Consider the following 60,948-nt stretch of genomic DNA (forward strand, 5'->3'; position numbering starts at 1 on the left):
AACTTAATGTTGTCTTAAATTCTCGCTATTATTACACATTGAAATAAAACTAGTTTTAACGGATTTGAATCGCGTATATTAACGGGTAGTCAGGGTAGACTATAGTCTGTAGTCTACCCGTAACCACGAACGTTGTAAAGTGATCGAAACGTCGGGATGTTAAAAATAGTTAATATACGCGATTCAAATCCATTAAAACTAGTTTTATTTCAACAGTGAAACTTGGTTAAGTGGGACCTGGATAAGTGAACTACCTCCATAGCTGGAACTCGTGCTGCGATCCCATCACTTTGGTATTGAATAACCTCTGTTAGTGGGGCAAAGCAAATCTCTATAACGTTATTATATTTCATGATCGCACCTGTATAACTGAGACAGATATTTATTTATATCTAGGTTGCTGAAACCGGTGTCTCAGCAACCCAGATATTTGTTGGTGGAATACCTCTATAAATGAAGCAACATTGCAGGTCCCTTTCAGTCCTACACTTTCTCTGTATATAACCACTACGACTTGCTGAGTCAATTGCTCTCAGGGCAAAAATTCGAGTAACAATAAGTGTTATGCAATTGTTTGGGGCCTTATGATTATTATAGGGTTTTCTTGGCTGACACCGGCTCCGTATACAGCAATAATTCTAACCACATTATATGATCTTAAACAGACTTTAAAGTAGTCTAATATTTTTCATTTCAGTTTACTTAAGAGAACTCTAAAAATATTTTGAATACGTTATTATTTTGTTTGGAAATGTGTTTCGTTTGAAGTCGGTTTTTCTTTTTGTTAATTTATTTTTTATTTTTTGGTAGTTGATCTTATTATTTATACTTTACTTATAGTAATTAACGTAAATTTCAATTGCAGTGATTTCGGCCCAATTTTTTAATCCTCAGATAAGCATTTGATTAGTACTTGTTTGACAGGTACAAAAGAAACGTATTATTAATCAAGAGATGCGATCTATTTGATAAAAAAAACCCTAACATTTTAATAAATTAATCTCAGTCGTTAATTGCTAGATAAACAATTATTCAAACGGTATGATTAGGTCGATTGCCGTTTTGGTTGAAACAGTAGTTGATTAGAAATAGTAAACATACTTGATACTATTTACAAGCAGTCAATAGCGTATCATTAGACAAGGGAATATTAATTGGCTAATTCTTGATACTTTAATAATCTTCATAACAAGTACGAAATATTTAATCAAAGTAAAGCAAAAATAGGTGTATGAAAAAAAAACGATTACATTTTTTGTTTTTTAATTATTCTTTAATTTATTATTATACATAAGTTTTATTATAAACATCTTATTAATCTTTGTTAAAATTTAAATAAAAAATTGTAAAAAAAACATAACTAAAAATATTTTATGTTATAAAAAATCAGATTAAGTAGCGTCACAGAAGCCAATGTCAGTAGTAAGGGAATGGTGGAACAGGCACCCTGTAGTATTTGTCATAAATTTCGTCCCAGAAGAGACCGCGATCTTGCATAAACTGCTTTTTCAATGTCAGTTCTCTATCTATGAACATGTAGGGAGTTCTATTCTGACCTACAGGAGGCCATGGTGTATGTGAAGAACCTTCTGGAACAGGTTTCCTGTAAAAGAATTGGGCTATTAATAATAATTTTAAATTGCTATACCAAAGAAACATTCTGTAAATAACGTTCTCTAGTAGTCAATACCGATCTATGGTCAAGAACTCTCCAATATTTTCGAGCCTAAATTAATTTAACTCTAGCTGAAGTTAATTTTCCCGGTTTATAAATAAAAATTAATATGTTAACTATCAATAACTTAATAATTTAATGTAAATAATGTCTTACCCTGTCGTAATGAAGTTAAGCCATAAGTCTCTTGCGACCACTTTCATTTTTTTATATGCGTCTGAAAGCAAGTCTTCATTTCCTAAGTCCATGACTGCAGACGTCTGCGCACAGTGGGTCGCACCGCGTGTTTGTGTGTGCATGATATAATTGCTATTCTCATCAGCGTATCCATACTCATACAAGTATATTTGATTATTTCCAGCTTCTACTTGTAGTTTGACAGCTTTCGCCGTTCCGTACGCAAACATCACGTCAGTAAAATATTGTACATATTGTAAAATATTTTTTTCGCTTACTGGCTCATCGCCAAAGTAGAATTTCTTAACTTTCTGTACAACATATTCCTTTTCTTCTTCTCTTTCAAAGGCCAAATCTTCCGGAAGAAAATCCCCAAAGTTATTGTTCATCATATCCTTCCACCTGTTAAAATTCGGTACACGGAACATGCCTTCCATTTCAGTGACTCCATAAAGCATCGGTACCTTAGGGTAGTTACCACTCTTTAATATATTTGCTGGGTAGTCGTCGAGGAACATTTCCTGACCTAAATAACGCTCGACACAGGGAGCAAATACTGTGGAAGAATCTGGTTGGTTTCCAACGTCAACGGAGTACAGCATTTCAAATGGTATGCTCTTATAAAACGCTTCTAAAGCAGTTATATTATGAACATTATTAAAGTTTAGTTTTGTTGCGATCATCTTGGCGTTAGCAATTGGGTCGACCTGCACACTAAAAGAAGCGGTGTTAGAACCACTTTCTGGGATTACTTTGTGAAATAATCCTCTCGCAAGTTTGGAGATCATGACAAGATCAACAGCAGAAGATCCAGCACTCCACCCGTCGATTGTGACGTCATTTGGATTTCCACCGAAGCTTGCAATATTCCTTTGTACCCATCGTAGCAATGCTACTTGGTCTTTCATACCAGCGTTACCAGGTACATCTTCGGTTCCAAGACAAAGTAATCCGTGAGCACCGACGCGATAGTTAAAATTCACAATAACAACTTTCTTACTACTTAATAGATTGATTGCTGTCCTTACAGTACCATATCCAAATTGATATGATCCACCATGGAAGTGAACAAGTACTGGCAAGTTTGTTTCATCAGTATCAGGCACGTAAACGTTTGTAATGAGGCAATCTTCTTGGGGATTCAAAACGGGGCCATCGGTATCGCGAGACCGAGCCCTTTGTGGACAAATTACGTGCCTCTGAATTGCTTCGTAGGGTTCCTCCCAAGTTGGAGGTGGAAGTGGTGGCTGTAAATATCATGATATTATTAAAATAGTAAGGGACATTCAATTTAGTTGTGATCGCACTGTTGATTGAATACATTAGTCGACATTAGATTTTGAAAACGTTTGATCGGCACTTTCTGGTAATCAAATATGTTAGGTAATTAGTAATGAACTTATTTCCTTTACGCAGGTCACTTAACATGAGTAGTTTGAAATGATTATATTACAATATTGATTTAAATGCACAACTAACACCAAGTCAGAATTAAATTTTTACCGAAAATATCCCGCAAAATGTTTTGTTTTTGGATTTCAAAAATAGCAAACAAAATTGTAATTTTTTTTTATTTAACGTTCACTCACCTTAAACTTATTGGGGCCGATGGGTGTTGTAGCATACGGTATCCCGTAAAATACGAAATGCCCTTCAGGCGCTCTATATCCTTTGACAGGACCTTGATCTATATTAACTATACGCCATGACTCCTCCGCTGTAGCTACCACTGCGCACGCGCACAACACAAGCCCCTGTAGCCACATCTCTGAAAGATATGAATGAAATTATTGTATTTATACTAACGCCAGATTATGATAATGCTACAGTAATTATTCATCATTGATCATTAATTTGTGATCGCTTCGTCTACTATCTCTTCAGTAAATAGATAATACATTTGTGATCGTCAATTAATCTCTTAATATTAATGTATCAGCGGAAATTGCAATGGATAAATCCAACTTAACTTTTATTTTAGAAGTTGTTCTTTGTCTCATTGAATTGAAGAAACAAATAACATTTATACGTTAGAATAAAGTCACTTAATTTTAGAGTATATTACATAATTTTATGGCAACTATGTGACTTTTAAGAACACAATCGGATATTCTGATATCGGCTCTGGCGAAAGATCCACAAGAGTCAGTTCAGGATGAATTGTCCTATGCGTAAATCAAATGTACTAATGATTTGTCTAACGTAAAGTTTAGTAGACTTTGGGACTAAAACCTTGAAAGTAATTAACTTATAACAATACGAAGATGGTAAATATAACATCTTTCGCCGATTCTTCTGAAATCAGAGTACTTTAATTCCGAACCAAATTAATTACTTGTACAATCAATAAATAAATATAATGCTAGTAAAATTAAACAATTAAAATACCTTAAGATAGTTATCCGCGTGGACCAGCACAACGGAACTAAAAAGAATCACCGTTAAAAATATTACGTAAAACTATTATAATACGAATAACTAAACCACATGTAAATCCATTTAGATAAAGATCTATATACTTGAAGATGACACTTGAATGTTCAGATACATCTTTACAGTATAAAACAAACACTTTACATAGTATAAAACAAAGACGCTGACCGCTGTCTGTCCCTATGTCTGCTTAGATCTTTAATATTACGCAGCATCATAATCCATGATGCGGTTTTTTTTTAATAGATAGAACGATTCGAGAGGAAGGTTTTTATATATAATACATTGACAATATAGTAAAGAACTGAACTGACAAGATTAGAAGTTGCTAATGTGATTTCGTAAATAAACAAATTCTGTAGTGTATTTAGTATCAGCATTGCACCCGCGCTTAGCCGGGGAGGGTAGCTAGTCTGTCACATAAATTTAGTTACACAACTCATCATGACATTCTAAAATCGATAAAATCCAAATAAATACAACAATGACTTTGAAAAGGAGTGAAGTGAATTATTATCTGACATTTGCGTAAATTTGTGATCACGTTTGGACGAGTGAGATAACGATGAAATCTTTTACGGATATCGACTTTGTTGTGTTTACGTGGTCGTAGGGTTTTCCCCACTCATCATTTATTGACGTATCGTTACAGATTGACTAGATAGTACTTTGTTCAAGCCCAGTATTGTTATGATCATGTTCAAAGAAGTGAAATGGCCCAGTGTTTAGAACGCGTGCATCTTAACCGATGATTATGGGTTCAAACCCAGGCAAACACCACTAAATATTCATGTGCTTAATTTTGGTTAATCGTACAAAAAGCAAAAAAAAATGTAGTCCATAAAAATTTTCGTATCTCGATAGGGAACCGACTTATGATAAAAGTGCTGGTGACTTGATACTAAGCGGTGCGCTTCCCGCGCGGCGTGCTGTGAAATGACGTCACAGCACTCGTGCGGCTGTTAGCGAGACTCGATATTTTTCGAAAATTTGAATGCCTATAAAATCAAAAATACTAGGTATTTTTAACTAAAACAAAAACTGGTGTATTTGTATACATACAGGCTTTACTGAGAAAAAAGTCAATTAATTTGGCATACCGAGTAACATTCTCCATTCATCTCGTTCTAGCCGGTGAAGGAAAACTTGGTAAGGAAACCTGCATATCAAATTTAATAGAAATTCTGCCACCTGTGTATTCCACCAACTCGCATTGGAATAGCGTGGTGGAATATGCTCCAAGTCTTTTCCTCAAAGGGAGAGGTGGCTTTAACCCAGCAGTGGGAAATTTACAGGATTTTGTTGTTGTTGTCCAAAGTTTGGTCACAACACCAATCGAGCAACAAAATCTGATCATCTAACACATCTGATAGTTTGCTTACCTATTTCAAAATTGAGAATAAAGCGATTTACAGTGCAAGCCCATATGGGTAGGTACCACCCACTCATCAGTTATTCCACCGTCAAATAACAGTTCTCAGTATTGTTGTGTTCCGGTTTGAGTGAGCCAGTGTAACTACAGGCACACAGGTACGAACTATGGCATCCGTGCTAGTAAATGGGTTCAACGAGAGCACAAAGTGCAACCGACTGACGGTCGACGAAGCCCTCATGAACCACTTCGGAGCCATAGTAATGGCGGTACAGCTGTCTGGAACTAGTGAGGTGGTCCTTATCGGAGACATCAACCAGTTGCTTTATATCGACAGAGAAAATCTGTTCGAAATGAGGTACTGCCGGCCAAGCCTGACAACAAACATCACCCGCGAGTTATCCTGTACGCACCGAAACCCCTTGGACGTCGCATACGCCATTAGTGAGGTCTACCGTACCATCTACTCTGCAAGCCCTATAGTCCACTCCCTCAAAATGAAGAGATTCACTGACGCCAACATACCATCCGACCAAACCGAAACCCTATATCTGGTCCATACGCAGGAGGAAAAGAAACTCCTGATGGACCAGGGATATGGAAAAGGAGAAGGATCAGGCGTCATGACCATCCACGAATCTCAGGGACGGACCTACGGCTACGTTATCGTAGTCCAGTCGAAAAATGTGAGGCTCCGTATTCACGAAAGTGTTCCTCACGCAGTTGTGGCAATTACTAGACACACTAACACCTGTGTCTACTACACGGACGATGGTGACGACGCTATCGGCAGATTCATCGGCCGAGCGGCGGGTGCTTCAGAAAGGACCATCCTAGAGCACAGCCTCAAGACATCTATACATAAACGTGACATCAGAGTCCGAGGCCGTGCTCTCTCTGATCAAATGCGGACCAGGACCCGCTGGATTGTAGTAATACGAATTACACATATACTGCTATATAATTTTATTATATATTATTTATTATAGATTATGTACATACTATTTAAATATATATATATATATATTTATATATATATATCAGTGTGGGCCACGTCTCCCAAGAAGACGACAAAAATGATTTCCAGCGAAGATCTGCTGATGTTTAGTATAAAATATAAAACGCCAAAATGTAATTTAATATAAAATGTAAAAAAAGGCACGGGCATTTGCTAGCCTGTGGATGTTGTAAATTAAATAAAAAAAAACTACAGGCACAAGGACATAACATATTAGTTCCAAAGGTTGATGGCACATTAACGATGTAAGGAATAGTTTATATTTCTTACAGCTTCATTGTCTATGGGTAATGGTGGCCACTTACCATCAGGTGGCCCATATACTCGTTCGCCAACCTATACCATTAAAAAAATAAAGGCATACAACAGTGGTCGATCTTGGACTGACCATGTCTACGTGAGACAGTAACCACTTACTACTTCGTAAGGAATTTTCTCGTAAACAAACATAATCAGCAGCTAAACTATAATAACTTAATATGCGATTATTAAAATGTATTACTAATTACATCATCATTATTAAGATTTATTGATTAATAAGTAATAGATTTAATTTGATAATCAGTTGTTAAACTAATTAATAATGGCCGGAATGTGTGAAACACGTGTTATTGTAAATTTAAAAGATGCAAATGGCTTAATTATAACGAGTTTATAATTTAATTGCTTTTAGCATGCAAATTAAATTGTAAAATCTTATAATTGTTTGGCCCTTATTTATTTAAACACAAAAGAAACATGGGTGATCGTGAAAGATATGACGTCAGTAAGGCAGTATCGAGGAGTATATCACGTTGCTTTTAGCATCGGAATTGTTATTCCTTCGTATGTGCGGTGGTAGTTTTCCATCAGGTGAGCCTCATGCTCGTTTGCCACCAATCACATAAAAATCTGCAATCGCACCCTAATTACCGTCCCTGGATAGTAATACACCATGATATATTGGGGCCTCTATTTGTGAGATGCAGACCCCCAAAACCAACATTCTTATGAAGTCGACGTTAGATGCAGATGAGGAATGTGGCGCTGGAGTCGGATGGTCTCCTACGTGCAGGTATTATTGATATCCGGAAGATAAGTTCCGCTTTATAAGCCACGAATACAGTTGTTTGTTGATTAATAACAACGGTTAACGATTTTGTTAGTTTTATGAATTTTGGTAAACTGAATGAATTTATTCATTTTTGCAAATGGGGTAATTCGTGGAAATGACAACGAAGCGAATAAACTATCAATAACTTAATGTAATGCTTCTATATTGAATAAAAGAATTTGAGTTTGAGTTTGAACGTTCGAGGCCCTGTGATAGCAACGTTGTGATGACATAAGGGTATGCCTTGTGATAGCAACGATGTGACGTCATAAGGGTATGCCCTGTGATAGCAACGATGTGGCGTCATAAGGGTATGCTCTGTTATATTTATTTATTGTGACTTAAGACATTACGTTAGAATATTTTAATAACTTCTTTTTGTTTTTTACTTCATAACATTTTAAGGTTAAATAGAGAAAACGATTATATGAAGCACGATTAATATTTATTTAACATTTATAAAAGCCATAGAAATCGTAATACTGTATTAATTAAAATTTACATATATACTAACAACCTTAATACTTTATATATCTTGATAAACACGATAACCAATTAATATATTTAACTCACTATCAATTATTTAACAAGCAATAATAATTATACTTTATCACAAAATTTTATCATACCTTAAATGCTAAATATATAAAGTAAATAAGGAGCTTCCATCACTTACAAGCCTCATTACGAATCACGTGATTCACAAAAATGAAAAGAAAAGTCGAATTATTGTCTTATTGAATACCAATGTTACCAAAATACTTGTAAAATGTTTTATTTTAATTATTATTATTATAGAATTGATTAAAACATACAATCTTTATTAATATTATAATGTGAAAGTCATTCTGTTTGTTAGTCAATCAACACCGAATAACCCGCTGAACCGAATTTGATAAAATTTGTTAAGAAAACTTGAAGTCAAGAAATGGCATAGGCTACTTTTTTGCCTAACACATAATCAAATCAAATCAAATCTAATCAAGTAAACTTCAAAATGAAGCGTTTTTGAATCGTCAATAATTAAATACTACCACCTTTCGGAAAGCAGCTTCTAGCGAGAAGAAATTGCAAGAAACTTCCATTATATAAACAAAAGATTTGCAATGCTGTTATTTACAGTAATTAGTGGCCTATGATGGAACCAGAATCTAACTCTTGGCGTTTCTTTATAAAAAGTACTCTTTGAATTTTTATTACAGGATTTATTAACGTTAGAATTAACAACATTAAATGCTTAAATATATATATATACAAATATGAACTAACACTAGTTACTGTATAAATCTTGACCGCGTGGAATGGTCGCAAGAATGCTAGCAGCATTTCCCCGTTGAATCGCAATTCCGATCCTCTGGGCAAAAAACGAACCAGTGGAGGCAATGAGGCGAGGTGTTATACTCTTTGATTGAATAATATGGTTTATTTATTTATTTAGTCTTAAAAATCCTTTTAAATTTTGACATACCCTAAAACGCGAGCAATGTCGAGGGCTAGTAAATAATGTAAGCGTTTATTGTAATCATCTAACTATTTAATGATATTTTATTTAATCTGACACGCTCATACTTATGTATTTACTGCATTTTTTCTTAAAGATTATTGTGGCTGTATTTAAATTTGAATATTATGTTATTATCTTATACATAGTACTTATATTGAAATACAAAATAAAAAAATGAGTGGATATTATTTTTCCTTGTGGCCGGGGACATACACCTGACGGTAAGTGATCACCACCGTCTTCATTAGAGTCACAACAAATATTAAGCAATTACAATGCCATGCATCAAAATCTTGTGGATCAATGAAATAATTGAAAAAGAAAGAGGGCCCCATCTCCTGTCGCAGAGAAAGAAAGATAGGGCACTTTTTGGCGCGAAGTATGGGTTCGGAGTTATAGAAAAATTGTCTCTTTTTTGGTGATTATTGTTAATTGTTATAGTTTACGATGATTTATATGTATCCTTTTTATAAAGGAGTTTACACTGTGGAGTTATCTCTGTCAGGTAAAAATATGTATACAAAATCAAAATAATAATATATAAACTTTATACAAGTAGGCTTTTACAAGCACTTTTGAATCGTCATTTAACACCTATATTAGGTGAAGCTACTACTGGTTTGGAATGTAGATTCTACCGAAAAGAACCAGCAAGAAACTTTGCAGTTACTTTACGAGCAATGTTAATGTTATAAATATTTGTCTTGATTGATAATACATTGGTACACAATTAAAAATACATACTGGTATGCTTACAATAGGTACTTATTTCGGTATCAATTATTGCAGATAATATAAAAATAAATAAATATCTGATCATCTAGATTGATAATACATAATTTAATTGCGCGTCATAGCCATTTAAAGATATTTATCTTTCAGTTATATATCAGAATTGCCTTTTAAGAATTCAGATCACAATTTATTTTCGTCACAACAAGTGATTAGTAATAAATTAAAAATATTAAGGGATACTAATAAAATGTTTTTATTTATTAATCAATTCTTCATTTATTTTTGTACATATTAATTTTAGATATCCTATAAATCTTTATTGAACTTAAGATAAAAAAATGTAAAAAAAATAACTAAAATATTTTATTTTATAAAAAAATCAGACCCAGTTGTAAATTAGTAAGGGAATGGTGGGACAGGCGCCCTGTAGTATTTTTCATATATTTCGTCCCAGAAAAGAGCACGATCTTGCATAAACTGCTTTTTTAATGTCAATTCTCTATCTATGAACATGTAGGGAGTTCTATTTTGACCTACAGGGGGCCATGGTATATGTGAAGAACCTTCTGGAACCGGATTCCTGTAACAGAATTTGTACTTTAGGAAACTGATAAAAATATACTTTAAATACAATCTACTCAGTCAATAAGTATTTAATTATCTTCCTTGAATTTACTCTCACGAATTGACAGTAATGATCGATTGGAAAAAACTTTGTATTGTTTTCTAGTCTCAATTAAATTAATAAGTTAAGTACGTAAGTCATAACTATTACGGGTTGCTTTTTTTTTCTATAAAAATAATGTCTTACCCAGTCGTAATGAAATTTAGCCATAGGTCTCTTACAACCACTTTTATTTTTTTGTATGCGTCTGAAAGTAAATCTTCGTTGTCTGAATCCATGACTGCAGTCGTTTGCGCACAGTGGGTCGCACCGCGTGTTTGTGTGTGCACGATATAATTGCTATTCTCATCAGCATATCCGTATTCGTACAAGTATATTTGATTATTTCCAGCTTCTACTTGTAGTTTAACAGCTTTCGCCGTTCCATACGCAAACATCACGTCAGTAAAATATTGTACATATTGTAAAATATTTTTTTCGCTCACTGGCTCATCGCCAAAGTAGAATTTCTTAACTTTCTCTACAACATACTCCTTTTCTTCATCGCTTTCAAAAGCCAAATCTTCCGGTAGAAAATCCCCAAAGTTTTCATTCATCATATCCTTCCACTTGTTAAAATTCGGTACACGGAACATGCCTTCCATTTCAGTGACTCCATATAGCATCGGTACTTTAGGGTAGTTACCACTTTTTAATATATTTGCTGGGTAGTCGTCTAGGAACATTTCCTGACCTAAATAACGCTCGACACAGGGAGCAAATACTGTGGAAGAATCTTGTTGGTTTCCAACGTCAACGGAGTACAGCAAATCAAATGGTATGCTCTTATAAAACGCTTCTAAAGCAGTTATGTTATGAACGTCATCAAAGTTTAGTTCTCTTGCGATCATCTTGGCGTTAGCAATTGGGTCGACCTGCACACTAAAAGAAGCGGTGTTAGAACCACTTTCTGGGATTACTTTGTGAAATAATCCTCTCGCTAGCTTGGAGATCATGACAAGATCGACAGCAGAAGATCCAGCACTCCATCCGTCGATTGTGACGTCATTTGGATTTCCACCAAAGCTTGCAATATTCCTTTGTACCCATCGTAGCAATGCTACTTGGTCTTTCATACCAGCGTTACCAGGTACATCTTCGGTTCCAAGACAAAGTAATCCGTGAGCACCGACGCGATAGTTAAAATTCACAATAATAATTTTCTTACTATTCAATAGATTTATTGCTGTCCTTACAGTACCATAACCAAATTGATATGATCCGCCGTGAACATAAACCACTACTGACAAATTTGTTTCTTCGGTATCAGGTACATAAATGTTCGTTATGAGACAATCTTCTTGAGGATTCAAAACGACGCCTACAGTATCACGATCACGAATCTTTTGTGGACAAATTACGTGCTTCTGAATTGCTTCGAAGGGTTCGTCCCAAGTTGGAGGCGGAAGTGGTGGCTGTAAATATCATTACATCAATAAATTAGTAACATAAACTTATATGACACAATTTTAGCTGTTATTACTCTGCAGCTTGGATGAAGTGTGACACAATAGATTTTGAAAATGTATTGTTTGTTTCTGCACTTGAAAATGCATAGTATTAAAGTAATCAGCTATAAACTTATTTCCTTTATTCATGTCAATGGATGTGTTGGAGCACTTCGAAATTACTATATTACAATATTAATTTAAATGTTTGTCTAATTTACTTAGAATTCCACTGAGAAGAAACATCAAAATACCCAAATTGGTATATTTCCTTAAATTATTATGTGGGTATATATTTGTGATTTCATTAACACATCTGTGTTAACTTTCAGAAATGAGTAACTTGTTATTTTCCCACCGTTTCCTCTCAGCATTATCTATATTATGAACTATTATAATTTATAACATCTTATTTAACTGTAACACGATAATTTAAAAGTTCTTATGGCTATATGAATTGGGAATATTTTGATTTTGACTGTATGGTACTTAAGACGTTTTTAACTGAATAATTGGCAAATGAAATAAAAAAACCATTAGACGTTCACTCACCTTAAACTTATTGGGGCCGATGGGTGTTGTAGCATACGGTATCCCGTAAAATACGAAGTGCCCTTCAGGCGCTCTATATCCTTTGACAGGACCTTGATCTATATTAACTATACGCCATGATTCCTCTGCTGTAGCTACCACTGCGCACGCGCACAACACAAGCCCTTGTAGCCACATCTCTGAAAGGAACAAATGATATTATTCTATTTATAGTAACACCAGAATATAATGATGTGACAGTAAATGTTCATCGTTGATCATTAATTTATGATCAATATGTACGCTATCTCTTCAGTAAATACATAATACTTATAAATCTCATCACGTTCCATCGATCGATCGTTTAATCTCTTAATATCAATTTTTCGACTGCAATTGCTATGCATATCACTTTAATTTTTGAGGTTTTTGTTTCATTAAATATATTTTCAGAGGCATAGAACAAGTATGCGTTAGAATTAAAGATTTTTAAGAAACATCCACGTTTTTCCATGTTCTCCGAGTTAGTCCAGAATACACTGTTAACTTTGTAACGTAAGTTCGGGACATCTGGTTTTAAGCATAAACTGCCACATGTGCATTCCACCAACCCGCATTAGAACAACGTGGTGGAATACGTTCCAAACCTTCTCCTCAATAGGAGAGGAGGCCTTAACCCAGCAGTGGGAAATTTGCGGGCTGTTACTTTAAGCATAAACAGTAGTAGCCTTTATTCTTTATTGAAGTCCGATCTTACCTCAAACCAAATTTTATCAAATACAATTTAGTAACACAAAGATAATTAATTATTGTTGTTCTATTTAAATATTAGTGTAGACTGATTAAATGGCTTAACACAAAAGCTCAGTAATTTAAATTAGCTGACTTGAAATTGGAATCCAGTCATTTAAAATTTTATGGATTCCAAATGTGAGGTGGAAGCAGATTTTAATTTAACATTCAATTCGTAAATTTAATACTTCTATAATTTATTTAAAAATAATAATATAATAATTTTAGTAAAAGATTAAACAATTAAAATACCTCCAAAATATAAAACCACGAAGACCAACACTACCGAACCACAAATAAGACGTTCAACGTATACAATATATTCCAGTGTGTACTATTATTATATAAACAATTTAACCACACGCAAATCCATCCAGATAAAGATAAACACACTCGAAGATGACACTTCACTTTTTAGATTCTATCAGCAGCTGTCTTATAAACTTAGATACATACGATCGGACGTGAAGCTTAATAATCGATAAATTCTAAATAAAAACCACTTCAAATTTGAAGAGGAATAGAGTAAATAAATTGTTATCTAAAATTTGCGTGAATTCGTGTGTACTCACGATCACGTTGACGAATGAGATTATAATGAAATCTGTTACGGATGTCGACTTTGTTTACTTGAACTAAGTAAACATAACAAAGTTACCTCATAATTCGTTGTCGTTTCACCGATTTACTTGACAGTGTTTTACAAGCCTATCTGTGTGAGTTCTTTCATGAGATATTCTACCGCCACAATTAAATACAATTCTTGGTATTGTTGTGTTCCTGTTTAAAGTATTTTTTATGGTATAGGTTGACAGACGAGCATATGGACCACCTGATGTTAAGTGGTCACCATCACCCATAGACAATGACGCTGTAATATTAACTATTCTTTACATCGTCCATGTGCCACCAACCTTGGGAACTAAGATGTTATGTCCCTTGTGCACGTAGTGACACTGGCTCACTCACCCTTCAAACCGGAACACAACAATAATGAGTACTGTTATTTGTCGGAAGAATAACTGATGAGTGGATGGCACCTACCCAGACGGGCTAGCACAAAACCCTACCATCAAGTAAAAGTAAAAGTATGGTCGCAAAATCGGACCAACTTAGACATAAAAAAATTAAGGTTGAAGGCAGTTTACAAGCACGAGGTTATGAGTGGTCTATCCTGTAATGTCTGCGTGGTAACACATGACCTCGTTTGCCCATTGGTTAGCAGATGCTTGAATAATTGTTGTGCCATTTTTAACTTTGTCGTTTCATAATTTTAAATTATTCGTAAAAAATACATCGTTAAATATACAGATGATAAAAAAGTGTGTCTAGTAGAAAACGTATGTAATTGTTTTAAACTAGCATGACTTTGTAGTTTTAAATGTTGAAAAAGTAACTACTGATTTTCTTGCCGGTTCTATGTAGAATCTACATTCCAATGTAGCTGTTAAGTGGCGATTCAAAAGTGCTTGTAAAAGCCAACTTGAATAAAGTATATTTCGATTTAGATTTTTTTGATGAATTATAAATACATACAAGAGTTATAAAATATATAAATTTAAATATGGAAGCCAATACATGAAATGTGTATATGTGTATATTTATAGGTGGTATAATTATCATCAGCATCCATCCATTTTTTCAAGATCAAAATCCAAGATGATGATGATGAATGTGACTGGTTTGATAGCGTATCTTTCAAAATACGCTACGAAAAACAGATTGTACAATTGATATGGAATTCGAAAACATGTTTTGAAAACGATAGTGCTTATAATTAATTAGTGCGAAATGTCACGTGAGAGCCGAGATGGCCCAGTGGTTAGAACCCGTGCATCTTAATCGATGATTGTGGGTTCCAATCCAGGAAATCACCACTGAATATTGATATGCTTAATTTGTGTTTATAATTCACCTCGTAAGGAAAACATCGTGAGGAAACCTGTATGTGTCTAATTTAATAGTAATTTTGCAACATGTGTATTCCACTAATTGGAACAGCGTGGTGAAATATGTTCCAAACCTTGTCCTCAAAGAGAGAGGAGGCCTTAACCCAGCAGTGGGAAATTTACAGGCTGTTGTTGTTGTTGTCAATTGTTCTCACGTGCGAACCGTCCCGTGTTGTAACGTTTGGTGTTGCTATTTGGCGCGTTCTAGTATAAAAAATCAGTGGATACAATTTTTAAATAACAGTAACATACAGAATATATGAATCTATCAAATGATATGGATAAGTATGTGCTTGTAGGCCCCTACTTAAAAATGACCTTTAATGACATTAGCGATAAGACTATCATCGTTCCCAAGCTACAACTAATTTTAAGATGTATAAAAAATCTTAGAATAAATGTAATATACTAGTTGGTATTTGTAAATAATAAAAGACAATAGGTACATATATGAACATGACTATTTATGACGATGACTTTTATTTAAAACAAATTGTTCCGTGCAAATTTATTTTGTAAAAAGGTATACTTTTACGGCATTATTAAGAATAATTTATTATTAATTGACGATAAAATAATAACTATTACTAAAGTTATTAATTGCGGGTTGTTTGATGTTTTTTATTTTTATTCGAACGAATGTCTTGCTCACGAGTCTCGTGAACAAGACATTCGTAGATAATGTCGAAATATCGAGCTCAACCGAATAAAAATAAAAAACCATGGTAAATATCCCGCAATTAATAACTTTAGTAATAAAAATAACCATGTGCATTTAAAATAATTATTATTATTATAAATGTTATTTATTTACCATTTAAATTTGTAATAAAAAAAATATTGAAAAATAAGAGAAGATGTGAGCTACTTGTATACAGCCTCGATTTCATTGTGAAGCCATCTATGCACTACTTTAAAAAAGATTGTAATTTTGTTACGTTAAAACGTAAACGTCTTTTTCTCTCTATTTGTTAAATGACTTTTTGTTGGAAATAAGATTGAACCTTTTCAGCAAAAATGTCAGCAGATATTTTTTCAAAAACAGAAGCTTCCTATTCTAAATAATACTGTTATCAGTGGTTGAAATAAATTCGGCTTTGCAACCGGTCTCTACCAGTATCGCAATTAATCATATCTCTTTTCATATTTATTTTATCGCGTGAATTCTTGATTTCATTTTTTTTATTCGACTTGGGGCGGATCAGTTCCGTTTTTAAAATATTTATATTTGTTAGTACCGATTATCGATATTTGTATTACTCGTTTGACTGTATGTTCATCATCATCATCATCATTATCATCAACAGACTTTTTTCGTCCACTGCTGGACGTGGGCCTCTCCAGTAGCACGCCACTGAGATCGATCTTCGGCGACTTGCATCCAGGTCCTGCCAGCCGCCTTGCGTAAATCGTGACTCCACCGTACCCGAGGACGTCCTACACTACGTTTGTTGAAACGCGGTCTCCATTGTAGAACCCGTTTTGCGACAAATATGGCCAGCTCACTGCCACTTCAGCTTACTTATCCGGTGGGCTATGTCGATGAATTTGGTCCTCTGACGAATCGCCTCATTTCTGATGCGATCTCGCAGAGAAACGCCGAGCATAGCCCTTTCCATATCATGCTGAGCGACTTTAAACTGGTGTACTAGCCTTGCCGTGAGTGTCCACGTTTCGGCTCCGTATGTCATGACGGGTAGGACGAACATATTGTTGTAAAATTATCCTAGGCACCACCCACTCATCAGACATTTTAGTTCAAAATATGTCGCGTTGGTGATTTAAGAAATTGTTAATATTTCTTATAGGGTCATTGTATATGGACGGTTGTGACCAATTACCAACAACGAGCAAATAGCTAGTCCGCCTATTTTATGATGTAGATAAAATATCATAAAATCCAAGAAGCCTTCATCATTGTCTTCATTCCCTCGAAATTTGTTGATCCTTTGTAAGTACAAATAAAGTAATTTTTTTAAAGTTACCTTTTATATTTTATAAAAAACGCTTTTATTGCAGTGCATTCGTTCTCCAACTTCTATTAGTGCTAATTTTATCAAAGCACGTGAGCGATAACAACATTCTATCTTATAATCAAACACTCAAGTGATAAATATATTCGAAATCATTGATATGTTAAGTTCAACATAATATATTAAATATTTATTTAAAATCATTTTTGGAGAGATAGCGACCTTTGTAATAGAGCTGTGTAATATAAACAATGTCATAAGGCATTGGGTCTTAAAAATGACTTATCAATAATTGGGTCTTTAATAATGTTTTCTGACTATATAGGTTTTTGTTATTTTTCGTTTGACACAGTTTATAGTACGACACAACTTAGATGTAGCATCGGAAAATGCAGTGAAACCGATTACTGCCGATTCACACGACCAACAGAAACAGCTCCCTATTGCGCCATTCGACGCTATTCGTCGCTATACATTCTCGTGTCAGTTCAACCATTTAGACGTGTCAAATTGACGAATATATAAGGTCATATGATATAAAAAGTTATGACGTTTGTCTAAAGATCATGTTCACTTGAGAAATAAAATTGATAATTTGAGATAGAGTACTAAATTCGGATTTAATCGGTTTTACGAAATTTGCCGATGCTACATCTAAGTTGTTTCGTACTGTACTTGTATTCTAGAATAGTCTCGAATAAGTTAGTACGATAATAAAATCCTTTGACATCGTTACATTTGTTTGCTTTTCAATATTAACCCATCACTTTGCTCTGCCGATTTTTTCAAATATGTTCATATCATCTGACATAATTTTATCTAAATTACCCCATTACAAATGGTAAGAGACCTGATGGATTAACATTGGTTCCCTGGGAACGAGGTCGGGCCCTTGTGTGGGACGCTACATGTGTTAACACGTTGGCCCCATCTCATATCCGAGAAACAATGTTAAGAGCCGGTGCCGCTGCGGAAAAAGCTGAAGCCAAAAAGATAACTAAATATTCGTGTATTATGTCTAATTACTTTTTTGTTCCATTTGCTGTCGAAACGCTTGGCCCTTGGAGTAGTGGTGCAAAAAGCTTCATCAAAAGTATAACACCTCGCCTCATTGCCTCCACTGGTGACAGGAGGGCTGGTTCGTTTTTTGCCCAGAGGATCGGAATTGCGATTCAACGGGGAAATGCTGCTAGCATTCTTGCCACCATTCCACGCGGTCAAGATTTATACAGTAACTAGTTTTAGTTCATATTTGTATATATATATTTAAGCATTTAATGTTATCAACTCATAATGTACTGTACTTCATTAAACATAATGCGTATATATTACAAATAAAATGTAAGAATACTGTCTCATTACTAACATATATATCTGATACTGAAGCTAAAAATCTTTCTGTACTAATGTATATTCTCGGAGGAGCATTTCAATATACGTTTGGCCCAGAACAACAATTAATTTGGTAAAAACAAATGAAAAATTAAAACTTTCACGATTTTTTTTTAATTTATTTTATCAAATATAAAATATTGTCTACATAATAGTAGTTTTTAATTATCCGAAGTTACCTTTGCAACATATAGCCTTGATATAATCTTGTTCTTAATATAATCCAATTAGAGTGCCTGATGCTTTCTCAGAATTTCTTCATCTTTAGGAATATTATTAAATATAGTTCTTCTCATTGCTTAGCAGAATCATAAATCTATTTATAAATAAGCAAGACAACAATTATATTAAAGACATGATCCATAAATATAGGTGAAATTACTAGACTACAATTTTCATTGCAAAATACTAAATTTTATATAAGTAATTATACTTTATATATTTATGAACATAGGAAATGATAACATTAAATGCTTTAATATATACAAATATGAACTAAATCTAGTTAGTGTATAAATCTTGACCGCGTGGAATGGTGGCAAGAATGCTAGCAGTATTTCCCCGTTGAATTGTAATTAGGATAAAAACCAGTCCTCCAGGACCTCTGGGTAAAAACCAGCCCTCCTGTCACCAGTGGAGGCAATGAGGCGAGGTGTTATACCATTGATGAAGCTTTTTTGCAACACTACTCCAAAGGCTAAGCGTTTAGACAGCAAATGGAACAAAAAAGTAATTTGATAATTTTATATATTTCTTTTTTAAACATTATTGCTGTATATGTATTTATATGTTGCCATAGTATTTATATTGCCACAAGCCATTATAGCTTGGTAGTTTGCATTAAATTGGAACCCATGCTGGAAGCTGAATGGTATACCTATTTAGGGCACGATTGCAAATCCTAGTTATTTAATTTTTTTTCATTATAATTATTTATATTTTGTTTAGAAAAGTTCATTAGTTTTTTATGTTATCTTGGGTATGGGCCGAAGAAAACAATATAAAACTAATCAATTTTTTCCACATCGACTTGGCCGGGAATCGAACCCGGGACCTCAGAATGGTATACCCATGAAAATAACCACTACTGGACCACACAGGTCATCAGATTATCTGTATATCAGAACACATTAACAGCCAATAATTCATCATCTAATGACTAAAACGATTAGTATAGATAAATTGCATCCTCACGATAGAAACATCTTAAATATGTTTAATATATACGTTGCAAGGATGTAATATCGTGCAATAGTTAAGGTGAAATATTTCCTTTGGTGATCGGAATTCAACTGAAGAATCCCGGGATGAACTTTGGAATCTTTCCAAGCTCCGTGAGTGAAAAATACGGATTTTAATTGTGTCTAAAAACGCAGCAGTTTCGTGAAGATATTTTAATTGCTGTTTAATTATTATTAGCTGAAAATTTACTAAATACTAATATGGGAAGGCTCTGCGCTAGAAATCATTAATTTTAATGAAAGATCTGATTTTCAAGTCCGTTCAAGCCACCAGCTCAATTGACTGAGTGTTTTCATATGCCTAATATTTGTTAATTCTACACGTGCACCCACCAAACTGCATCCGAGTAGCATGTTCCATACCATAATCAAGTGTTTTTAGATATAGAATTTTGCTTTAATTGTTTATAATTTATAGTATTAATTTTTGAATTGAACCTGATGCACGCAGAACTTACTGCATAACGTACAGTATAAGGAGAAAATAAAATGTTTGTTCTTTTTTTTATGAAATAGGTTGGCGGACGAGCATATTATGGGCCAACTGATGTTAAGTAGTCAGCATTACCCATAGTCAATGACGCTGAAAGAAATGTTAACTATTCCTGACATCGTCAATGCGCCACCAACCTTGGGAACAAAGGTGCTAGGTCCCTTGTGCCTGTAGTTATACTGGCTCACTCACCCTTCAAACCGGAACACAACAATTCTGCGTACTGTTGTTTAGCGGTAACATAACATGAGTGGGTGGTACCTACCCAGGCGGGTTTGCCTACCACCAAGTATGATATATTATTTTAAGAAGTATTACTTTACAAAAGTATACATTGAAATTGAAATCACCTACGCATGTATTTTATGTTAAGATAACCATGAATATTAAATCCTCTAAATCTCCGTCTACAAAATAGAATTGTTTCTTGATAAGAAAGTGATTTGCTGGTACTCAACCACATTTCATCTAATAGGCAGTACAAAATTAAATATGTTAAAGATCTTGTATCTACACAATATGCTACTAGTTGTATTATCTGTCGTGCACTGATCGTAATGTTCTATTGTTTTTAAAAATTAAAAAAATAGTTTGTTCCACTTGTCGTTGTTGTTGTTTAAAATAAAACAATTTATATTAATTAAACAAATTATAAATAAATACAGCAAATCGAGTCGAGATGGCACAGTGGTTAGAACGCGTGCATCTTAACCGACGATTGCGGGCTCAAACCCAGGTAAGCAATTCATCTCGTGCTCAGCGGTGAAGGAAAACATCGTGAGGAAACCTGCATGTGACAAATTTCATAGAAATTCTGCCACATGTGTATTCCACCAACCCGCATTGGAACAGCGTGGTGGAATATGTTCCAAGCCTTCTCCTCAAAGGGAGAGGAGGCCTTTAGCCCAGCAGTGGGAAAATACAGGCTGTTTTTGTTTGTTGTAAAGCATATCAAGCTCAATGGTGCTTCACCAAGTTTCCATATTCATATTATACAAATCATTGAATTGTTTAACATTTTATCGTTCCGTATATTTACAGTTCTAATTCTTGAACCTTATTTGAGAAATTTACAAAGGCACAAAAACCTTTGATTACGATCAAATCAAAAATGATTTAGACGACCGGAAGTATTCCTAACAATTTGTCTAATAATCTCTCTAATAAATAATGGTTTGTGTATCCACTGATTAATTTTGCCGTGATATTGACAAAAATGATTTTCAAAAATGTACCAAATTTCATAAATTAATCCGTAAATGTCTTTCTATTGAAATGATTCACACATTTCGTTATCTGCATTTATATACGTGACTATAAACACGTACGTGCGTTGGTATATGTGTCAAAAGCTATACATAAATAATATAAAGTGTCAAGTGCAAGTCATAGCCTAGTGCCGGGCTAAGGTCTGTTTTTGATGATAAGTTTTGGAGTGAATTGTACCAAAATTTTCTTATGTCTTTTAGTGGATATATCTGTGGCAGATTTTCATCAGACACGTTTATCATGAGATATATATATTTGTTTACCAAGATTTCAATCCATAAGTTCATATCCACGTCAATCATTACTTAGTTATACTTATTCCAGAAGTTTGTTCCAGGATTTCGAGTAAATGATTCAGAAGATCACAGGTATGATAAATTAACCGATTTGCTGAATTTGTCGCATCGTAAATTATTATTTAAGGAAATATATTATTATATATATTACCTGGAAGAGTCTAATTTAATGTAACTTTTCACTGATATTTAAGATCCAATTAAAACACATTTTTCAATTGCCTGACCCAGACTTTTTCAAAATTAATTAATAGACTTATGAAGAATTCAAACCATAAGACTGTCCACCTTATTGCTGTACTACACCGAATTTTAAATAAAGATACCGTTTGTTGAAGATAACAGTGCATTCATACTAAATTATAAAAAATAACGTTAAACTAACAAAAATGTATGTAAAGCTGTGTGTGTGTGTCACGGTAGCATGCATAAGCGATCCCGTGGCGTCCATCGAAAGACGGAGAGGGTACCGCTGGTTTTTCGTGGGTAAACCTGGCGTACTTGGGCGCACTCGGCGTCCAGGGCTCCAGGGAGCAGTGTTGGGCAAATTTTAATTGCAAGAACAATTAAAGATTAACAATTAATTAATTGTTAATTGTTACTAATACAGTTAACAATTAATCAATTGTAATTGTGGAAAATCACAACTAACAATTAATTAATTGTTAACTGTATTAGTAACAATTAACAATTAATTAATTTTTAATTGTTTTGTTAATTTTAATTAAAAAATAACAATTAAAAATACTGCTATAATATAAAGCTGGTACATATAAATATACAATATACCCGTGTGGTTCCGGGTAGTAGAATAGTGCCCCCCATCTTTTCATGTAGTTAAATAAATATGTTAGCAACAAATAAAAGACTTGAACGAAGACGACGACTTGAAATGTTTTTGTTTTACACCTACGCTGCGGAAATATTGATCAATGCAACTTTATATTATATAATATAAAAATAAACACTTTTTTTTCTGTGGAAAGAGAGATTTAGAAAAAATAAGCTATACTTAAGAGCCTTTGACAACATTTTTTTTCGGCTGAAATCTAATACTTATAGCTTAATTTTCCTTAATCTTTACTAATTTCATTTTGATATATAAAGTTAATTGTTAGTTTTAATTGTTTTATAAAACAATTGAAAAAGTTAATTGCAATTATTTTAATTGTAAGTTGCAATTGACATACGTTAATCAAATTAATTTAATTGCAAGGTGCAATTAAAAGTGTAATTGCGATTAATTTAATTGTAATTAATTTAATTGCAATTACTTTTTTAGTCAATTAATAAAATAATTGACAATTGCTTGATTAATGCCCAACACTGCCAGGGAGTCTCACCCCCCCCCCCACTTTCCATCACGTGGGAGAAGCGCGTAATGCGTTTTTCCATCGGGAAAAAAAGAAAAAAAAGGTGTGTGTGTGTGTGCGGAACTTTAATTATTATAAAATTTAACGGATACAATGTAACAAAATCGCTTATCACTGTAAGTCGGTTGTAAATATTCCACAAGTGACATACGAAGTGAATTCTTACTTTTATTAGAATCGCCTATTATTATTAATTATTATTTATTACAAATAAATAATAATTAACATGACATTTCTAGTGAGCAACGTTTGTGGAAATCTGACGCTTAAGCAATTTTCGAAAGATGAGTTTCACAAATTATGTCATGCTAATTTTGTCTCCGTGAAATTGTCCAGGATTGATGAATTTATAATGAGTTTATACATTTTGTAACAATTCATATAAAGCTACGTATTGGTTTTTGACAGCATACCTAAACATGCACATGCGTTTCTACTTATCTGGCTGTTAATCCAGGTTTAACCAGTGAGTCAATTTTTCTGGAAAATTAGAGCCTAAATGTTTTTGTGTAATTATAATAGTACTGGTCTCTCTTAATAATGTAATTACTGATGGCCCTATTTTAGTTAAATGATTACTAATACTCCTATTTATTTTCCATTTAAGCTTAAACCTTGTGTTAGGAATGGAGACGATAATAGCCCAAGGAATCAGGATCGATTTTGCGACTATATTGCTAGGTGGCGCTTTAACTATTTCGTTATTGACCTCGAGAGGCAGTAAAATAAACTTTTGACAATAGTTAAATGATATGATCACGAGTCAAATCCTTTACTTCGAAGCTAAGAGATAGTATGGGAACAGTTCTTAAATTTATAATAACTATACTAAGTCCAACTTTGTTCATGATTTATGTTGGGTGTAACTCATGTGACTTTCTTAAAACTGTATAATTAATTTTTAAAACTATTTTTTACCATGCCATACCTCAATTTTAAAAACGCAAAAAATTATGGTAGTTTATTTCTCGATAGCGATTATTGGGAAAGATATATTACTGAGTTTCTTACCAATTCATTTCTGTAGAATCAAAATTTCGAGCTGTTGGGAGCTTTTTAATTTAATTAGATCCTGTAAAATAATTCAAAAGTCCTGATAAGAGTCTACTCAAAAAAATTAATTTAATTGTTGAAATAGAATTGTGGTTGTCAAACCACAAATGAAATAGCATAGCGTAACCTCAGTAAATATACGATTTTATATTTGAGTATGATCATTGCCGTCGATGAGGTGATATTTACATCATTACCATATTGCTTTCCAAGAAATCCGTTAACTAAAATGTCTATTTCGTGTGCAAGATTTTAGTTTTTATTTCGTAAATTATTTTCCATTAAGTGATTTACGAGATTTTATGCCTCTCAATTTGTGGCAGTTAAATTGTTCAGCGTAATCTCCTAGTAGTTCAATAAAGGGACAAGACGTCAATACAACATGTGGCCAGGTTTTGAGGGAAAAACGTTACCGACAAATCATTTTTATTCGCCCTAATGTCAAGCAGTCCTTACCGCTATCGAGACGAAACTGAGCACTTTTAGTAAAAAATATAGGTATTGTATCTTATCAATATAAGATACAATATTTTTTTTTATGATATGAGTAGGTTGTTTACATCAATTGAATTATAAAAATAATAAATATTGCTGTTTTATGATAGAATATCTGATTAGATAGGGACCACCCATGGACTTACACAAAGCCCTACCAGTTGAAACGAGTATGAAATCCGACATTTTATACAGCCGGTAATCTAAACCATTATACAGGAACCAATCGAATTTTCTGCTTTGCTTATAGACAATTACCATAATTGTAATTTCAAAATGACGAACTTCTCTAAATATAAGCATACAAGTAATCTTGACCATACATTATACGTTGTAAGATAGATTGTATATTCTTCAAATCACCCATGCGCCAAGGTTGGTCCAAGAGAACTAAGATTTTATCTCCCTTGTGTTGTATACTGGCTTATTCACATTTCCAACTGAAATACAAAGATACCGAGTATTGCTGTTTTGTGACTGAATGTCTAAAGCGTGGATGAAACCTACAAAGACGGACTTAAACAAATCGTTATCACCAATTGACAAGTAAAGTAACAGCCTGTACATTTCCCACTGCTGAGGTAAGCCCTCCTCTTCCATTAAGGAGAGGGTTTGGAACATATTTTACCACGCGGTTCCAATGCGGGTTGGTGGAATGCACATGTGGCAGAATTTCGATGAAATTAGACACATGCAGGTTTCCTCACGATGTTTTCCTTCACCGCCGAGCACGCAATGAATTATAAATACAAATTAAGCACATATATATAGTGGTGCTTGCCTGAGTTTGAACCCGCAATCATCGCTTAAGATGCACGCGTCACTGGGCCATCTCAACTCATTTGACAATGAATAGTATAATATTATGAAAATAGATTTGACGACGTTCCAAATGTTGTCAGAACATAAATTACAACAGTATGTTGCATACAGTTTATGACTTAATAAATATGTAATTTCTAATGATAGTTCTTAGTATTTTTTAGTTCCATATTTGGCTAATTTCAACCATCTATACTAATCAAACACTCATACGCAAAACTAAGCAATATAGGTCAAACGTTTTCCAACCACAAATTTAGTTAAAGGGTCTATAGGTAACAGTTGTGCCAACGATAGTGGCAAGTCGAATTTAACAGGGATTTCGTTTACCTTGCCATTTCTCTGAACCAAACAGAATGTTCCACATTGATTGCTGATTCTATTTAAACTTTCCAGGTAAGTTTAAGATAGATCACGCAATGTATGTCGAATTATGGTGACGATCTTTAGGAGGGTTGAAATCGAAGATGTATGGGATTTAAGTTTCCAATATCCAATAGTCCGCAGATAATTCGTTCTATACCGCAAATATGAGGTCGTAAATCTTTATAAGAACATTTCCTCGGAGTTAATTAAAATTTTCATTCCTATAAATTTTAAAGTTAGTATTATGTATACTACTACGGAATTCAGGTCTAGAAGAAAAATGAAGTGAAATGAAGATGAATAAAAAATGGGAAACTTATATAATATGAACTCATATGCTGCTCCCTAAAAAGAAGAGGACTTAGCCCAGCAGTGGAACATATACACCATGCTAGTTTATTTCGTCATATATAACTTTTTGTGATTTTTAATACAAAAAAAAAAACTTGATGGTAGGGCTTTGTGCAAGCCCGTCTGGGTAGATACCACCCACTCATCAGTTATTCTACCGCCAAATAACAGTACTCAGTATCGTTGTGTTCCGGTGTGAAGGGTGAGTGAGCCAGTGTAACTACAGGCACAAGGGACATAACATCTTAGTTCCCAAGGTTGGTGGCACATAGACGATGTAAGGAATAGTTAATATTTCTTACAGCGTCATTGTCTATGGGCGATGGTGACCACTTACCATCAGGTGGCCCATATACTCGTTTGCCAACCTAAACCATGAAAAAAACCTTTTCAAACCGGTGGTAGGTTCACTTAATATAAAAAAAGTTGATAAATGACGATTCCAAAGTGTCTGTAGAAGCCTACTTGAATAAAGTATATTTTGATTTTTTTCTTATTAAGTATTCTGTGTTGAGTATAAATACAATATCAAAATTCTCCATGAAACGTTTATGTTCTAAGGATAAGCTCACACGATATTCCAATGTTACCTTTCTCTAAAGCTGGCGGCTAAAACCGTATTTCATGTACAGAAATAATCCACGTTAAGCCAGACTTAATAACTACATACGAGTTTTACTAATCTATGGCCAATACAAAATGGCCTCAGTAAAGTTTGTCTCTCAAGAATAATTTCCTTTTGTGTTGCCACCTGTAAAAAGTTATTTAATCTATACTACTATAAATGTAAAAGTAACTCTGTCCGTTTGTCCGTCTGTCTATCTGTCGCTCTATCACGACCAAACCAACGAAGCGATTTTAATGAAATTTGGTATGAAGTCTAAGTAAGGACAAAGGCTTCTTTTTTGCGTAACACATAACCCTTAAACATGAGCGAAGCTTCGAGCGACAACTAGTTGAAATTATAAACGTAAAGAAAACAAAATAAAATATCAAAATATAGACGGCCGTTTTTTTAAGTGATCAGGAAACAAATTCTTGTTATTGTTAAAGTGTGGCATTTTAAACTTGGTGGTATTTCCCTTGTAACTACATCATTCATTTTTCTACCAGGAACATATCAATGCAGAGTATCCCTGTTTGGTGGTAGAATATATGATGAGTAGGAGCTACCTACGCATACCGATATGACTAGGGAATCTCCAAAGAAATAACGTAATTTCTGAAAGGCCGGCAACGCACCTGTAAGCCTCTTGGTGTTGTAGATGTCCATGAGCGTTGGTGGTCACTTTCCATCAGGTAAGCCCCCTGCCCGTTTGCCTCTATAGAACAAAAAAAAAAAAGTTTCTTCAGAGCCCGACTACCAAGTGAAGTTCCTGAGCGCCTTACGGTAAAACGTTATTATTATTTACTATACTAAAATTCCGCAAACGTTTATAATATAACTTTGCCGATTCATAAATTAATATCATTTGTAAAAAATACATTAGTAAAGATGCGTATTATTCAATACATTATACAGTGGTAGCTTCACTTAATATATCAAATGACGATTTAAAAGTGCTTCAAAAAAAAAATTACTCGAATTTAGTATACTTTGATTTTGAAAAAATACCCGTGCCAAGCCGGGACTAGTTGCTAATGTTGTATGAAGCAAAATATAAACTAGGCCGTCTAACTCGTGACCTTATGTAGAGAATAATTATAATTGATGTAAAAATAATTAAATTAAATTTTGCAAACCCATTCTTTTCTCTCAATTTAAAGCTTCTGCTTTCATTTTGACTTAATTATGAAATATGCTGACATTGATTTACGACGATGTTGTTGGCGTAAATGGCGTTAATTTAGACGACAATGTAAATTTCTCATATAAAACCAAAAGATGGACCGCGTTAAACATTATAGTGAAGCAACGAAAACGAATACAAAATTAAAAGCAATGTAATATCGCCTTAGTGTATTCCGTTTTTGATCTCGTTAATACTTGAAAATTTATGAAGTTTGTTTATTAGTGAAATTGTTTACTAAACATTTTATTCAGTAGATATATGTTTAACCAATAGTAAGGAATAAAATAAATAAATATTGGACATCATCACATACATTACTCTGTTCCTAATGCAAGCTAAAGCAAATACGTTATGGATAACGACGGTACCGCAAAGATCCAGACCCAAGACAACATAGAAAACTATTTTTTCTACATCGAATATATCGAGAATCGAACCTAGGAGTGGCGTACCCAAGGTGGTGTAAATCACTACTTGACCAAGGAGATTGTCAATTATATATAAATATTATGTAAACTCAAAATACTAAATGTATTTATAGTAACATACCGTTATTATATTTTATATAACAAAGATATATACCGACGTTATTCGGTCAGATCAAATAAATTAATAATTTCCTATTCAGTTCTGTATATTTTCAAGCTGTCATTCGAAGCGTTCAAAGTCAATCTAGGCAGGTTATCTAGACTAGATCGACGTTGATCGATTGATTTTCACTCTAGCATTTCCTCAGTGGACCGTGCAGTGCGCCTCTAATGCATTTCAGCTGAGGCTTCTAAATAAGCGTCTGAGCGCTTTTAAACGGATTTAATATTAAGATATTATATAAGAACCTAGATGAGAGCTGATATCGTCCAGTGGTTAGAACGCGTGTATCTTAACCGATGATTTCGGGTTCAAACCCATGAAAGCACCGCTATATATAATGTGTGCTTAATTTGTGTTTGTAATTCATCACGTGCTCGGTGATGGAGGAAAACATCGCGAGGAAAGGTTTCCTGAGCGCCTTACGGTAAAACGTTATTATTATTTACTATACTAAAATTCCGCAAACGTTTATAATATAACTTTGCCGATTCATAAATTAATATCATTTGTAAAAAATACATTAGTAAAGATGCGTATTATTCAATACATTATACAGTGGTAGCTTCACTTAATATATCAAATGACGATTTAAAAGTGCTTCAAAAAAAAAATTACTCGAATTTAGTATACTTTGATTTTGAAAAAATACCTGTGCCAAGCCGGGACTAGTTGCTAATGTTGTATGAAGCAAAATATAAACTAGGCCGTCTAACTCGTGACCTTATGTAGAGAATAATTATAATTGATGTAAAAATAATTAAATTAAATTTTGCAAACCCATTCTTTTCTCTCAATTTAAAGCTTCTTCTTTCATTTTGACTTAATTATGAAATATGCTGACATTGATTTACGACGATGTTGTTGGCGTAAATGGCGTTAATTTAGACGACAATGTAAATTTCTCATATAAAACCAAAAGATGGACCGCGTTAAACATTATAGTGAAGCAACGAAAACGAATACAAAATTAAAAGCAATGTAATATCGCCTTAGTGTATTCCGTTTTTGATCTCGTTAATACTTGAAAATTTATGAAGTTTGTTTATTAGTGAAATTGTTTACTAAACATTTTATTCAGTAGATATATGTTTAACCAATAGTAAGGAATAAAATAAATAAATATTGGACATCATCACATACATTACTCTGTTCCTAATGCAAGCTAAAGCAAATACGTTATGGATAACGACGGTACCGCAAAGATCCAGACCCAAGACTATGGTATGGACTATGGACCAAGTATATGGTATTCGATGAAACTATACACATGCAGGTGCATGTGTATAGTTTCATCGAAATCAGCCACATGTGCATTCTACCATTCCATGTGCACCGCATTGGAATAGCTTGGTGGAATATGTTCCAAACCCTTTCCTTAGTGGGAGAGGAGGCCTTCCTTAGTGGGAGATGAAAATTTGCTCAAACCCTATGGAATTTTCATGTTAACTATTCATCTCGTGCTTAGTAATGGAAAACCTGTATGTATGAAAAGCATAAACCCACATAGGATCGGCGTGGTGGAATAACTTCTGATCTTTCTTCTCAAGTGGGGAGGGCACTTTATACAGCAATTCTTTTAACGGCTGATTCTTTAAACAATATATTAAATAGTGAAATATTAGATATTAAGTAAAGGTAATACAATCTACGAAATTTTATATTTCACGCCTTTTCGTTAAATTCCAAATATTCTTAATTCAATTATATTGCTATTTTATTATGTAAGGCACTGTTTATGATTTTTTTTAGAAACGTAGATTTTATTTTGAAACAATTTTAAAAACAGATTTTACTGCTATTTTTATTTTATCATATGACGTAAGTTATTTATTAAAAATCAAGATAATAAGTTATTTCGTTTATAATATTTTGGTCAATATTAAATTCAATTCTTATCTTAATTTAGTCTAAAATAAAAAAAACTAAAAATAAGTTTATTTTTTTAAGTTATTTTTAATTCGATTGTAAAAAATGCTACTGCTAAAATATTTTTTATTACTTTGTATTCTGAAATTTGAATACAGTTAATATGATTTATTTAAGAGATCAGTTGACCTCATGTCTAGTTGGAAAATGCCGGATAAAATTTAGCGTTTATTATATAATTTTACGTTAAGATAATAAAAACGATTATTGGTATCGAGATTTGAATTTAAACACCAAAATATATATAATTTATATTGATAAAATAGTGACTTATTTTATTAATTCGTTTATTATGACTATTTGTGAGAAGTCCAAATTCAATAAAATCGATTCAATCAATTCAAGCCAAAGTTCAATAGCCATCATAGGTAATTTTGACTTTAACGTCAGTATTAATATTTTAAAATCTGGCATTTCATGTAAATAAACCTCTGGTATATGTATATACATATATTACATATATATATCGTTACCTGTTACCTTAATCACAGACAACAAAGAAAACAGCAGTCTATTAAGACAAGCGACGAAGTACACTCGGTCCATTCTGCGAATGGTGCTCAGAATCGACGAACTTTTTACCCTTAGTTAATATATTCTATACTAGTTGTCGACCGCGGATTTGGTTGCGTTTTAGGGTGTTGGTTGTCATGTGTAAGGCAAAAACGTAGGCTATGTCCTTTCTTCGAGTTCAAGTCTGCTTCATATCAAATTTCATCGAATTTGGTTCAGCGGTTTAGTCGTGAAAAAACGACAGACATACAGATAGAGTTACTTTAACATTTAGAATATTAATATAGATTGTTGTGAGGGGAACCTTGTAATGTTATTGTTATATTGTATTATAGTGTATTATTATAACTTTTCAAACAGCCAGCCAAGTAGGCAGATAAGTAGGCAGATGGTAAGTGGTCACCACCGTCCATAGACATTTACACTGTAAAGAACATTTACCATAACTTGAAGCAGAATGTGCTTTGACTAAAAAGTTGTGATGTCTTTTGTACTACCTACTAACTACTTATAGTTACACTCTTGCTCATCTACCCGACGCTTACAATGATGAGCCAACCATCTGATCATCACATCATCATCATGCCCTGACCCCCGTTTTTCTCACTCATCTATTAATCAGAAACCCAGCAATATTCAGTTTTCAATTACGTACCTTTTATAACTCGTGGCTATAGCGGTTCGTCTATTTATAGTTCAATTTTGCTTTGAATAGATGTTTTCGTTGTTCAATCATTCGATTTCTAAGTTTGTCATACAAAAAGGAACCTGAATTTGCATATCAAAGACCGTATGTACATTGGGGAATAAAATTTTCTGACTTCGCCATCAAAGGACTCGTTCCTATGAAACGAAACGGTATGCTATTTTTAATGTCTTAATATTGGGTAAGGTTTCGTTATGTAAATGGCATTTATGACGTATAAATGACACAAGACAAATAAAAGATAATCTGTTGACCATGGGCAAATAATTTGATTTTTATTTCTGTTCATTGATTGGTTCGGTAAAATCATTATGTTGGTAGGAAAACGTAAATCGATTTGTATCTTTTGAACATGGATATTCCTTACTTCAAATATATGATTTTTTATTCTTCAAATATCAGATTTGTAATCCAGGATATCAAGACCTCTGGCCTTGTATCTAGCCCATAAACCAATATAACATATAAGAATAGAACGATATCTTATTATTTCAGTATTCTATTTTTAAAACATCTGAAGATTCCATTTCCCTTACAAAATTGCGGATCATGGACTGTGAAATTTTAATTGGGCTGGATATTTTGACACTCGCTACGTAATTAATGTCTCTACTAATTACAGCACTTACTGATAACGATCTCTTGTTCTTTAGTAATCTCATTACGTGCTTACAACGTGCCTCGTATCCTTAACAAATAAGATTTTCTGGAAGAAAATTGTCATGATATTCTGGATTCAAGATGTTTCTGGTTCCATATCGCTTACTTTAAATATCCTTTTAATTTTATGTTTTGTGTAAGATGATTTTTGTCCCAATGATGGGACTATAGCTGCACTGTTGATCATTTATGGTCTTATTTTGAAGAACTCTCTTAATGATTCTTAATTTCAATTGACTAAATTTGACTACCTCCGTGGTCGAGTGGTGTGTATACCGCTTTCATGGGTACGCTACTCCGAGGTCCCGGGTTCGATTCCGGGCCAAGTCAATGTAGATTATCATTAGTTTTTTATGTTGTTTTGGGTCTGGGTGTTTGTGGTACCGTCATTACTTCTGATTTTCAAGTGCTTTACCTACGTACATTGGGATCAGAGTAATGTATGCGATGTTGTCTCATATTTAAAAAAAAAAATATTTATATATTGTTAAGATTTTACACATAATTAATTTAAGGTTAAAGTTACTGGCCAGGTAGAGAGCGGCGCTATGGCAGTATAAAAAAATGTAGAACGTAAGGAAAGACGTCAGCTCACAATTTAATTAAATCAACACAAAACCGAGCCATAGATTGGGCAATTTGTAAAAATCCTTTGAATAAAAACGAACTAGGTACCTAATTTTATTTAGAAAGAGATCATCATAGTACGTTTCAACGATTAATAAAATTAATACTTTAATATTTCTCGTGATTTATTCATAATATAATTATGCATTAAATATTTTCCGTCTGAACATCAATGTTAATGATAAGATCTTATATATTAATATACACAAATATTTATATTAATAGATATTATGATATTACTTCAAGGTACTTCAATTTTATTTATTTATATAGACTGCGTACATTTAAAGTCATTGTAAACTAGATTTCCAAGAGTTGCTTTATCATGCTTAAGTTTCTGTTTGTCAATTTCCTCGCGACTGGAAATTAAGTTGTCTAGAAACGGAAACTGTCTTCATACTGTTTGTAGGTCGAACTCACTCGCTCCAAGCTATTAGACGCCATTTACCTCCAACGAGTTCGAGTCGCTTGCGAATATAGTTAATAATTTCATATATTGGTATAGATAGTAACTAATTAGGTATTTATACAACAACATGTAAATTCCCACTGCTGGGCTAAAGGCCTCCTCTCCCATTGAGGAGGAGGTTTGGAACATATTACACCACGCTAATACACATGTAGCAGAATTTCTATGAAATTTATCACATGCAGGTTTCCTCACGATGTTTTCCTTCACCGCTGAGCACGAGATTAATCATAAAGAAAAATTAAGCACATGAATCAGCGGTGCTTGCTTGGGTTTGTACCCTCAATCATCGGTTACGATGCACGCGTTCTAACCGCTGGGCCATCTCGACTCATAGGTATTTATATATTATAATTATAAATTGTCAAAATTCGATCAACATCAGTAATTGACTGAATTAAAATAATACTAAAAATTGTCTGTGCAATGTCAAAATAACTATTTCAAAATATAAGATTATTCATATCATCTATACATATAATAAAATTGGAGTGTCTGTTTGTAATATTAAAATAGCTTTTTTACTCAATGGTATGCACAGTACATATACCAAAATAACATTTTTTGTCGGTCTGTCTATCTGTTTGTTCCGGCTAATCTCTGGTACAGCTGGATTGGGAAACGAATTCCAAGATTTAATTTCATACACTTTTGTGATGTTTTGACTCAGATGGCTAATATTTTTCTTCCGGTTATTTATAAAGTATATTTGGTTATATTACCTAATATCTCTTTACTGTATATTCAACTGACCCTCACATTTTTAGCTGAAGATATACGCATTAATTTTTAAATTAAATTAATTTCTTTAATTCTACAAATTGAAGATATATAGATAGAATAGAAACTACATAACTTTTATGTTATACTTGAATGAAGCTAAATATAGCTTAATAATATATTAACTTCAAGTGAATATTTCTGAATCTCGAACATTTCGTGTGAAAAAATATACAGGACCAAAGACCACTAATACTTTAATAATAGAGAAGTTCTTTATGTGTGTTCATTCCAATTGTATAGTCGAATCTGTTCGGGCCGTTGCACATATCCTTTGAGGAAAATAGATGTTAGGAATCTACATAATACGTTTTCTTTTCAACTCTTATATCCTATGTTCATTTATTGGTATTACTAATTAGATGGCCCAGTGGTTAGAACGCGTGCATCTTAACCGATGATTTCGGGTTCAAACCCAGGCAAGCACCACTATATATATGTGCTTAATTGTGTTTATAATTAATCTCGTGCTCGGCGGGGAAGGAAAACATCGTGAGGAAACCTGCACGTGTCAAATTTCATCGAAATTCTGCCACATGTGCAATCGTCCAACCAGCATTGGAACAGCGTGGTGGAATATGTTCTCTACTCAATAGAAGAGGTGGCCTTAGGCCAGCAGTGGGAAATTTACGAGCTGTTACTTTACTAATTAATAGGAATCAGAAAAGATACTGATTGAGCAATTGAAGACAAAGAAGGTGATATACTGGTTATATTATCAATAAAATCGATTAAACTCTCCTTTCCCTCTTCCTAAATTTATGACTATAGGTCAATAACCTTGAAAAGTTTGTAGTTTATAATGTTGGAACGAAAATAATCGATAGAAATTTGAAACTACAGTTCTATTTAAATACAACGCGTATACGTTTGAGTATGCCGACAGTTAAAGAAAAAAAAATAATTATACCAAACCTAATTTTAGGTTTTGACGATAAAATCTTTTTATGTTAGAATATACATATACCTAATCAAGTTTAATTTGATTAAGTTGGTAAAGTTAATCCAAAAATACAAGAAACATGAAAAAAAGTGCTTGATGAAAATTGTTTATTTACAATGCACTAATTAAAATTATATTGCGGTCTTATTAACTAACTTAATTACACATAGTACCAGTCTCAAAGAAATCACTGTCACTTATTAACAATCACAAATATCACACAATATTTATCATATCATAATAATAACTCAAAAGCTAGACACCACTGTCATCACTCCAAGTAAGAAGTCGAGGCTGCGTAATTTGCTCCCTCTTAAGCCATACCGCTTTATACAGCGTCACAGTCATTGCACCTCCGAATAAGGGACCAACCCAGTAAATCCAATGCGAAGACCATCTAGCTGTCCATATGGCTGGTCCGAGCGATCTAGCCGGGTTCATACTAGCGCCTGCTAATGGACCTCCAGCAATTGCTAGCCCAGACACACTTAGGCCGAACTTGATAGACGTGCATTCATTTTTTTCTTCGTTAACTGGATCCCACACAGAACAAATGACAAACCCCAATGCGGCAGTAAACACTACTTCAACTCCCAACGCTTGGTACACTGTGAGTCCTGCGTGCGGCTGCGTGGTACATATACCACCGGCGATCAAATCGGACGGTGACAATACCATTAACATACCATATCCTATAGTTGCGCCCAAGCATTCAGCGATCGCATACGCAATCCCAAGAGGCAAGGATATCTTACCCCATATAACAGCAAGTAGCGTCACAGTTGGGTTCATGAAAGCACCAGAAATATGTCCAAAAGATTGAGCTATGAACAAAACGATTAGCCCAGAACCTATAGGGCTGTACATGGGCGTAATTAAAGGTACTCCATCGATAGGTATACATGTCATACAACAAAGAAATATTAATAATGTTGTTGCTACCAGTTCTCCGAGTATCGCTCTCCAATTTCTGTACCACCAGGAAGAGATCTCGAGTGCTGGTCGACTTTTTAAATCTTCCATGACTTTTATCTTGCCCACACAATCTGCGTGACTACTGACAGCCATTTTATTACAATGACAACTTCGTTATGGGTTAGATATCACAATTTTGGTGACATGAGTCACTTTTAACAGTATACACACTTCAGACCTGGCCTTTCGCCACACGTGTGTTTCTCGAGTGCAATGTAAAGATTCATTGATCATTATTTATGGCAATATCAGAGCAATCGTATGTTACAGATTTTATCAGGGCGTCATCTTTTAAACAAACAATTTGATAAACTGGTTCAAACTAAACCAGTACTATACAGAGCTATTATTGGTATCAAATATTTAAACTTGATCGGAAATGTTGTGACATTATTTTGTGTCAAGGAGTCACTGAACTTTGATTTTTAAGGTATTTTTATCATAACCTAATAAGAAGTATAAACAATGAGAGTCTTCGAACCGTTGTGTGTACGAGTAACTCATAACTGTAAAATGAAAAGGAAAACTGTATTGAAACACAAAATAAATCGTTACGGTGATGTTTTGAACTTTATTAACAATACATTAAAATGCAAATTCCATTGTGCCTTTTTTCTTTTGTTATTGTTGAATATTTTTCGAAATTGGAATCCTGCCTATGATATTTATTTTATGTAAATGCATTCAGTTCAAATCATAATATTGTCTATATTTTGTAATACCCATATTACAAATATGATAAATAATATGTATCTTTCTCTATCAGATAGTTTTCATAAAGTTTTACTTCTATGATAATATAAAGTATAGCATTTCGAACAATAATATAACAGTATGTAAATACTAATGATAAACAAAAGTTATTTTCTGCTATATAAATAAAATTTAATATTTGTCTATTATATAGATAATTGGTTAAGCACTGTCAGAAATATGAACTAATCCACCAACCTTGTTACTGAGATGATATGAACAACACAAATTACATACTGTCGTTACTCTTGCTTAGTCATCCTTCAAATCACAACAAAATATACTGATCATAGGCCACAACACAGACATAGACGACAGACAGACAGACAGACACAACCACACGTGTGTCGTGTGGTTGACTTGGCACAAACTTTTGTCGTACAGACATCGTTACATAATATGTATTTACAAGTTTAAGTAAAAAAGTCTATCGACAAAATGTCTATGGAGTCTTATCGACTTTTAGTTTTTAAGAAGCAGAGTTTTTGAAACAATATTCTCAGCAGTATCGTGAAAACAGTGGCGCAAATATTTCTAAACTGAAATATAAAAAAAAAAGTTAAGGAAATTGAAATTGAAAAGGAAAGCATTAAATTCATTTGTTTTTGGTAAAAAAAAAACAGTTAATAATTTTTAATTGATTGATTATTTTATTTTTAATAATAATAAGCAGACATGCAGACTTTCATGCAAAGCTCAAACAGAAGTTAGAAGTTTGTATCAATTAGTATGTATCGTGTGAACCTACCATAGGCATTTCTATGCCTACCTAAACAGATGAACCAAACATTTCCAACTCAACAATTTTCCTATCTATTATTATTGGCACGTTTGCTAGAAATCGTAGAGCATTATTTAAATCACATAATTGTTAAAATATCAAAATATTCCCAATTAAAACTCAAATTAATCCAATGGGTATTTACATTTTTTTAGAATGAAACAGGTATATAATTAAATGATCAAAGAACATTAGTTCTTGTCTTATTATATATGCACTATCAACTCCATTGGCCCATTCATTCAATATTTGTTATTATTCAGCAATTTGTTCAGTCGCATGCCATAACACATGACGTATCAATGATCTATTTATACAAAACAAGAGACGTCGAGCCTCCATACACCGATATAGTTACTGTTAATCAAATATTTAAATAATTTAATTGACTTGACATTGTCTTATATTAAAGGTAATTTATTGTATTGAATTCATTATCAAGAAATATATATGATTCTAAAATAATAAGATAGCTCAAGTCGTATGTTGAATAGACATTATAATGTTTTTTGATGTATGCGAAGCTATAACATATAACATCACGGTTGATAAAAAAGGGGGGAATTAATACCTGTTGACTTCCAGGCAGGATATGTTAATTTAAATAATTGTATTAACTAACATGACTGCATTTTTTTTAAATGTTGAAAAATAGTCTACACAACACACACAACACAGTAGGTGTTTATTGCCGGTTCTTCTCGGTAGAATCTACTTTCCGAACCGGTGATAGCTTCACTTAATTGTTAAATGACGATTCAAAAGTGCTTGTAAAAGCCCATTTGAGTAAAGTTTATTTTGATTTTGATTTTTGATGACGTAGAATCAAATGTTTTCTAAAAAGTGTTAACATAGCTGAAATGATAACTCGAAATTTCCTGCTTTTGACTGAACTTCTTACAACTTTAGTTACGCAAATGTGTGCAACAAAATATCCACGTTTGAGGATAAATTTGCAGGAGGCAAACTATATATACAAAGTAATTGTTACATTTACTCACGCTTGCATGTGTTCGACATTGACAATCCAGAAATATAAATAAACTAGCTATACCCGCCCGCTTCGCTGGGCATTAGTCGTAAAAAAATATTTTTTTAATTTTTAATTTTGTAATTAATTACTGATAGAATGTACAAATAATCAAGAAACATGCGAGCTCTAATCAAATACTTAAAAATTATTTCATTTAATATTCGTCAATGATGTTCTCGATAGGCTGCAGATTGGTCATAGCACCCATAAACTTATTTATCAAGATCATATCTTCTTTGTTTTGAATCCGGAAACAGATATGATTTATGAGAATGTTTTTGTTGGTGTAATCTCGATGTAAAGTTGGTACGATGAAAATTTTAATGAAATTTCTATAGTCTAGAAAAGTTTGTATCACACAAAAACGTCCTCTATTATCCGGTTCTATCAAATATCGATGTTATTACATTTACAACCTTGTCATCTGTATGTATCACGTAAATAAATGTACCCTTTGGCTTGAAGTTTTGATTGGTTGCATCGAATGTAATTTAATCGTTCGTTCTCGACCATAGCGTACATGTCAACAATGAATTGTTAAAACAGTTGACGATACTTCAGAATATGGTTAGATTAATTATCTCTAATAATACGATACACATAAAAATCTAACTCTTCGATGTCATAGAGCCAGTCGTGAGATTATTTTGATACAGTCCGAGATGATATCCATCTTCTGCTCGCATTATCATAATTGGATAATCGTAATAATTGTCATACGATTGATATTTTTCAGCGACACCTTGATTGTTTTTGTGTCGCTTAGTGATAACAATACCTCGTTATGTAATTTCTGTACCGACAATTACAGCTGTGACTTGAGGAGCTATGGAAGCTTTAATACGCCTTTTATGCTCTATGTTCTATCTGCATTGATAATTACTTTGAATCATTTGTTTTTTCACTTTCTAGAGCAGTTGTAGGCATAATCCTAAATTTAGCGATTATTTCTCGATTAGTTGTGGTACTGTACATGCATTGAAGATCAATTTTTTTCTACGTTGTCCGTGAAATAAGTGTCCAGAGATTGGGGATTTTATTTAGATACTGGAAGAAGTGAACCAATCATATTTACACTTTAAGCGTAGACGCGAAATTATTGAATTGTACAATATTTGTTGCTTCAAAAAGATGTCATTTAAAAGCATGAATTGTAATTTCTAATATACTGAAGGAAATATTTAGACTCCTTAATAGTTCCCGTCACGTAGGTAAGAAGGGGTTCTGGTGATTCAACCAGTTGTGGTAAATACATTTTACCAGTGGAGTAGCATATACCATCAGTTTATTTAGCGTGACAATATGGGCATACTATATTCATTGAACCAATGATCACATCGGGATTCAACTTGTTATCATAACCTATATAGTAATTGAAGGCTGATTTATTGTGATTGGTTCTAGTTCTTGACTTAGTCTATTTTAATCGTTCATCATCCAGTCATTTGGCTTGTCAGGTTTATCAGTATCTCTCGATAAAGATGCTTGTTCGAAGATCTGGAACTTGATCATTTCGTTGACTAACTGTTTTGGCAGCTCTTAAAGTAGAAATTCGGATTCTATTTGTTTCTAAACGTATTTCTTGTTGGTGTGTTGTTTCCGTAGCTCTTTTGGATGACGCTACGCATATATTGTTGATATTACGATCTTCTATTTCTTCAATGGCATGGTGGTTTCAATTTATATAAATAAGTTGTTTTTTCTGGTTATGTGTCTTACGTTTACATTTTATACTAAAGATTCATTGCTATTGGATTTATGAGTACTTACCAATAAAAATTATTGTTTACTTTCTTATAATCAGAACAGCTAATCACTTCTTCCCATATATGTAATTTATAGTAATTATCTCATTTTAAAATGACAATTATTACTGTTGTGATTATTTTATGTTTATTGGCATATGACGGAAATTAAGTTAGTTGTTATGCTTTTTGAATAGATTTTCATTTTTTATTTCATATTTTATAATTATCGGTTGATCGGAATATAAGTGCATCGTGATACACGTAAGGGCCATCAGTTGGTTATTTTTAATGATACGGATGAAATAATTACTTTTTCCATAACACAATAGATAAACATACCAATTTTCATAATGATCGATCAAATAGTTTCTGAGTTTATCGATGACACACATACAAAAACATCCTATTGGCTATCTATATATACTTTTGTATGTATAGATCGCCTATGATTTGTTCCTTTATGCCAATTTTTATAAAGATACAGACACACAAAAATTTCAAAAATGGTAAAAATTAAGTCAGTCAAAGAACACAGTTATGACGAATTACGACAAAAATAAGTGTACAGACAGACTCTAGAGATTTATATAATAGTTATAGATTAAGTACTGACGTGCGATAGCTTTATTATTAGCGTATTTTATGTATAACTTTGGTGTTTCTATACAGATTTCTATGATTTTTTTTTTTATGAAATAGTTAATACTGTTAACTTTTGTAATTTGGGATGATTCAGAGTGTTATAATCGTAGGAATAGACAAATATAATCAGAAAGCTTCGAACTACTACGCTATTGGGAGTGACACGTGTTATTGTGAGTCAACCATAAAAGATAGACATAGGCTGTCATGGGATATTTATTGTATAATTTTAAGGAGAACATTTTCGTAATACATGATTTCTGTGTAGCTTTAACCATTAAGGCTAAACACGCGACGGAAGCTCAAAATATGGGGTAACTTCTCCCGTTTTTCAGACATTTCCCTTCACTGCTCTGCTCCTATGGACTTTAACGTGATGAAAAGTATACTATAACCAGCTCAGGAGTATGAAAAATAATTGCACCAAGTTTCGTTAAAATCCGTCGAGTAGTTTTTGTTTCTATAACGGTTATATGGACAGACAGACAAAAATTTTACTGATTGCATTTTTGCCATCAGTATCGACCCCTGATCACCCCCTGATAGTTATTTTGTAAAAATATTTCATGTACAGAATTGACATCTTTACAGATTTATTATAAGTATAGATTATTAAAGCGTTATGCGCTATCAACCAAACTCAAACTTCAAATATATCTCATGAAGATATGTTTAACTAATAGTAGTCAATTTTAAGTAAATTATTTATTAATTTTGACTTATGCGTTTTTAAATATTAATATGAAGTTAGCTATTTGTTTTATAATATATTTTAAATATTTAATTGAATGTGTAATTTGTTACAGAGTAGATTAGATAATAAAACCAGAGAGATCGCTTGACGCAATACTTGTTCTGTCGAAATCATTATTTGTATCAAAACAAATAAATATATGTTTCGAAACATTACTTTGATTGTGTTAAACGTGGGTTACTTTGATAAACTAAAGTTACTTACTCATCGTGTATTTCACTTAAATAATTATCAATTTCATTAATTGTTTATAATTTTACAGAGTTGATAAGTTTTGGTCGCGGAGTAACAGAATTTCACCTGTCGTTGTCGACGAGGTCATACGTGTTATTATGTACAGTAATCACTTTTTTTTATGATAAATGATAAAATAAATAACAGCCAGCGAAATAAAATTGTCGACTTGCTCTCAAGGTTGACGAGAAAACGTAAACACTATATATATTAAATAATATATGGTGTTACTTAACCCAAAATAGAGCAAACTTAAGTTTATATAAAATATTTTGACAGCATGTTTAGAACATACTGTAACACTTAATCCAATGAAATATAATTTGCAAATCCAATAGAGATCCAATATCTACACTTTCATCCATCAAATACAAGAAATAAGTAAATAATACACATACTATTAATACAAGAAATAAGAATAAACTTGTAACCCCTAGTTTCCGTTTGTATACGGTAAAGAGAACGTTTTTGGGGAATGGTACACACATATATATATAGATACCGGGAAATATAATCAATTTACCATTTTCAAAATTAAAAAAAAGTATTAAGACTAAATTAATAAATAAATCGTATTATTCATTAAAAGAGTACTTTTTTGAATGAAAAGGCTTGGGTTCTATGATAGTCTTATATATAATTTGTTTATATGAAAAGAGCAATTATGCGAGTTACTTGCCTTTTTGAGTTTCTTCTCGCTAGAAGCTGCTTTCCGATGGTAGTATTTAATTATTGACGATTCAAAATGCTTCATTGTCAAGTTTACTCGAATAAAATTGATTTGATTTGATTTGATTAAACTCTAAGCAAATCTATTAAATGCGTATTCTGAATCAAATGTCATATTTTTCACTTAAGCCAAAAAACCACATTAATTATCTCTTAACATTCACTGGGATCAATTTTAGGTCCATATCTCTTCCTTGTGTTCATAAATGACTTGCCATACCTGGTACTAAATAAACATGAAATCGTTTAATTTGATTTGATGTCAGGTCTTCATTTTTTTTATATATGGATACATTAGTTAGTATATGACTCCATTGAATTCACTGCTCCAAACGTGTCCAAAAAGTATTTTACTTTTTAATAAACAAGTTACAGACGTTACCTAATTAATAACATAATTATTTGAAACAAGCCTAGATAGGTAAATTTAATTTGTTACCGAATAATTAACTATTATGCAATTGACAAAATACAAACATTTAAAAAAAAATATCTCTCAATTACACTTTATTTATATACTTGTTTTTGTTCTACTATAGTTTATTTTTATTTTCCACAAGTTTGAACAATGTGAACTATTGACTTTTAAACATATTAGTAACCATGCTAGAAGGCCTATACTGGATTAATTTAGGCTTTATTTATTGTAAAACTAGAAGACCTATATTTTATGGAAAAATTACCTAAAAACATTTTTGTAAAATAATGTTCAAAATAATACATATTTCATGTCAAAATATTCAGATTTTTTTGGCAAAGCTCGTTTAAAACAAAGCTATCTTTATAAAGATAAAGAAAGGACAAAATATATTATAATATACTGTTATTAAACCATTCGATATTTTCAAGCATATCTTTAGTATATGGATTAATAGTATTAAAATAGTAAAATTCTTGTCACTCTTTGATGACCTCAACTAGAACTGTTCGGATATCGTAGCCTCATAAACTAAGCTCCTCATTCGACTCTATCACCAAAGGTTTATTTTAATGTAATATTGTATTTTTCTATTTTTGTAGATAGATATGATAGTACTGGAAATAATAAAACTAGTTAGCAGTTTGCTAATATTATTATTTTATAACAAATTTGTATATTTTATGAGCTGAGATGGCCCGGTGGTTAGAACGCGTGCGTCTTAACCGATGATTGCGAATTTAGACCAAGGCAAGCACCACTATATATATGAGCTTAATTTGTGTTTATAATTCAACTCATGCTCGGCGGTGAAGGAAAACATCGTGAGGTAACCTGCATGTGTCTAATTTCATCGAAATTCTGCCGACAACCCGCATTGGAACAGCGTGGTGGAATATGTTCCAAACCCTCTCCTTAATGGAAGAGGAGGCCTTATCCCAGCAGTGGTAAATATATATTTGTATTTGGTGACCTTTTACTACTATGCTTATTTTCAATGAATATATTTTCTAAAATTTAACTATTTTTGGAACAAAAGGTCATATTTATATCAATCGTGTTTTATCGTGTTGGTTGTTATGTATTAGGCAATGTCCTTTCTTGGAGATTTCTCTTTTAGGTCTTTCAAATTTCCTTCATACCAAAGTTCATCAGCAGTTTGCTTGTGAATGAGCTACAGACAGACAGACAGACACTGTTACTTTCATATTTATAATATTTTAACCCTTATCGTGGCAAAAAAATTTTTTTAAAGAAAAGCAAAAACTAATTATTTCGGTAGTTTCTTTGGGTTATAAAAAACATCAAAAAAATAAATAAAAAAATCATGATATAGAAATTTTGGAAAAACAGTATGTATACTATAATATACATTGCTACGTTTACTGTGATTAGCGCATTTTTGGGACTGTATATTATACTATACATTGCTTCATTTAGGCAGGGTTTGAATTAAACTGCTTTTAACGTTTACCAAAAAATAAACGGCATAATTTTAAATAAAAAATACAAATATTACTGATAATAAAAATATTTAATTAAAAAGAAATATTTTTTGAATAAAACTTTACCTAATTAAAACCCTAAAAAATGTTTTTATTATAAAAACAGGGTCTATGTTTGGCTTTATTGCTTGTGGTGACTGTAAAAAACAATTTAGTTTTTTCACATAACAAAGGTGAACCTTACACACCCCTACAATTGCCTATAATGATAATAATCGCCAAAAAATCTAGTATTTCTTCTCTTGTAACTTTTATGGATCTTTCACTCCCTTGTATGCTATTTAAATTAGTATGAGTTATAATTATATCTACTAAGTCTTCTGTAAAAAATCTATAAAATTTAACTAAAGGAGACCAATTAGATGGAATATTTTCCAGAAACATAGGTTTTGCTATTTCTGCATTGTTTTTGAACTGTGCTTTTTGCGAACTAAAGGTAAATTGATTTTTCTAGTACAGTAAAGAGGGTAAGGATGAAATTGAAGGCGAAATATTTATCATTATGTCATAATTACTCTCTGATGGATTAGGAAACACCTGAGTAAGAATGTAAGTAAGAGGAACTTCAGTTGTTTTGGCATTAATGTCATCTGTATGCGTTCCGTCATCATCTGAACTTTGTAGGAGGTTTAACCTTTCGTAGCTGAAATTTATCGAGGCTGCTTCGGAAGTTTCTGCCGGTCCAATCATTCCAGCTTCATCACCGCTATATGTCCCATCACTTGAGTCAGAGTTTGCATTCTGTTCAGGCACTAAGGATAAAATCCGCCTAGGTTTTTCACTCATAGCAGTCTAAAACCAAAGCAAAAGAAACATGCAAAACAACCATCCCAACCATCATGTTAGTAAAGCAATAGTGTGTTATAGGTAGGTAAATACTTTGTTATTGGTCCCATAATGAAAAAAAATATTCATGCAGTATTAATAAATAATAGATAACACAAAATAATAATAAAAGTAATAATATTTTTATGGGAATCGAGCCCAGAACCTCGTGAGTGTCTCAGCAGACGATTTCTAAAAACACCTGGGTAGTAGATTATCTTTAAATTATAATAAAATTGATTCAGTAGTTCAAATAGAAAAGAAGATTGGAAGTAACTTAATTTTTTTTACAGTTTAATTAGTTTAGAGTAAAACAATATTGATCCCATGAAGTTAGCAATGTATATTATTCTATACACATCAAATGAAAGTTAAATTACTCCTATTGTGGCATTGTATAGTATAATATACGTTAGTAAAAAATACGACAAAATCATGCTAATTCGAATAGCGAAAACAGCAATTTTATAAAAATATGTAAGTACAGACATTAGAGAATGTTTATTTTATAAAATACATACACATTAAGGCGCTTAATAATAAAAATAAAATAAAACTTACCTTGGATAAAAAATAACGGTTCATCTTGACAGTTATTTTTCAAATTTGATTTAACATTACTACAGATATAATAATATTTTTATTTTTTAAGTGTAAATAAACGTCTAGAAATGTCAATGGTTCAATAAAACTATGTTAAAATATATTTGTTGTAATTGTATATTTTTGTGAAGTTATACGTATAGTATACTATACAAAATAAAGATAAGGGTAGATTAAAACTTAGTGTAATAATCATGTTCTTGGTTTCAAAGGATTTGTAAGTCTCTCTAATGCATTGAATTAATAATTCAACAAACAACTTGACAGTTGCGCACAATAAAATTGTTACAACGTCAATATTATTGGTATTGTTATCTCCTCTTGATATTTGTATAAAAATAGTTATTAGTTATCTTTTATTTTCAGTTATTAAGATGTTGTGTCAACTGTTTGTAGTGTACGCGTGTGCCGGAATAGTCTTAGCAGATCAAACCGATTGGCGTATAGTAAATATAGACCAAGGGCCTGTTAAGGGCTATAGGGAGTCTCATGGTAATTTTGTTTTTTATGGAATACCTTATGCTACCGCACCCACCGGCCCTAATAAATTCAAGGTAAGTAAAGATGAATGAATTAATGATGAACTGTTTTATGGCTGCTTCTTAATGAAAGTTTCGGGAAACGAGACTAAGTAAATTTTATCACATAAACGCTTTGTGTAGGGCCGTCTAGCTATCATCCAATGATCACTTATTTTACTACACTGTGTTTATATGTATGTGTGTGTGTGTGTGTGTATAGCCTGAAGGGTGAGTGGGTCAGTATACAAGCACAAGGCGCCATAACATGTTATATGTAAAAAAAATATTATTTACACTAATGTCTATAATATGGCTCGTTTTATATAAACCCGATCTTAAAAAATTTAGGGTAGGTAAATTAAGTGTATTACATTTACAGCCACCGCTTCCACCGCCGACTTGGAATGAAACCTTCGAAGCAATCGAGAAGTTCATAGTATGTCCACAGAAAACAAGCTTACATGTTACTAAGGAAAATATTGTTCGTGAGACTAAAAATTTTGCTTTGAATCCACAAGAAGATTGTCTCATTACCAACGTTTACGTACCTGACACTGAAGAAACAAACTTGCCAGTAGTTGTTTATTTCTATGGCGGCGCGTATCAATTAGGTTACAGTAACATCAAGACTGCCATTCATTTATTAAACAGCAAGGAAATTATAATAGTAGACTTTAACTACCGGCTCGGCGCTCACGGATTCCTCTGTCTTGGCACCGAAGACATACCTGGCAATGCTGGTATGAAAGACCAAGTGGCATTGTTACGATGGGTACAAAGAAACATTGCAAGCTTTGGCGGAAATCCAAACGACGTAACTATTACTGGATGGAGTGCGGGGTCTTCGGCCGTTGACCTTTTCGTGATTTCTAAAATTGCGAAAGGGTTATTCCATAAAGCAATTCCAGAGAGTGGTCCGATTATTAGTTCATATACAATGCAGATTGACCCGATTGCAAACGCTAAGAGGGTTGCAAGAAAGTTAAACTTCGAAGATTTCGACAGTATAGATACTTTAGAAGCTTTCTTTAAGAATTTAGAATTGGAAAAGCTGTACTCTGTAACGTTTGTGAATGAAACTGATTCAAGCACAGTGTTCGCTCCATGCGTCGAACGCTATGTAGGTCAGGAAATGTTCCTCGACAAAGATCCCGAAAGTATATTGAAAAGTGGTAACTATTCTAAAGTACCAATGCTTTACGGAATCGCTGAGATGGAAGGTATGAATCGTTTGCCAAATTTTGAGGAGTGCAAAACTATGATGAATAACAACTTTACCGATTTCCTACCGATCAATTTAATTTTCCAAAGTGATGAAGAGAGAGATCGGATAGCGCAAAAGATTAAGCATTTCTACTTTGGAGATGAACCAATAAGCGAAAAAAATATTTTGCAGTACGTACAATATTTTGGTGATGTTTTATTTGCGTATGGAACAGCAAAAACCGTTCAATTACAAGTGGAAGCCGGAAATGATCAAATATACTTGTATGAATTTGGATATACTGATGAGAACAGCGATTATATTATACACACACAGTCACGTGGTGCAACACACTGTGCACAGACAAACGCAGTTTTAGATTTGGAGGATGAAGAGAATCTTTCAGATGCTTACAAAGAAATTAAAGCAGTTACGAGAAGCTTATGGCTTAATTTCATTATAACGGGGTAAGAAAAAGATATTTTAAGGATTTAAAAGGGTAATAAAGAGAACCTTTTTTTGGGATGTATGAGGAAATTGTCGTTCATTAAAACATTTATTAATTTTACAGGAAACCAGTCCCAGAGGGTTCTTCGTTCACACCATGGCCTCCTGTTGGTGAAAATGGAACCCCCTTCATGTTCATAGACAGAGAACTGACATTGAGAAAGGGTTTTATACAAGATCGTTTTCTTTTTTGGGATAAAATTTATGAAAAGTACAATTGGAAACCGTTTGCACCATATCGGTTCTAGAAGTAGATTTTAGGTAAAGAAGTATTTTACGACATGTAAGCAAGTAAAGAGTTTAAGTAAGTTCTTATTATTTACTCTATAGTGATTCAAATTCAATATATGTATTTATTTTGCATCGTGTATTTAAGTGATAAATTATATAATTATTACAATAAGATCTTTATGGACTCAGTCAGACTTACTGGGTGGTAGGGCTTTGTGCAAGCCCGCCTTATTAGGTAACACCCACTCATCAGATATTTTACCGCTAAACAACAGTACGCAGTATTTTTGTCTTCCGGTTTAAAGGGTGAGTGAGCCAGTGTAACTGCAGGCACAAGGGACATAGCATCTTAGTTCCCAAGGTTGGTGACGCATTATTGATGTAAGGAATAGTTAATATTTCTTACAGCGTCATTGTCAATGGGTGATGGTGACCACTTACCATCAGGTGGCCCATATGCTCGTTCGCCAATCTATTCCAGAAAAAAAAAATTAATAAAAATAGACCCAATAAGCTTTAACTAATATGATTACTATAATATATATAAGTATATATATAATATATAAGTATATTATACTAGAAGACATCGCTATGTAGCGATAAGGTCGACAAAATTGTACGCCTCTTTTATTTAGGATAAATGTATGTTGTATTTATTTATTTTCTTTGTGTACTGTAAAGTATAAACTAAAGGATTTTTTTTTTAATTTGAGTACTCATAAATAAATATTGAGTTGTAATAGTTTTTTACCTGGAATAAAATTGTTAAATTAAAATGACAATTTTAAAAATATTTATTTATATTTTAGACTATAGAATCTAAATATATATGACTGAGTGTGTATCGTGATGTACGAAGTAAAAAAAACTCAAAACATTATGGTACGTTTGTTTACTTTTGCAGAATCTGAATAATTCAATGAGAGTAATTTAATTACTAATTTTTCGAATAAATGTCTAATAATCAATTTCGCTGTCGAAACGCTTGGCCCTCATCGCATTGTATCCACTGGGGACAGGAGGGCTGGTTCGTTTTTTGCCCAGAGGATCGGAATTGCGATTCAACGGGGAAGTGCTGCTAGCATTCTTGCCACCATTGCACGCGGTCAAGAATTTTATAGTAACTAGTTCATAGTTGTATATATTTTAGCATTTAATTATAATAATTAAATTAAATATTGTACGTTTTGATTTATTTTTCAATATACAAAAATATACTCAACGAGTACGAGTTTCTTTTAAGTGATTAAATTTAATAATAATTAATTATTCATTATAAGGACTTTATTAAAAAAAAAAAAATCAATTCACCGACTTCGCACGACTTCGTTTATTAATAAAGAGAACGAAAAGTGTGATGTAAAGTTAATATTTAATAAGTTACAAACATTTATTTTTGTACTGTTGCTATGTTTAAAATATTTTTGATTGTTATCTCATTGTGAAACAGAAAAAAAAATTGTCAACGGCTTAAACATTTAAACTTATTGTGAGTACCAACATTTTATAATTTCAGGCGTTTTTTATATATAATTATTTAATTAATAAAAAATAGATTACATAACGTCCCATTCGTTCTAAATGTGTTGATATACTTCAATAAAATCAATCACACTCCGTTTAACTTATGACGTTATTTGGCGGTAGAATAACTGATGAGTGGGTGGTACCTACCCAGACGGGCTGGCACAAAGCCCTACCACCAAGTAAAAATTAAAAAAGTAAAAGTATTAATTTAACACACACATTGACAATGCCATAAATATCAATTACTTCTTAAAGTCATGCGCCTTCGCTTGCGGGTTCTTAGAGATTATTTCCCTCGTGATTACACTTTCGCACTCACCTTTCAAATATATCACACGGGCGGGGTCGAGGTCGCTCATTCCTTACGATTTGCACACATGGATGACGTATGTTTTCTGTGCAGCTTTCCCAGATAGATTAGTACAGACAGAAGGATAGCTAGATGCAAGAATTATCGCATCAAAGTTTTCACATTTAAGGTCTAGTAGTAGCTTATGAAGGTTTGAAACATATTTGGCCGAGGTAGTTCAATGGTTAGAACTTTTGCATCTTAATAAATGATTGCGGGTTTACCTAGGTAAGCACCACTGCTTTCATGTGGTTAATTCATTTTTAAAATTAATCTCGTGTTCGGCGGCAGAAAATAACGCAACGAAACCTGTATGTGTTTAAATTCAATAAAAGTCTGCCAGATATGTATCCAAGTGCATTGGAGCGTCGTGGTGGAAAATTTTCCAAAGAGAGGCCTTACCCTAACAGTGAGAAATTTACAGGCTGTTAATGTTATGTGAATGTATCTTCTTTGAGTCAAGATATTCTCAACGGCTGTCTGCAGTATGAAGTTGGTAGCGTTACTTTCCTGTGCTTCGGAAATTAAGTAAGCTATTGGGCTATTGGAGCTCCTGACCTGCAGTCGAACAAGTTTGCATAACATCCTATCAATTCAATTGTTTTTAATTACACGTAAAATAAAATTGTCGGAAATGATTAACACTTGAGTTTTCTGATGTAATGTGACAAAAATATTAATGACTCATTACATCAGAAATGCGCCATCAATCCAGCGAATTAGGATGTTATGTCCTTAGTGCCTGTACCCTTTTACTCACTCACCCTTCCAATTGGAACAATACATTACGAAGTATTGCCAGGCAGTGGAATATCATATAAGTAAGTATAGTCCTACAGTAGTTGTACATTCCTGCAAGTAAATTTGAATTTTATTTGTGTGCATGAGTGAGTGTAATACGTGCTTGTTTCAGAACAGATTAGATAATACAACTAAAAATATCACTTGACGCAACACTTAATGTGTCAAAATTATTTTTATCAATATTTATAAAAATAGTAGTCGAAATTAATTGCGTTAAGCGCGGGACATCGGTTCATTCTAGTATTGAATATTTCATTTATTTTGATAAAGTTATCGGTTTTTTATTTATTTTGTTTATATTATTACCTATTTAATTTATTCTATGTATTTTTCATAGTTTTCAATGCCAGAAATGCCAATGTCTAGTACCACGCTCACAACACAAACAAGCAGTCCTTGTCTTCAGCTTTTAAATATATTTTAAAAATCCGAATATTAACAGAATTTGTATTTAGTACTTCATTTAAAAATAGATAAGATGGAAATCTTGTCATTTACTAGGATTCGTTTTTGGTCCACAACTCTTCCTTGTCCACACAAATGACTTTTAATATTGTTGTATTGTATGCTGATGTCAGGTCTAATATTTTAAATAAAAATACATTAAAATACAAACGTAAATAGTGTAAAAGAAGGAATTTACTTTTAAATGAATAACAAACGGACATTAAGAACGTACTTATTAGATATTTTGATATTACTGTTTATGCTAAGATGCAATGGGTCCCCCATATTAACGGGTTGGCAAATAGACTGGGTTCTGCGGCATTTGCGGTAAAAAAAAAAACAAAATTACTTACCGATGTTGATACGGCTCGCTTAGTATATTTCAGCTACTTTCACAGTATAATTTCTTTCGGTATTATGCTGTGGGGTAACGCTGCCGCTATCCATACGATATTTGTGCTGCAGAAGAGGGCTATTCGCGCAATCTAAGACTTAAGAGCTAAAGAATCGTTAAGGTATAAATTTAAAGAAGTCAAGATATTAAAATACCAGCAAAAAAAGACCAGCTAAATTTCTTTCGCCAGTTCTTCTCAGGTCAGGCTGTTTTCTTTTCCAAACCGGTGGTACAGTTTCATTTGTCTTTCAATATGTAAGTATAATGTTTCTATATTGAATAAAGTAGTTTGAGTTTGATATTATCCTAGATGATAAATCGGAGTAGAGTCCTCATCTCCATAGATTGGTGAGTAGACAAAGCTTCGCTGTAATCGCTACAAAAAATAAGACGAATCTCGATCAGGCTCGCCTTGTCTTCAGTAGTTTTTACTGCGCTATAATGACTTACAATATTTTACTTGTCATGAAAACGACTATTCTCACAATTTACAAAGCTTTACTAAAAAGTAAATTTTATGAAATAAATGTTGCCTTTCTTTGTTGTTTGATAATAATTATGATGTTAATTTAATCTCTGTTTTCGATAAAAATCTTTTATCAGGGTTAAATTTTTTATGGTATAGGTTGGCGGACGAGCATATGGGCCACCTGATGGTAAGTCGTCACCATTACCAATAGACAATGACGCTATAAGAAATATTAACTATTCCTTAAATATCAATGCGCCACTAACCTTGGGAACTAAGATATTATGTCCCTTGTGCCTGTAGTTACACTGGCTTACTCACCCTTCAAACCGGAACACAACAATACTCAGTATTGTTGTTTGGCGGTAGAATAACTGATGAGTGGGTGGTACCTACCCAATGGGCTTTCTCAAAGCCCTACCACCAAGTAATAACATACAACGACGATGAGTGATAACCCAATATGATGGTTTGATTTTAGTCGATGTTTGCGGTGGTCAGTTTGTATTTCAGCCAGGAGTTCGAGTATATTGGTTCGACACTAAGACCAAAACATTTTGAGTAAGCTAAAAGTGTATTTATGAATAACTAACAAATTAATTATTTTATAAAAAGAGAAATTGAAGTTTTTTTTTAAACAAACTGCAAAATGTGTATAATATTTACTAAATGATAAAGAGTAATCTTTGACCCAAAATCATAGTGAGAATGAGTGAATCACATGTGTCTAACCGACTTGCAAAAAAAGTATCATTATGATATTTTGCAAATAAATTAATAGGTTTCAAATTACAAGTTGCAATACAAAATTTAATTTACACATTCTACAAACTATAGCTAACTGAAGTCAGGTTATAAGGAGGCTTTTGGGCAATGCTTTTTAAAAAAGCGATCATTTTTAGGCATATTTTATATGATCTTTAAAATACAAAACGTATTTTGATGCGTTTTCAATAGATAGATTGATTCAAGAAGAAGGATTATATGCTTAAAACATGCAAAATATATAAGAGAAACACTGATTATTTTATATGTTTATCTCGGATAACTCGCAATAATATTTTTTTACGAGAAATATATTTTTGCTTATTTTCCAAGCAATTTAAATAATACAACATTAATTTGTATTCAATTAAGTAATTTAAATACATTGTGCATTTAATATATTTTATCAATATGGTCTTTTATAGCATGTAAAAATTTTCGAATAAATTGCAGGGATTTACTGTAGTATACTTAGTATCAAAGCCGAACGGGTCACCAGTTTTATAGATAAAGAAGATAAAAGATATAATAATGAACTTTTACGTCACCTTTCGATTTTTTTTCCTGTATTCAGTTGTTTATTATGTATTTAGTAACAAATTTGATACTCTTTGATGACCTTAAACTTGAAACGTGGAAATCATAATCTCACGAGTTAAGTCGCTCATTCGACTCTTTGTAAACGATCCCTGTGAACGATTTTTTTTTATAAATTAGATTTTTATTATATTAAAATTGATTTAGTACAGATCCAAAAGAGGGTGTGATCGAATCTGGTATTGATAGTAACAAAAATAAAGGAATAAATATTTATTTTATTGAGAATATTGAATAGTATTAAGAGACACATTACATAATTCAAGTATTCTCATTTTGTATGTTTATGTTTATTTTTGAAATATAATTTTTATTTAACTCGTTTCAATAAACTTTTTCAATAAAATTCAAGATTATGTACATGTTTTTGGTTTCGAACGAATTGGAAGTATACTTACGGATGGACGCGTTTCATATAATTTAATTATCAAAATGTATAATATTCACACGAAGTTATCTGTTCCTCAATTTTGTATAAATATGCTTTATTATCTTTTATTTTCAGTTATTGAGATGTGGTGGCAAATGGTCGTGGTGTGCGCGTGCGCAGGAATAATCTTAGCCGATCAAACCGATTGGCGTATCGTAAATATAGACCAAGGGCCTGTCAAGGGCTATAGAGCGCCTCACGGTAATATTGTTTTTTATGGGATACCTTTTGCTACCACACCTACTGGTCCTAATAAATTCAAGGTAAGTTTTGAAATGTTTTAATGCTCTTTCCTAGACTTCTAGGAATTATTTTGTAATATATGACCAATTACATGAAATTTCAGAGGTCATGCGTTAGGGAAAACAAATGTAATAAATCGCAAAAAGAATCAGGATAGACACTTGCCTATAGTGTAATCGATCGTACATTACAAAAATCTTAAAAGTTTTTTTTTCTAATAAAGAATAAGTAGTGTTTCATAGAAAAGTTTAACAAAATTTTAACAGGTTCTGCAGTTCTGTTCCAATTTTAAATCGCAAATTTAAGATATTTTGTGATTTATGGTCTCGAAGGAAATGCTTTGATTTATGATTTAATGAGACCACAATAAGGACCTGGTATTACGAATAATAATGAAAGCTAAGGATGCCGAAAGTAGTCGGTACTAAGGTCTGAAAATTTAAAGTAACCTAACATATACTAAAGTATTTTTTTATCAACAGCTATACTCAATATACTTAGTATACATATGTTTGTGTGTGAAGCCAATGGGATGAGTGGGTGCACAGGCTCATGAGACCAAATGTCTTAATTTCCAACATTGGCGACGAATTCGATGTTATTTGATGTGAGGAATAATATATCTGGCTGCACCAATGACTCTGAGCAGCGGCAACCACTAAATATCATGTGGCTTATTTACCCATTCGTTCATATTTTAATTATAAATTATTTGCAGCCACCCCTTCCACCGCCGACTTGGAATGGAACCTTCGAAGCAATCGAGAAGTTTGTAATATGTCCACAACAAACAAGTTTACATGTTAGCAGTGAAAACCTTATCCGTGAGACTAAAGACTTCTTTTTGAATCCACAAGAAGATTGCCTCATTACCAACGTTTACGTACCTGACACTGAAGAAACAAACTTGTCAGTAGTTGTTTATTTCTATGGCGGAGCGTATCAATTAGGTTACAGTAACATTAAGACTGCCATTCATTTATTAAACAGCAAGGAAATTATAATAGTAGACTTTAACTACCGGCTTGGCGCTCACGGATTCCTCTGTCTCGGCACCGAAGACATACCTGGCAATGCTGGTATGAAAGATCAAGTGGCATTGTTACGATGGGTACAGAGAAACATTGCAAGCTTTGGCGGAAATCCAAACGACGTAACAATTACTGGATGGAGTGCGGGGGCTTCTTCCGTTGATCTTTTAATGACCTCTAGGATTGCTAAAGGGTTATTCCATAAAGTAATACCTGAAAGTGGTCCAAGCCTTAGCGCGTTTTCAGTACAGATTGACCCGGTCGCGAATGCTAAGGCTATTGCAAAGATGTTGGACTTCGAAGATGTTGATAATATTCAAGCTTTAGAAGACTTCTATAAGAATGTAGAATTAGAAAAGTTGTACTCTCTATCATTTATCAACGATAGCGATTCCGGTTTACTGTTTGCTCCATGTATTGAACGTTATTTAGGTCAGGAAATGTTCCTAGATGAAAGTCCCGAAAATATATTGAAAAGTGGTAACTATTCTAAAGTACCAATGCTTTATGGAATCTCCGAGATGGAAGGCATGTTTCGTTTACCCAATTTTGAGGGGTGGAAAAATTTGATGAATGAAAATTTTACTGAATTCATTCCCTGTAATTTGAAATTCAAAAGTGAAGAAGAGAGAGATAACGTGACGCTAGAAATTAAGCGCTTCTACTTTGGAGATGAACCAGTTAGCGAAAAAAATATTATGCAGTACGTACAATATTTTGGTGATACTTTGTTTATATATGGAACAGCAAGAGCTGCTAAAATACAAGTAGAAGCTGGCAATGATCAAATATACTTGTACGAATACGGATACGCTGATGAGAACAGCGATTATATTATACACACACAGACACGTGGTGCGACACACTGTGCACAGACAAACGCAGTCTTAGATTTGGAGAACGAAGAAAACTTATCAGACGATTATAAAAAAATGAAAGTGCTGATGAGACAATTATGGATTAATTTCATTAAAACGGGGTAAGAAACAGACCTTATGTTACTTTGGATGGTGAAATTTAATTTTTATTACAACATTCATTTATTTTACAGGAGACCGGTTCCAGAGGGTTCTCCGCTCACACCATGGCCTCCTGTTGGTAAAAATGGAAGCCCCTTCATGTTCATTGACAGAGAACTAACATTGAAAGAGGGTTTTGTACAAGACCGTGCTCTCTTCTGGGATGGGATTTATGAAAAGTATTATAGGGAACCTATTGCGCCATATCCGTTCTAGGGCTTATCGCTTAGAATAATTTTGTAATTTTAGGCGCAGACAAAAGTTTCATCCATTCATTGTTGACATACCCAAAATTCGGACTAAACGAATTGACAGCTCGTTTTTGGTGAGAGTCGCTAAGATTTGGAACGACCAGCCTGCGTCTATTTTTCCTGATAAGTTGAACTCCAGAGCCTTTAAGAGTGAATAGGTTTCTTTTGGATGAGCGTGTACCACCTTCGTCTTTATCTAAACTTTCCATCAGGTGAGATTGAAGAAAAACGCCTATTCCATCTAAATATGTAAAAACAAAATTGCAGGATAACGTACGTGTAAGGAATGAAAGTGTTTTAGTAATTAAGCGTCTCCATAATTTTAAGTTATAAAGAAACAGAATTCAATATTTTATTGTTTATTGCTTTTTGAAGTGTGTATTCGGGTGATAACCTTATAATAAGGTCATATAATAATTATTATTGATTTATAAATTTTATTTTTCATAGCATAAAAATTTCGAGAGATTTTTATGTTCAGTCTAGAATCTCGATTACTCTAATATATTGATATAAGTTCATAATGAATAAAAAATATCTGTAAATAACTTTATATATTATATATAATTCCGATTATTTATAACTTTATAAATAATCGGATAAGATAAAAGTTATTATTATTTATTTATTCAATAAATATAATCAAAATGTAATGCTATACGATTTGATTATGAAAAATGTTTTCATTAAGTTATTATATCACGATTAAATTATATTATTAATAATACGCACTTTTTAATCAAAAAACTGGCGATTCGCACCGGAAGGGTGCTGTTTATTAATAAAGTGTTCGAAGCATGTGAATAATTAATAACTTAAAAATATTTATTTCGTACCATTTATTTATTATTGTATTAGTTAATAATGTAAGTACTTATGTAAAGTAAACTAACAGCCTGGTAAATTACCCACTGCTGGGCTAATGCTTCCTCACCATTTAAGGAGAGGGTTTGGAACATATTCCAGTACGCTGTTCCAATGCGGGTTGATGGAATGCACATGTGGCTGAATTTCGATAAAATTAGACATCTGTAGGTTTCCTCACGATGTTTTCCTTCACTGCCGAGCACGAGATGAATTAAGCACATATATAGTGGTGCTTGCCTGGATTTGAACTCGAAATCATCGGTTGAGATGCATGCGTTCTAACCACTGGGCGATCTTAGCTCTGTACCTACTTATGTAATAAATGAGAAATACGAATAATATAAAAAATGTTTTGACTAATTTATTGTGATGCAGATAATAATTTGTCAACGGTATAAATTCAAAGGTCATCTTATTGTTATTGGCGACCGTTTTGCAGGGACCATTTTTTATGAGACAGATAACAAGAAGTGGTCGATTTTACTTGCACACAATTTTGGCATCAATATACCGTTCTTAGTTCTAAGACGTTTTTCTTTCCAAGTAATCGTTTATAAATAATGTTTCTAAGTCGACAATATACAGGGTTATTAGTAACTCGACGTATATCCTTTAGGAGGTGATAGGAGCGACTATTTGCAATATTTTTAACCCCCGTATGCTTAATCCAAAATTGAACCATTTTTTGAGTTATCACTTTTTTTAGCTTTTTTCAAAGTTTGTCAAAAATGCAAGTGAAGGAAAACATCGCGAGGAAACCTGCATGTGTCTAATTTCATCAAAATTCTGCCACATGTGCATTCCACCAACCCGCATTGGAACAGCGTGGAGGAATATGTTCCAAAACCTCTTCTCAATGGGAGCTCCTCTCCCATTGAGAAGAGGGTTTAACCCAGCAGTGGGAAATTTACAGGCTGTTACTTTACTTTTACTTTACTTTAGTGGGTGAAATAGGAGCAGAAATCTTGTGTGGAAGTCAGTCATTTTTGAAGTAAGAAATATGATTTTTTTTTGTATAGCGATTAAAAATGATTTGATACGTATTTAAACGTTTCTCGTTTCTTTATCAATTTCCACGCGAGCAAAGCTGCGTGCAACAGCTAAACCCCTATATATATATAAAAGTAATTATTAAAGATAATTGGGAAAATACAAAAATTTAAGGTCGTGACAGAGAATTTATATTGTGGACAAAAAAAAATGCTTTTAATAATAATTCGGGTGAAATAAAACACATATATCAAAAGTGTTCACAACTTTGTATTGTACCGTGTAACATTTGTATAACGTTTATTACCAATTCGACACACAGCAACAGTTACGTATTGCACACACACAAAACTATTTACAAACAGAAAACACCAATAATTAAAATCAACAGTGCGTTCTTATTTACACACATAAATTCATTTAAACGTGACAAGAAACAATCGTTTATATGTTTTCGTTAACATTAATATAAAACACAGTGTTATCCATTACATATATTATACTCGGTTTAATAATAAATAATATAATTGCGTTTTTTTTTGTCCGATTCATTTGTTTTATTCTTATGTGTACTGGTCGATATCGCGCACAGATTATGTAAGAAATATTAACAATTCCTTACATCACCAATGCACTAAGACGTTATGTACAGTCACGGTAAGAAAAGGTTCGTCACCTTAAGATATATTTTCGTGTGCTCAGTATGATCGATAATCTCTGTAGCTTTACCGATCGAGAATATTTGTCACTGACAGACCTATTTTGACACTTCAGTAGAAGATATCATATCTTATTTGAATTTGCAATGACAAATTATGCCATTAAAAAGGTTTCATGTTGATATAAAACTAGGCATAGTCAAGAGATGTTACACTATTTTGAACTAAGTTATGGTACTATGAAAGTTTAATTTTACATGCAATTGTCAGTTTAGTACTTTAGTTTCAAAAGGTACCAAAGGTTTACGATTTGATAAAGGAATGAAATTGAAAACTGACGAAGGTTTTCTTACCATGACTGTATGTACCTTGTTGACACACATTTACCTTCCAAATCGGAACACAAGGATAATTAGTGCTATTTAGCGGTATAATATCTGATGAATGGATGGTACCTACCAAGATGGAAAGCCCCATCGAGTAAATACCGTAATAAATAAATAGATAAGCTTATTATTAAATATGTGCAATTTATTTAGATTTAAAATGATATGTACCTATCTAAAAATAAATAAATAATTGGAAATTATTACTTTGACATCGGTTATGAGAAAACATTTTAATCTTATTTATAATATCTTTATATTCTCAGAATTAATTTATATTAAACATACTTAATAAATAACTTGAAATAAATGTTATTTACAATGAATCATTTGAAGTTTACATATTGTATACTCAATGGGTAGAGGCAGAGATGACGTATTAGGAGTAAAACTATCCAGAATATATGTTAACAAAAGTACGGTTAGAAAAAAAATTACATAACTTATTTATCCATGTCATTAAATCATACGATTCATTAAAACATTTCATTAAGAATGATATGGCTGCAAATAGGTTATTTAAATAATTAACTCCATGAAAATAAATTTGCATAACTTTGATATGCGATAAGTTATTGATATAATCTTTTGTAATATAAATTATTTGTAATATAAATAAATCGTGAGCTGCTGTGCTTGTTTTAATATACTAAAGATGACACTTCTCTTTACATCAGTCCTGATAATTATAATAGTTAAACTTGAATGTCCAGTTTTCAAGCCTATATTCAAGC

At 32.8% G+C, this 60,948-nt stretch overlaps 5 protein-coding genes across 6 annotated transcripts; 2 read left to right on the forward strand and 3 right to left on the reverse strand.

Moving 5' to 3' along the window:
- Window positions 1-1,323: 1,323 nt before the first annotated feature.
- On the reverse strand, window positions 1,324-3,618 carry LOC124533130 (esterase FE4-like). The gene is made up of 3 exons (XM_047108293.1): window positions 3,442-3,618; window positions 1,832-3,099; window positions 1,324-1,603 (listed from the first exon to the last, which is right to left on the reverse strand). The coding sequence occupies exons 1-3, from the start codon at window positions 3,616-3,618 to the stop codon at window positions 1,417-1,419; spliced, it is 1,632 nt and encodes a 543-aa protein (XP_046964249.1). The 3' UTR covers window positions 1,324-1,416.
- A 6,728-nt stretch (window positions 3,619-10,346) lies between these two features.
- Window positions 10,347-12,878, reverse strand: LOC124532890 (esterase FE4-like). Its single transcript, XM_047108004.1, has 3 exons — window positions 12,672-12,878; window positions 10,819-12,086; window positions 10,347-10,587 (listed from the first exon to the last, which is right to left on the reverse strand). Exons 1-3 carry the CDS (start codon window positions 12,846-12,848, stop codon window positions 10,404-10,406), a joined length of 1,629 nt encoding a protein of 542 aa, XP_046963960.1. The 5' UTR covers window positions 12,849-12,878; the 3' UTR covers window positions 10,347-10,403.
- Window positions 12,879-35,595: 22,717 nt separating this feature from the next.
- Window positions 35,596-37,096, reverse strand: LOC124533042 (aquaporin-like). The gene has a single exon (XM_047108211.1). It carries the CDS (start codon window positions 36,589-36,591, stop codon window positions 35,779-35,781), a length of 813 nt encoding a protein of 270 aa, XP_046964167.1. The 5' UTR covers window positions 36,592-37,096; the 3' UTR covers window positions 35,596-35,778.
- A 9,788-nt stretch (window positions 37,097-46,884) lies between these two features.
- LOC124533260 (esterase FE4-like) lies at window positions 46,885-49,259 on the forward strand. The gene is made up of 3 exons (XM_047108468.1): window positions 46,885-47,077; window positions 47,424-48,715; window positions 48,820-49,259. Exons 1-3 carry the CDS (start codon window positions 46,898-46,900, stop codon window positions 49,001-49,003), a joined length of 1,656 nt encoding a protein of 551 aa, XP_046964424.1. The 5' UTR covers window positions 46,885-46,897; the 3' UTR covers window positions 49,004-49,259.
- Window positions 49,260-54,169: 4,910 nt separating this feature from the next.
- LOC124533256 (esterase FE4-like) lies at window positions 54,170-57,709 on the forward strand. Of its 2 annotated transcripts, XM_047108461.1 has the most exons (4): window positions 54,170-54,517; window positions 54,844-55,031; window positions 55,730-57,021; window positions 57,094-57,709. In XM_047108461.1, the coding sequence occupies exons 2-4, from the start codon at window positions 54,852-54,854 to the stop codon at window positions 57,275-57,277; spliced, it is 1,656 nt and encodes a 551-aa protein (XP_046964417.1). In that variant the 5' UTR covers window positions 54,170-54,517; window positions 54,844-54,851; the 3' UTR covers window positions 57,278-57,709. The 2 variants fall into 2 exon arrangements, with proteins under 2 accessions (XP_046964417.1, XP_046964416.1); XM_047108460.1 differs by lacking the exon at window positions 54,170-54,517 and having other exon boundaries at window positions 54,761-55,031.
- The last annotated feature ends 3,239 nt before the right edge of the window (window positions 57,710-60,948 follow it).

This window comes from Vanessa cardui, chromosome 10, assembly GCF_905220365.1.
Source record: "Vanessa cardui chromosome 10, ilVanCard2.1, whole genome shotgun sequence".
NCBI classification, from domain to species: Eukaryota; Metazoa; Arthropoda; class Insecta; order Lepidoptera; family Nymphalidae; genus Vanessa; species Vanessa cardui.

Excerpts from the sequence above, each read along its gene's own strand:
- LOC124533130 (XM_047108293.1), bottom strand. The coding sequence starts at position 3,618 with ATGTGGCTACAGGGGCTTGTGTTGTGCGCGTGCGCAGTGGTAGCTACA. Across the intron at positions 3,100-3,441 it reads TCGGCCCCAATAAGTTTAAG|CCACCACTTCCACCTCCAAC; the intron begins GTGAGTGAACGT and ends TGATATTTACAG. Across the intron at positions 1,604-1,831 it reads CTTAACTTCATTACGACAGG|GAAACCTGTTCCAGAAGGTT; the intron begins GTAAGACATTAT and ends ATTCTTTTACAG.
- LOC124533260 (XM_047108468.1), top strand. The coding sequence starts at position 46,898 with ATGTTGTGTCAACTGTTTGTAGTGTACGCGTGTGCCGGAATAGTCTTA. Across the intron at positions 47,078-47,423 it reads CCGGCCCTAATAAATTCAAG|CCACCGCTTCCACCGCCGAC; the intron begins GTAAGTAAAGAT and ends TTACATTTACAG. Across the intron at positions 48,716-48,819 it reads CTTAATTTCATTATAACGGG|GAAACCAGTCCCAGAGGGTT; the intron begins GTAAGAAAAAGA and ends TTAATTTTACAG.
- LOC124532890 (XM_047108004.1), bottom strand. The coding sequence starts at position 12,848 with ATGTGGCTACAAGGGCTTGTGTTGTGCGCGTGCGCAGTGGTAGCTACA. Across the intron at positions 12,087-12,671 it reads TCGGCCCCAATAAGTTTAAG|CCACCACTTCCGCCTCCAAC; the intron begins GTGAGTGAACGT and ends TGATATTTACAG. Across the intron at positions 10,588-10,818 it reads CTAAATTTCATTACGACTGG|GAATCCGGTTCCAGAAGGTT; the intron begins GTAAGACATTAT and ends ATTCTGTTACAG.
- LOC124533256 (XM_047108460.1), top strand. The coding sequence starts at position 54,771 with ATGTATAATATTCACACGAAGTTATCTGTTCCTCAATTTTGTATAAAT. Across the intron at positions 55,032-55,729 it reads CTGGTCCTAATAAATTCAAG|CCACCCCTTCCACCGCCGAC; the intron begins GTAAGTTTTGAA and ends AATTATTTGCAG. Across the intron at positions 57,022-57,093 it reads ATTAATTTCATTAAAACGGG|GAGACCGGTTCCAGAGGGTT; the intron begins GTAAGAAACAGA and ends TTTATTTTACAG.
- LOC124533042 (XM_047108211.1), bottom strand. The coding sequence starts at position 36,591 with ATGGCTGTCAGTAGTCACGCAGATTGTGTGGGCAAGATAAAAGTCATG.